Source organism: Rhinatrema bivittatum, chromosome 6 (assembly GCF_901001135.1).
Source record: "Rhinatrema bivittatum chromosome 6, aRhiBiv1.1, whole genome shotgun sequence".
Lineage (NCBI taxonomy): Eukaryota > Metazoa > Chordata > Amphibia > Gymnophiona > Rhinatrematidae > Rhinatrema > Rhinatrema bivittatum.
Genome location: NC_042620.1, coordinates 211,725,315 through 211,797,403, shown reverse-complemented (window position 1 = coordinate 211,797,403; position 72,089 = coordinate 211,725,315). Strand labels below are relative to the sequence as shown.

At 43.8% G+C, this 72,089-nt stretch overlaps 1 long non-coding RNA gene across 1 annotated transcript; it reads left to right on the top strand.

The window, feature by feature from the left end:
• Positions 1 to 14,266: 14,266 nt before the first annotated feature.
• Positions 14,267 to 40,028, top strand: LOC115093263. Its single transcript, XR_003857257.1, has 3 exons — positions 14,267 to 14,369; positions 39,075 to 39,563; positions 40,013 to 40,028. It is a non-coding gene; the product is annotated as an uncharacterized LOC115093263 (long non-coding RNA).
• The last annotated feature ends 32,061 nt before the right edge of the window (positions 40,029 to 72,089 follow it).

Genomic DNA, 72,089 nt, shown 5'->3' with positions numbered 1-72,089 from the left:
TTCGATATGTGGGAAATCCGATCGTTTATGTCGAATCAATTTTTTAAGTAAAAAAAAAATATGAGTTGCGTTTTACTAATGCGGTCAATCCGAATGCACACCCCTAATGGCTGCTGCTATTGGGGAAGAGCCTGATAGGCAATGAACAAAACAATACCAAACGTGTGCCTTACAGAAGGCATCCTTCCAGCCATTAGACAGGTAAAGGTCCGAGAGTCGCCCAGGCATACTTTTAGGAAGGAGGGAATTGAAAATGGAATGCATATGGGGCTAAATTCACAAGATATAAATTAAAAGGGAAGCAATTTGTATGAGGAGAGGAAAACTCATTAGGTAACCATTTGCCTTAATCTCTGGGCAAGATTCAAAGATATCTACTGTTTTTCTTGAATCAATCTTCATGAAAAAAAAAATACAGCTCTAGCCTATTGTTTTGTTACATGCAGTAAATAAGAGTACCGTTGAACTACTGAGACATTTTGATAGACTCTAAGTTATTGTATACAACAAATTGTACTTATATTTTATTGTTATAAAATTGTATTCGATTATTAGACTTTTCAACAGCAGTGTAATAATTTGCTTTAACTTGGTCATTGCAGGCAAACTAGCTTCATAGAAAAAGCTCTCAACCTATTTATTCTAAGGAGATTACAAGAACAGTTGTCAGTATTTATGCTTGAAGTATTTTGATCAACAGCTTTCAAATGTCAGTCATCTGCACTTGACAGTAATTGTTTCAGTTTTTGCTGACTTGTTGTCCAGGTTCATTAATGCTGCCTGTCTAATCTACAGGCAAAATGGAAAATTCCACAGACTATTTGTTCTGATCAACCCTTTAGAAAGGACAATGTAATAATTTTAGTGAAGTAAAATTATATCAGCCTTAATATCCAGGTTGTTATTGCTTGTAACCTTGACTTATATAATGAATGATATGCCCCACAAAAATTATATTTTATAACTTATAGTCTTTTGTATGAAAATGTTGCTTAACAGCACCATCAATACTAACTTGTTAAGTCAATGTAATTGGAATTTCTTTTTGTAGAGAATAGTGATACTTGCATTGCCTTATCTGTCAGCTCAAAATAGGTGGCATTAAACCAGCATTAACAAAGAAGTATGAAATATTTGCCAACAGAAGAAATTTAGTTACTGTTTTACATGAAACATATTACACTAGGTAATGACCTGATCTAACAGGTCTTGCTGTCTTTGCAAGATCCTTCAGATAATTTATGGTTCATTTCCAGAATGAGAATTATAGGCTATCACAAAATAGTAGGTTTACCTTGAATTTTAGAATGGGTAAGCATGTTCCACATAATAATACAGTGTGACAAAGAATAATACTTGCTGCTCAGATCCTGATTTTCTTTTCTGAAGTGCAGATGGTGTGCAATTTTGTTTTCATACATACTTTTCTTTGGAATTCCAATTTGAAAAGTGTTTTCTAAAACTATCATAAACCTTACACTGAAAATAGAGGTGGCACAATCTTCAGCTCCAATCTAACTACTTCTTCTCTTGAGGTTTTGGAGAGTCAGCAGAGCTATAATCCATCATTTTCCTGGTATCTGTTGAGAAGATTCTTTTTCTCATTAGGTTACCATGATACAAAATCAAAGAGTTATCTCCTTTTTAATCTACCTATAGTAGTTTGGTTTAGAATAGACAATACTGTTTTCCTTGCAATGACAGACATCGCCTACTAAAGGCACAAGCAAATCTGGATGTTAGCACAATGTTATCATCTAATGTCATTATAAAGTATGTTCTATAGTATTTTTCAAAGCATGTTTCATATTAATCAGTGACATTAATATAGCAACCTGTACTGAGCGCACCAAGAGTTCAACCTATATTGTCTTTTTGGCAATCTAGATGTCAGAAAGCTATAGTAATTTGTTGCCATTTTAAAGGTATGTATAAGGTAATTTTTATACTGTCCATGGTCCTGCAAGCTACTGTACATTGTACCCATGGGCCTGCAAGCTAATGAGAAACTAGCCCCCCCCCCCCCCAACACACACACACCGATAGGCTTTTGCTTTCAAAGATCGGGCTGATGGCACATTCCACATTCTTAATACCCAGGTACAAGTGCACTTGCTTTGAAGCAGGTGAAAGTGTGCATATGGAAATTATATGCTGGGCTTTCAGTGACAGCAACAATTTTTGGTGACACTTTTCAGAAGAGTAAATAGCTGGAAATTACTCTGCAAATGCTATACTATTCAAGTGTTTTGTTTTGTAGAATTACTAGTGAAAGGTGCCTGGTGTTGCTTGTGTAGTCTGGTCTATAGCAGCCTATGTGTGTGTGCCTGTGTTTGTGCTTGAGTGTGTGTGTAAATGCCTCTGCCTGTTTGTATGGGTGTCTGTGCCTGTGTGTTTGGTGGAGCCTGTGTGTGTGTGCCTGTTCCTTTGTATGTGGGGACCTCAACCTCTGTGTGTATAGGGGAGCTGTGTCTGTGTGTATGTTTCTGCCTGTTTGTGTGTATGTGCCAGTGTTTGTGCGAAGGTGGCTGTGCGTGTGTATGTGTGTATGTCTGCCTATGCCTGCCTGTGTGTGCACCTGTATATATGTGTACATATGTGTGTGGGAGCCTGTGCATGTGTGGGAGCTTGTGCACACTTCTGCAAGCTTGTGTGCACACTTCTGCATGCTTGCATGTGCTTCTGCACATTAGCACAAGCTTGAGTGAAAGTGTGTGCATGCTTGTAAGAGTTCATTATGCACTTGTGCAAGCTTGCATGTGTATAATTTGTACAAACTTGCTTGTGTGCACCTAAGTGTGTGTGCCTGTGCCTCTCCGCCTCTGTATGTGGGAGCATGAGAGACAAGGCTTCATGAGCAGACCATTTAGTGAACATTAATACCCATCATTGCTCAGGTTATCTTCTTGTCAATAACAGCCTATGTGCGTGTGCGCCTGTGTGCATGCATCTCTGTGTGTGTGTGTCTGTGCCTGTGTGTGGGTGTGCATGCCTGTGCGTTGTTGCGACAATGATTTCTAGACAGAGCATATTGTTTTGCACATTGCACCTTCTACTGTTCCAGCCGCCACTTGGTGGCCACAGATAGACATGTCAGAGTAACCAATATGACTGACCAACTGACCAATGTGACCAACACAAACTTTTTTATGTATATATGTAGATAATTTTCTGAAGGACTACCAAATGTGTTTTAGTCTTCTTAGTGATTACTATTAACTCATTTTTGGCCAGATGTATTAAAGGGTTGTTCAAATTTTATGTGTATGGGAAAATGATTAGTCCATTTGGCTACTTCTGTTAACAAATGCAGCAAAGGGGACATGCATATCCAGAAGCAAACAAAATTGAATTTGAGGACTGCTAAAGGTGAAAAATATCCATGAATATGTTTAGGTGATTGGATGTTTGGGGACATGCCTGTGGGCAGAGTGGAAGGGAAAATGGGAATATCACTGATGGCTCCATATTCTGTGTGTTTTGAATATATTTTTTTAAGCCATGAATAATGTTATTTTGTGTGTGAAGGTGAGAGGGGGTTGACTATCTCTTGAATATCTGATCTCAGAACAGTTGAGCGTCTATTTTTAATTCCACTACTTTCTCTCAAATGACCAAAATGGTCACTTGACATAAAGTCACTATGGATCAAGTCCATAGTGACTTTATGTTGTGATCTCTGTACCAGCAGCCATATGAAATGAGATTTTAGGGACTAAAAAATATATACCATAGAGGAGAGGAGAAACAGGGCATATGATAGAGGTATTAAAATATCTGAAAGGGATTAATAATGCACAAGAAGTAAATCTTTTTCAATGGAAAGAAACCTATAAAACTGAGGGTCATGATATGAAACTCCAAGGGAGTAGACTTAGGAACAATGAAAGGAAATATGTTTTCATGGAAAGGGTGGTGATGTCTGAAATGGTCTCCCAGCATAGGCTATGTTGTGTCGGAGGTGGAACCTTGGGCTGAGGTGGGGTTGACACAACCCGTAGGCAAGGACCTACAGGTCCCCACCATCGGCAGGCGGAGTGGGCTGATAGAGGTCGCTGGAGCTTCACCTATACCAGCCCTCATTCCCCGCAGGTTGAGCCTTTGGGTGCCGGGGCCGGCAGAACTTAGGTGGGCCTTTGTATGTAGTTGCAGTAGAAGTTGGTTCAGCCCAGAGACAGCAGGTGGGAGATGATACAGTCTTTCTTCGGCTGGGTAGTGTCCTGGAAACTCGGGCACCAATGGAATGAAGGCAGCTAGTAAGCAGAAATGAGTGTTTGTATTAAAAAAAAAAAAAAGTAGCCAGAATCTAGAAATAAGCTAGGAGCAGTGTATACCTAAGTAAAAAGGTTGAAAAGTTCAGTTAATCACCTTGGAAAGGTTTTGAGCAGTGAGTCACTCTGGCTGACTAACTGAAGTTAGACTGTATTTCCCAACCCTCCCACCCCTTGCCCACTCACCCCTAGTTCATCCTTTAATTTATAGGCAGGTGCCACTTTCACAAAAAAAAAAACCAAACCAACAACAACAAAAACTTTATTGAGAGTTTGATCAGTCCCTTGTAGGCCACTACCAGACATATAGTGAATTCACTAATACATTTAAAGGAACTTAGACACATTCCTACTCCCATAGCAACCTAAAACTTAACTAGGAACTGAACAAAATTGAGATGAAGGCAGCAGTCCAGCAGCAAGAGGGGGGCTTCCCAGTATTTTGCATCGAGTGTCACATGTATGATTTTGTACCCGCTGGTGAGAAGTTGTACATGTGCATGCGATGCAAAGAGCTCCTGGCTCTCAGAGAATGAGTCCGATCTCTGGAGGCTAGAGTGGCAGACCTGGAGGAGCTGAGGTAAACAGAGAGGTATATAGATGAGACCTTCAGGGACATAGTAACCAAGTCCCAGCTTCAGACTGGCAGCCCTGGTGCTGCCTTGGAGGAAGAAGGTTTCATGATTGGAGAACATCAACCTGGTTCAGTAGGAAAGGATCCTGTAGCAATGACCTGCTCTCCAGGTGATGCATTGTCCTTTCGCACCAAGGATATCTCCCCAAGGCCTACTGCCCAGGAGGGAAGGGTTAGGTTGGCCGTCATAGTTGGTGATTCGATTATTAGGAATGTAGATAGCTGGGTGTCTGGTGGGCGTGAGGATCGCCTGGTAACTTGCCTACCTGGTGCAAAGGTGGCGGACCTCACGCGTCACCTAGATAGGATTTTAGACAGTGCTGGGGAGGAGCCGGCTGTCATGGTACATGTGGGCACCAACGGCATAGGAAAATGTGGAAGGAAGGTTCTGGAAGCCAAATTTAGGCTCTTAGGTAGAAAGCTTAAATCCAGAACCTTCAGGGTAGCATTCTCTGTGCAGGTCACCAGAGGCAGGCACAGCTTCGGAGTCTCAATGCGTGGATGAGACGATGGTGCAAGGAAGAGGGATTCAGTTTTGTTAGGAACTGGGGAACCTTTTGGGGAAGAGGGAGTCTCTTCCGAAGGGATGGGCTCCACCTTAACAAGGGTGGAACCAGACTGCTGGCTCTAACCTTTAAAAAGGAGATAGAGCAGCTTTTAAACTAGAACAAAGGGGAAAGCCGACAGTCGCTCAGCAGCGCATGGTTCAGAGAGAGGTATCTTCAAAGGATACTAATGATGCTTTAGAATTAGGGCATCCCGACAGTGAGGTTCCAATAATAAGAAAAGTAGTCCAAGTGCCTGTAACTAAAAACTCACCTGAGCTAAAAAATTCTAACTTATCCCTATCAATTAAAAAGCAGAATAAAAATACAAACAAGAAACAAACTTTGAAATGTTTGTATGCTAATGCCAGAAGTCTAAGAAGTAAGATGCAAGAATTAGAATGTATAGCAGTGAATGATGACATAGACTTAATTGGCATCTCAGAGACATGGTGGAAGGAGGATAACCAATGGGACAGTGCTATACCGGGGTACAAATTATATCGCGATGACAGAGAGGAGCACCCGGGAGGCGGTGTGGCGCTTTATGTCCGGGATGGTATAGTGTCCAACAGGATAAACATCCTGCATGAGACTAAATGCACAATTCAATCTTTATGGGTAGAAATCCCTTGTGTGTCAGGGAAGACTATAGTGATAGTCAAGATGGTGAGACTGACAGTGAAATGCTAAGAGAAATTAGGAAAGCTAACCAAATTGGTAGTGCAGTAATAATGGGAGACTTCAATTACCCCAATACTGACTGGGTAAATGTATCATCGGGACACGCTAGAGAGATAAAGTTCCTGGATGGAATAAATGATAGCTTTATGGAGCAATTGTTTTAGGAACTGACGAGAGAGGGAGTAATTTTAGATCTAATTCTCAGTGGAGCACAGGATTTGGTGAGAGAGGTAAAGGTGGTGGGGCTGCTTGGCAATAGTGATCATAATATGATCACATTTGAATTAATGACTGGAAGGGGACAGTGAGCAAATCCATGGCTCTCGTGCTAAACTTTCAAAAGGGAAACTTTGATAAAATGAGAAAAATTGTTAGAAAAAAACTGAAAGGAGCAGCTACAAATGTAAAAAGTGTGCAAGAGGCATGGTCATTGTTAAAAAATACCATCCTAGAAGCACAGTCCAGATAAATTCCACACATTAAGAAAGGTGGAAAGAAGGCAAAACAATTACCGGCATGGTTAAAAGGGGAGGTGAAAGAAGCTATTTTAGCCAAAAGATCTTCATTCAAAAATTGGAAGAAGGATCCAACAGAAGAAAATAGGATAATGCATAAACGTTTGCAAGTTAAATGTAAGTGTTGCATTCGTGCCTGCTCTTGTCCTTGCTCCACCCTCTCTACCTCTGAGGCGACTCCCTTCGGGTCTGATGGACAGTTGCTGCCGCGGCTTCTCCTCGCTATTTCTTCCTGGAGTCCCCAGGCTGGCCAGACGCTGTGGATCCGCCATGTTCCTAATGACATAGGGTGCACGCATGCTCCAAAGTTTTTACGAGCAAGGGCGAGAACCTCGGGGGCGTCCCCTCGTAGTGACATCATCCGCTTCCAACATAAAAGGTCTTTGCTTACGATTACGAATCGAGTTAGCAAGGGGGTTTGATTGCGGGGATCATCCTGACCCATTTCATCCTCCACTGCTCTACCTCTTCGAACTTACCAGGGGTACCCGCTCCTCGGGAGCCCCGCTCTCTCTTCTTGTTTTCAGATTGCTAAGACGGGATCCGGTACTCGCTCCTCGAGGCCTACGTCCCTGAATGCTCAGAAGACTCCCTATTACCTGTAAGTGATCGCAGATGTGAACATTGTGAGTCTCTATTTCAGTTTGCAGATAGGAACCAGTACTCGCTCCTAGAGGGCCCATGTTCCTAGACTCTGAAGATTCTCTTCTGTCTAAGACGCTATTGCAAGTACAGAGATCGTGAGTTATTATTACAGATTGCACATAGTGTTATGGGAGTCTCTGTTTAGTGGACCCTTGGGCCGACCTGCTGGAGACTGGGAAAGGTGGACAATGTCTCTAGTAAATAGCCGGCCAGGAGGCAGATGTTCAGGCAGGAAGTAGTAGATGCTCTTCACCCTGGAAGCTGGTGCTCCCCCAGGAGGAGACCGTAGGAGCCCAACTGCTGGGACTTAGGTGGCTTCACCCTTGGAAGCTGAAGCCCCCCCCCCCCCCCCCCCCCCCCCCGGGAGGAGCCCGTAGGGGCCCAGCCGCTGGGACTTAGGCGGGTTCTGGATCAGGACAGGTAACTGGAACCAGACTAAGACAGCAGCAATACTGTAACTGGGTTCGGATTCTGGAACCAGGCAGGAACTGTAGCAGGCAGACCGGGACTGTAGCAGGCAGGCTGGCACTGTAGCAAGCAAGCAGGAACCAGGCATGTACTGTAGCAAGCAGGCAGGAACCAGGCAGGTATTGTAGCAAGCAGGCAGGAACCAGGCTGGTACTGTAGCAGGAATGGAGCAACAAAGCGAAGCGAGTCACTCCGGGGCACAGCGCAACAGGAAACCGGGAAGCTAACCCATTGCAAGGCAAAGACTGGATGGCCATGGCCGGCTTATCAAGGCTGCGACGTCTGACGTCAGAAGTTGGGCGGAGTCACCACTGGTGGGAAACGGCCTAGAAAAGCGCCCAAGTGGCGTGTGCGTGCCTAGGGGCCGGGCGTCCATGGGAGGGCTGGCAGGGGCACAGCCCCAGCGGGGACGCTGCCAACCAGGCCACAAACCAGGCCTTTGGAAGTGGGAGTGGGTCCGAGAACCTGGAGGTAAGGGCCTGGCCGCGGTGCTCGCGGCCAGAACCGCAACAGATAGGAACCGGTACTCGCTCCTCGAGGGCCCATGTTCCTAAAACCCTCTGCAGATTCTCTTCTATTTCAGAAGTTATTCCATATACAGATATTGTGAGTTCTTATTTCAGTTTGCATATAGGAACCAGTACTCACCTAGAGGCTCCTGTCCTGAATATACTAACTATTCTCTATTACCTAGAAACCATTACAGAGATAGATAACTGTGAGATACCATCGCTCTCTCAGAGCTGTCCCTGGAACCAGGAACTCGCTCCTCGAGGGCCTAACTCTCTCCAGCTACTTAGTCATCTTATTAAATCTATGTGAGTGTATCATCTTCTTCTGGTTATGTATCCAGCATATCCTGTCTACTCACTATCTATGAGTCTCTCTCTACAGCTCAGCAAGTACGAAGATAGCAGTTCCAGGATCTGAGGGACTTCAGCCCTGTCGGGCACATCAGCTCACTACTGCCACCTCTAGTGTTTCAACTACCTGTCTAATAAAGAACTATCTGTATCTGATTCCATACTCCAGTCTAGTTGGTGGTCCCTCTCATGATATCCTCCTGAGAGCGCTGTCATCTGCCATCGGCCCAAGGATTCACCATTCTACATTAAGTGCTCATCTCTCACTCTTCAAGAGCTGAGTACAACAACTGCTACCTTGCAGTCTAACTCTCATATGTTGTTAACATCTCCTTCCTCAGGAACTGTATCATAACCAATTGCTACATCTTAGCAGGAACCATATAGATGGCTAACACCTCCCTTCAGGGGAACACTCGTATATCAAGTTGCCACTCTGTGCGGAGATCCATAACAGATACTAACTCCTTCTCTCTGGAAGAACAGATCTTATATGGTTGCTGACCTCTCTCCTCTGGGGAGCGACTCCATAACAGTTTGCCAACAGATTGCTAACCATAGCAGAGACTCTAACAGATTGCTACTTCGCAGTACAACTCATAACAGATTGCCAGTTCCTCCCCTCTGGGGGAGCAGAGCTCAACAGTATCGTTGGCTCCTCTCCCTGGAAGGAGCAAACCTTAACAGACTGCTGATTCCTAGCAGCTCCTATAATGGATTGTTAACTTTCAGCGGAAAAGCTAATAGTAAGACATTGATAAGACAGGCTAAGAGAGAATTTGAAAAGAAGTTGGCCGTAGAGGCAAAAACTCACTGTAAAAACTTTTTTAAATATATCCGAAACAGAAAGCCTGTGAGGGAGTCAGTTGGACCGTTAGATGATCGAGGAGTTAAAAGGGCACTTAGAGAAGATAAGGCTATCGCAGAAAGATTAAATTATTTCTTTGCTTCGGTGTTTACTGAAGAGGATGTTGGGGAGGTACCAGTACTGGAGAAGGTTTTCATGGGTAATGATTCAGATGGACTGAACCAAATCATGGTGAACCTTAGAAGATGTGGTAGACCTGATTGACAAACTGAAAAGTAGTAAATCACCTGGACTGGATGGTATACACCCCAGAGTTCTGAAGGAACTAAAAAATGAAATTTCAGACCTATTAGTAAAAATTTGTAACCTATCATTAAAATCATCCATTGTACCTGAAGACTGGAGGATAGCAAATGTAACCCCAATATTTAAAAAGGGCTCCAGGGGCAATCCAGGAAACTACAGACTGGTTAGCCTGACTTCAGTGCCAGGAAAAATAGTGGAAATTGTTCTAAACATCAAAATCACAGAACATATAGAAAGACATGGTTTAATGGAACAAAGTCAGCATGGCTTTACCCAAGACAAGTCTTGCCTCACAAATCTGCTTCACTTTTTTGAAGGAGTTAATAAACATGTGGATAAAGGTGAACCGGTAGATGTAGTATACTTGGATTTTCAGAAGGCATTTGAAAAAGTTCCTCATGAGAGGCTTCTAGGAAAAGTAAAAAGTCATGGGATAGGTGGCAATGTCCTTTTCGTGGATTACAAACTGGCTAAAAGACAGGAAACAGAGAGTATGATTAAATGGACAATTTTCTCATTGGAAGGGAGTGGGACCCTCTACTTTTCAATATATTTATAAATGATCTGGAAAGAAATACGAGTGAGATAATCAAATTTGCAGATGATACAAAATTGTTCAGAGTAGTTAAATCACAAGCAGATTGTGATAAATTGCAGGAAGAACTTGTGAGACTGGAAAATTGGACATCAAAATAGCAGATGAAATTTAATGTGGATAAGTGCATATTCGGAAAAATAACCCATGCTATAGTTATACAATGTTAGGTTCCATATTAGGTGCTACAACCCAAGAAAGAGATCTAGGCGTCATAGTGGATAACACATTGAAATCGTCGGCTCAGTGTGCTGCGGCAGTCAAAAAAGCAAACAGAATGTTGGGAATTATTAGAAAGGGAATGGTGAATAAAACGGAAAATGTCATAATGCCTCTGTATCGCTCCAGGGTGAGACCACACCTTGAATACTGTGTACAATTCTGGTCGCCAAATCTCAAAAAAGATATAATTGTGATGGAGAAGGTACAGAGAAGGGCTACCAAAATGATAAGGGGAATGGAATAGCTCCCCTATGAGGAAAGACTAAAGAGGTTAGGACTTTATAGCTTCGAGAAGAGACGGCTGAGGAGGGAATATGATAGAGGTGTTTAAAATCATGTAAGGTCTAGAACGGGTAGATGTAAATCGGTTATTTACTCTTTCAGATAATTGAAAGACTAGGGGGCACTCCATGAAGTTAGCGTGGCACATTTAAAACTAATCGGAGAAAGTTCTTTTTTACTCAACGCACAATTAAACTGTGGAATTTGTTGCCAGAGGATGTGGTTAGTGCAGTTAGTATAGCTGTGTTTAAAAAAGGATTGATAAGTTCTTGGAGGAGAAGTCCTTTACCTGCTATTAATTGAGTTGATTTAGAAAATAACCACTGCTATTACTAGCAATGGTAACATGGAATAGACTTAGTTTTTAGGTCCTTGCCAGGTTCTTATGGCCTGGATTGGCCACTGTTGGAAACAGTATGCTGGGCTTGATGGACCCTTGATCTGACCCAGTGTGGCATGTTCCTATGTTCTTATGTTCTTAAGGCAGACAGGGGGCACTCGAGCAAAAGCAGGCCGAAGCCTGAAGAAAACACATCCAGGGAGTAGGTTGGAGAGGTGTCAAGGGCAGGCTTGAGTCAGGGCTGGCGGCAATCTGAAGGCAGTGGCAAACAAGGCTGAGGTCTGATTACAGAGATAGTCAAGAGCGTAGTCAAGCAAGGCAGAGATCTGATCACGGAGATGGTCAAAGGCGTAGTCAGACAAAGTGAAGTTCTGGGTCTGGAGATAAGCAATGCATAGTCAGATGAAGCAGAGATCTGGGTCTGGAGATTGGCAGTAGCGTAGTCAGGCGAAGCAGAGGACCGGGTCTGGAGATAGGCAGTAGCATAGTCAGGTGAAGCAGAGGTCTGGGTCTGGAGATGATCAATGGCAAAGTCAGGCAAAGCAAAGTCAAAGTCCCTGTAGTCAATCCGAAGCATAAGTAGGGTAGGAACAAAGAGACAGGAACCAGGAACAACAAGGAAGAGAAACGCAGGGATGAGACGAATCTCTAGAAAGCAACGAGTACTCGACCAGCGAGGAGACCTGTTGCAAAGGCGATGCTAGGGAGCGGAGCCTGAGCTTAAATACTATAGTCTGGTTGATGTCATCATCCGGGGCTGCAGCTAGGTTTCCGCCATGGTCCCTACTTAAGAATCAATGATGCGCGCGTGTGCCTAGGGAGGAGCGCAGCATGGTGCAGGTAGCAGCATCTCTCCATGGGTCAATCGTAGAGGCCCGATGAGAAGTGAAAGCAGGACCTGGAATGCCAGGGACTGTGGCAGAGCCAGAGACACTTAGGGAGGTCCGAGGATGAAGCTGATGGCCCACTGCCACCAGCGAGGCGGAACCAGAGGCTGGAGTCACTGTAGAAAGGTGAGGGGGCCATGCCGCGAGCCTGCCGCAGATGGCACACGTAACAGGCTAAAATAGTAACAGACTTAAAGAATTCATGGAAGAAGAACATAAGAACATAAGAAAATGCCACACTGGGTCAGACCAAGGGTCCATCAAGCCCAGCATCCTGTTCCCAACAGTGGCCAATCCAGGTCATAAGAACCTGGCAAGTACCCAAAAACTAAGTCTATTCCATGTAACCATTGCCAATGGCAGTGGCTATTCTCTAAGTGAACTTAATACCCGGTAATGGACTTCTCCTCCAAGAACCTATCCAATCCTTTTTTAAACACAGCTATACTAACTGCACTGACCACATCCCCTGGTAACAAATTCCAGAGTTTAATTGTGCGTTGAGTAAAAAAGAACTTTCTCCGATTAGTTTTAAATGTGCCCCATGCTAACTTCATGAAGTGCCCCTAGTCTTTCTACTATCCGAAAGAGTAAATAACCGATTCACATCTACCCGTTCTAGACCTCTCATGATTTTAAACACCTCTATCATATCCCCCCTCAGTCGTCTCTTCTCCAAGCTGAAAAGTCCTAACCTCTTTAGTCTTTCCTCGTAGGGAAGCTGTTCCATTCCCCTTATCATTTTGGTAGCCCTTCTCTGTACCTTCTCCATTGCAATTATATCTTTTTTGAGATGCGGCGACCAGAACTGTACACAGTATTCAAGGTGCGGTCTCACCATGGAGCGATACAGAGGCATTATGACATTTTCTGTTTTATTCACCATTCCCTTTCTAATAATTCCCAACATTCTGTTTGCTTTTTTGACTGCCACAGCACACTGAACGGACGATTTCAATGTGTTATCCACTATGACACCTAGATCTCTTTCTTGGGTTGTAGCACCTGTACATGTACTTCCAAGCAACAGTTCACAGAGACCTCCACTACTTTTCACAGATGTTCACCAGTTCACCCACTTTCTCCACAACTTGCTCCAGATCCCCTATCCATAAACTTCAGACAAAAGGGACCTTAGATTTAATATTGCAGCTTGAACAGCAGGTGTAAAAGTATGTGCACATGCATGATGATGTAAATGTATGCTTTGTTTATAAAATTTGCAAATGTGTGCACAGTTCCAAACTCTGCCCCTGAATGCCCTCTTTGCATGCACACGTTTTTCTGCACAGCAATAATGTTATTCTCCTAATGTAAACCGTTATGATGGCAAAATCGAATATACGGTATACAAAACATGTTAAAATAAATAAATACATATGTGCATATTCCCTCTCTTCTGAAAATTGTTTTAATAGTGCACAAGCACTATTTCCACCCATATATGCAGATTTTACATGCACAGACCCTGGGCAAGTCTTTAAAAGTTACCTCAAAATGTTGAATTTTAAGTAGCGGGTTTACTCTGTAGCTCAGTATTTTTCTCACTCTTTTGCTTTGAATTTGAATTTAAATCAGTGACTCAGATATTGTATTCAATAGTTAAATTATATATTCTTTCAAAGCAGCGAGCACTAAGTAATGCTTACTCTTCATTCAAATACTTCATAGGAACAAAACAGGAGCCTAAAGCAAATAATACAGCATTCCAGAATATATGGTGTTCACAATGTGCTTATTATAGATTAGATATTAAATACAAAACAAGGCAGAGAAGTAAACAACAGTTTAGATAGACAAGAACTATAATTGAATTTAGCATTGCAGCAGAATGCCTGATGAAGCCAAGGTATAATTTTAGGTGAAGCATTAGTAAAGATAAAGGTTTTGAAGTTTTGTAAGGAATTTACAATAACGGATTGTTGACTTTAGATTATATATACAACTGAAGAATTTCCATTCATAAAAGATAAAAATCACCAGTAAAACTCATGCATTTTTTCTTTTTCAACAGTTTTCAAGTCCTGTTGTTTTTTCTGTTTTTTTTACACAGATACTTGACTAGTGTGTGAAAAGACAGCTTAATTGTCTCTGCGTTTAGAAGACAATTGTCAATGCCATTTAATTAGGTAAAGAGCTATTTATTGGGGTGAAATTGCTTAACTGAAAATTAACCTTCTCTGCTAGGCTACAGGAATCATTTGCACAGGTTTCCATAGCTGCATATGTTTAGTTTGACTGCAAGGAGGCGTTCCCAAAGGCATGTTCCAGGGGAGGAAAACCGCATGTGTGCAAGAACTTTTCGTAAGTACTCATGCTATTTTACCACTCTCTCCTGCTGGCAGCAAAGACCCCCACATTACATGGGATCTTTTAGTGCAATTAATTTTCTCTAATTTTCAGAGACACAACACAGGGAATTACGGTAGTATACTTGCAAAGGGGCCACCTCATTTCCTTCTAAATGGGGGGAGGGGAGGCCAAAACTGGGGAGTGCTTTCCCTCTGGATCAAGGAGAAGATATTTGGGGGGGGGGGGGAAGAGGGGAGGCTGGAGGCGGACTTGCGAGCACAATTTAAACATAGACCAATCTGCCTACCAGCTTCTTCTTTCAACACTTTTATTCCGGAAACCTACCTCCCTGCCTTTTCTTCCTCTGCTTGCTACCAGTGCATTCTTCCGTGTTTCTATATAGGTAGCTGAGAACTGAAGATAAGCCTCAGGGAAGTGTTCAGGTCAGGCATGCTGTGTGATCTCTGCTCGCAGTCGGTCTCTGCATGGGATGAATCAAAGGCACGCATCTCAGGTGCCTATTTTGGTAAAAGAAAGAAAGAAAGAAAGAGCCTGTCAATGGCTAGGATGAGTTCAGGCCTGGCAAGTGAGGGTTGTTCCCCACATCTGGTAATGTGTTGGTCCTCACAGTCATGACTGGGACCATCTGGGGGATGTGTATCCTGGGGTTGGAGCTATTTTCTTAATGGGGCAATCATCAGAGCCCCAGTGCAATCTTCTCGGGTGACAGTTTGGAGGCAGTGTGTCCAGAAATATGGGGAGATGTACTGAGGTATTTTGGTATGCTCTTAAAGCGGGGATGGTTAGTGTATGGAGCTGCAATAAGGCTGGGCAGGTTAAATTATTTATTTATTTAAAAAGTCTTCTATACCGATGTTAGTCGAAACATCACCTCGGTTTACATGGAACAAAAGCAACGGAAATTACAAGTAACAGGGGAAGGGTAAGGGGTACAAAAAACCAATAGGAGAGCAGAGAAGCATAGGAACAAACAACAAGTGAACTATAATGTCATAAGAACAAGGTCATAGTCAAATTCAGGTCATGATCCATCACAATTCAATATTAATCCTCCTCTTGTGATTTTTTTTTCTGTTTAGGCTCCATGTGCCTTTCAATAATCCTTTGCTTCATGGCTCATGGAACTCTACCACACCTCAAGGCAGTTGAGAGGATATGCAACACAAGGGGTCAGTAGATGGTTTGGACTGGGGCTGAAGGCTGAAGGCCCCTAATAGGTAGTCTGTATAATGTAGCATAGAGCAGTGCACACACAACTTGAAAGTCTTTTTCTTCAGATGTGGTCATTTACAATACACTGTGAGGATGGTGGGATAAGAGTTAGGGTATCTTGTGTCTCTGCCATGTTGTTCTTTTGGTGTGCATAGCTTATCCAGGCACAGTGTGCTGGGTTGTTGCAGGATTGCTCCTTTTCACGTTACAGTGAGCCATAGGGAAGGAGGGGGTGCTGTTTTTTTTTTATATGTTACTAGGGCAGCAATTAGTCACCAGGGCCTCCTCTACACTACCAACATGAGGAATCTTGAGATCCTTTTTAGACTAAGCCAAGTTTGGAACAACAGTCTTCTCCAGCAGCCATCTTTGAAATGGTGTGAAGATCTGCCATGTCTGGCACTCCATGTCCACCAGAACACAGATGGGTCTTCTGCCTCTTGTTCCACTCTGCAGAACTCCAGGGCCCACTTTGGCAAAATTTGAGAAGATACATATATAAACTTTGTGAGCCCCCCCCCCCCCTCCCCAGGTCAGGTGTTTCTGGCCTTTTGCTGGCCTCGTCGACCTGTCCCTTCCTTTGCATAGGACCTTCCAAGGTGTCCCTCCTGCCTGAGGAGGACCTATCCAGTTAGCTGGTCCCTCCTGCCCCCCCCCCCCCCCCAGGGATACTCTCTCTGCCTTCACCCCGGGGCTCCCGTGAGTTTTTTCTTAAGCTAGTGCTGCCTGGTATTGCCCAGGGTTGACAGACCCTCCCCTTTTCCTCTGAAGGTCTTCGGGGCTGGTGGTGAACCCTTTCTCCTTCACATATCTCCCCTTTTTCTGTCAACCCTATTCAGTCCTTCTTTTTCTAGCCCTGGCTTCCTAGATAAGAAATCTGCATTGACATGATCTTTATCCGGTCTATACAAGATTTGAAAATCGTACCTTTGGAAGGCAAGGTACCAACGTGTTACCCGGGCATTTGTGTCTTTCATCAAGCTTAGCCATTTTAAGGGGGTGTGATCAGTAACCAAAGTAAACCTTTGCCTATTTAATGGCTAGACACTCTTTTTCTATTGCAGCATATCCTAAGTTGTATTTTAACAGTCTACGACTGAGATACATCATGGGGTGTTCCTCACCTTTGTGTACTTGGGACAGCACCGCTCCCAACCCTAACCCGGAGGCATCAGTCTGGAGAATAAACTCTTTTTGGAAGTCTACCCCCTTCAAGATAGGCTCTTGACAGTGCGACTTCTGCATTTTTTGCAAACATGGTCCTCATATTTGTATCTCACCTTAACTGATTAGGATTCCTTTTCTTTAATAACACTGTTAGAGGGGCTACCTAGTCAGCAAAATGTGGAATAAAAAAACCTCCTACAAGCCAAGAACCCCCCCAACAAGCCAAGAAAAACCCACAATCCCTTCTTCATACTCGGGTAGGCATAATTAAGTAAAGCCTCTACTTTTTCAGTAACGGGTTTAATAACCCCTTTTCTTACTACATGTCCTAGATATTGCACCTCATATTGCATGATGACACACTTGTTGGGATTGGCTGTTAAACCTGCCGCCCTCAAGGAGGTTAACACTGCTTCAACCTTCTCCAAGTGAGAATCCCAATCTTCCAAAAAAATAACAATGTAATCAATATACGCTGCAGCGTATTTCTGATGAGGGTGTAACACCTCATCAGCCAAGTGTTGGAAGCATGCAGCAGCCCCATGTAACTCAAATGGCATAATGGTAAACCGATACAGCCCCATTGTTTTCTCTTTCAACATGGAGCTAAGAGGTATTTGCCAGTACCCTTTGGTCATATTTAGGGTAGTGATATATTGGGCCTTCCCCAACTTCTCTAAGAGTTCGTCTACACGCAGCATTGGGTAGGCATCGAAGCGGGACACTGCATTGACCCCACAAAAGTCTATGCAGAACCCCAGACTGCCATTGGGTTTTGGCATCAAAATCACTGGGCTGGCCCATGGAATATGGGATTCTTCAATGACCCCCATCCTTAACATCTCCACTACCTGTCTCTTTACCTCTATTCACTTAGCTTCGAGTAACTTATTGGATCGTTGTCGAACCACCTCCCCTGGGGTTGTCACAATCTCATGAGATATCAGTGAGGTCTTACCTAGAAAAGGAGAAAACACATCTGATTTCTAGCTAGCATTCATCCCACCATGGCTTGTTGATCTAAGGTTAACTCAGGGTTTATTTGACCAGCCTCTGTCCTACTCATTTCTGTAACCTGGGGTCCCAAAATCTCCCCTGAATCATCTCCCTCTGCTATGAGAGCATCTCTTTCAACCCAAGACTTTAACATGTTAATGTGGTAGGTTTGCTTCCTTTCCTGTCCCATGTCAACCTGATAGGTATAGGTGTCTAACTGTTCCTCTACTTTCATGGGCCCCTTCCAAGTAGCTGGGCCACAGCTGTCTTTCTTGAGCTCACTTATTATAGTATGTCCGCTGCCTCTCTTGGGCTCTCTCCAGGTTTTCCATGGTCATTGCGCAGCTCAACCCCCTCCATCAGTACAACCTATCCAGATATGAAAATACATCTATAATCTCCAGATTTTTGGGTTCCCATTGTTCGTTTATCACATCTAACAAACCCAGGGTTCTCTCCCAAGGAGCAATTCATATGGGGAAAACCCCGTGGATGCCTGAGGGTCTTCTCTCATGGTTAACAACAAAAAAGGCAGCATTTGATCCCAGTCCCTTAGGTCTGGACCCACACACTTCTGGAGCATAGCCTCAAGGGTCTGATTAAATCATTCTACTAACCCATCCATCTGTGGATGGTAAGCTGAAGTCCAAATATGGTGGACTCCAAACAGCTCCCACACCTGTCTCAATAGGTGGGACATGAAATTGCTATCCCAATCCATAAGGACCTCATGGGGAAATCCTACCTGGCAAAATATTTTCGCTAGTTCCTCTATAATAACTAGCCGATGTGGAACACAGGGCCATGGCCCATGGGTAGCACGTAGCATAGTCCAACACTATCAGAATGTATTGGAACCTCCTCTGGCTCCTCTCTGGGCCTAAGATGTCCATAGCTACTCGTCTAAGTGTTTCCTCAATAATGGGGATTGGAACTAAAGGGGTCCGTGATGGCATTTTATGAGACACCTTCTGTCACTGTGGGCAAGACAAACACCTTCTAACCTCATGATGCATCCCTGGCCAATAGAACCTTGATTTTAACCTGGCAGGGATCTTATGAACTTCTAAATGGATGATTATGAGCTAAGATCACCAAGTCCAGGCGGATCTTCTGGGGCACCACCAATTGTTTCCAAACCCCTGCAGGTCCACCCCCACTCTCTACCTTATACAATAATTCATCTGACAACTCGAAATAGGGGTAAGCTGCTTCCACCTTTTTTTTTTTACCTCTTGGTCATCACCATTAGCCACTTACTCAAAAAGGTGCTTTAAACTCATATCTTTCTCTTGTTCTACCTGGAAGGTTGGGAATCACTGAATTATCTCTTGGAAGCCACTCTTACCCCCTTCTGGAAAGATCTCATAAACATCCTTCCACAAATGCCTCCTTTTTTCTCTCTTCCTTTCTGCCCTGTTATTGCGAGGTTTCCCGGGGGGAGCCATCACATTCTCCCCTTCAAAAGGGAGCAGTTCCCTTAATATTTGGGGTTTTGTCTTCTTTTCTTTCTTCAGTCTTGTCCGAGTATTTACTAATACTTCCATGTTTCCTACCAGCTTTGTCAAACCTGGACAGTCACTCCCAATTATGGCTACAAACGGGAGTTGTCTGGCAACTGCCATAGTCAATGGCCCCTTCCAACCTCCCACGACCACCTTCATCTCCTCAGTAGGGTATAATTTGAAGTCAACATGAATGCACTGGACTGGCACTCATCCCATCCCTAGACCCCTTCTCCCCATTGGAGACTTACTCCCAATCGGTCGACTAAGCTCTGGGTTATCAAACTCTGGTCTGGATTTATCAAAATGCACTAAATATCATATGCAATAGGAAAAGGGATGTGTTTTATGATAATAGGCAGTTTATTGCAACCCAGTGCTGGGAGAGAGAGAAAGAGAGGGAGAGAGAGACTAGCCATAATATCCTCATCCTAGGTAGGTATTTATATCTCTATAGGAGGCCTACCTAGTAACTTGAGGTGAGGTTTAGGTATTAGTGTTGGGCTTAGGGGCCACTTTGACATTCAAAGTGAGACGTACGAACAGAACAGTGCTCTCTTGTGAAGATTTGATGACCTTCGGAGTGAGGAAACTCAGCCAAAGATGAGATTTGTGCAATGTTCTCTCAACCTAGCTTGATGTTACCCAGGTAGAGAGTCCATCAAGCTAGATTGAGAGAATATTGCACAAATCTCATCTTTGGGTGAGTTTCCTCATAAAAGAATAAACTACAAATGTAATTCCTTAATATAATAAATAAAAGCAAAAATTAAGTGTTAAAAATAAAAGTAAAAATAAACTTAAAAACAACTCAAATAAGTCCTATAAACATACGCATGCCAAGGCTGTTGTTTCAACTATCGTATTACTTTTTAAAAAGCCAAGTTTTAAAACTCTTTTAAAAAGCTTTTAGATCTTTCTGCATCCTTAGTTCACATGGTAATTGGTTCCACAGTTTTGGGCTTGGGGTTGAAAAAGCTCTCTCTCTGACCTCTGATAGATGAGCAGATCTAATAGAAGGGACTGATAGTAGTCCTTTATTGGAAGATCTTAAGTTTCTTTCAGGGGTATGTAAATGAAGTGAATCATTAAGCCATTCAGTATTTTCATGATATTTTGATTTGTGAATCAGACATAAGACTTTGTAGTCAATTCAATATTTGATTGGTAGCCAGTGTAGATCAATAAGAGAAGATATATATATATATATATATATATATATATATATAAACTTTGTGAGTCTCCTGGTTAGCCTAAAAGCATCCCTGAGGAGACAAAGGAAAAGCAAGGTTGCTTCTTTCTCTAGCACCTCTGCTTGGGGCTATGTTAACGGCACCCTTCAAGCGTAGTTAACAAAAGAAAAAAAAAGAAGAAAAACCCCCCAGTTTTCCCACAAGCACCACCAATAAGACACAAAGTTCCCAATCTTCTTCTTCTGACCAGTTGGCTGGGTTCCTCCCTTCCTGTAAACAGAGGGTAAAACTGTCTTTCAAGGTTTACCTCTTGGTAAGAAGTCATCCTGGCCTGCTGGTGCACTGTCCTGATGCATCCCCTTGGTCAGCAGGTTAAAGGCTTGTAAAGCCCTGCCCCACCTGGGCTTCTTTACAGGTTATGAGTGGGGGTCCCCTCCTGAATAGCAGCCCTCCTAAGCCCCAGGGCTTAGGAAAGCTATGTTTAACCACAGTCCTCCCCTACAGGGTAAGAGTCTGTTTTTCTTTTTTTTCCTTTAAGTCATAGCAATCCTCAGCACAAGGGTTTGCCAAAAAACAAACAAAAAAACAAACAAACCCAAAAACTATTGTTAATCACAGTCCTCCTCTTCAGAGTAAGAAAACAGTTTGTTGCTGTTGTTTTTTTTTAGTTTGTTTTGCTTTTTTGTTGCACCTCACTCTGAACCTGAGCAAGTTTAATCAACTCCCACCTGTGGTAGAACTTGACCGGGCAGGCACTAAATCCTTGATTAGGCTTAGCTTCCACACAGCCTCCCACTGTTAACTTTCCCTGTTCAAAGGTGTGCTGTACCTGAATGCAGCTTCTTTTCTCTTCCTCTTTAGACTCCTTTGGCTCACCCTGTTTCCATGGCCTCGTCCATAACCTCCCTTTCCCGGGGATGGATTGTACCCTCCTCCTCCAGGCTCTTTCCTGCCAGTATGAATGCCATCTCCTCCTCTTCAACTTCTGATTCCACTTGTAGCTTCTCCCCCAGCAGGTCAGGTATTTCTGGCCTTTTTCTGGCCTGGTCATGGTGGAACCATGCTCCTTCCTTGCCATTAGGAATGTGCAGAAGGAAAACATTTGTTTCGATTTGTTTTTTATTTCGCCGGGACCCCAATACGTTTCATTAGTTTCATAGGGGGAAAAACCAATTAATTTATTAGTTTCATTCGTTTTTCATTTCCCATTAAAGTCAATGGGGGAAGTATTTGCAGCATATTTTTGGTGCAGAATTGGGGTTTTCTTATCAATTCTGATGAAACTTCTGAAATGTGCAGGTCCCCAGAGGCAGGCAGAGCTCCAGAGTTTCAATGCGTGGATGAGACGATGGTGCAGGGAAGAGGGATTCAGCTTTGTAAGGAACTGGGGAAATTTTGGGGGAAAGGGGAGACTTTTCTGAAAGGATGGGCTCCACCTTAACCAGAGTGGAACCAAGTTGCTGGCACTAACTTTCAAAAAGGAGATAGAGCAGCTTTTAAACTAGAACAAGGGGAAAGCTGACAGCAGGGATGTGCAGAAGGTACGGATTCGTCCGATTCAGTATTCGTATTCGTCGGGGGGTAAATATGTTGCATTCATTCAATGGTGGCCCAGATCCATTGATACATTTCATTTGTTTCTCGGTTCCCATTAAAGTCAATGGGGGAAGTATTTGCAGCCTATTTTTGGCTGCAGAATTAGGGTTTTTTTAAATCAATTTTGATGAAACTTCTGGGGAGCAATCATCAGAACAAGAAAAGAGCTCCAAGGTACTTAGACTGTGGCAAAGTGTCACCAAAGTGGCATGAATAGCCTAAGGTACTTTAAAGGGGCAAAGGGGTACCAGGAGTGGCAAGAGTGCTTTAATAGAGGTGCAAAGCATCAGCGAGACTGTCAAAAACACACCACAGCTTCAAAAGAGAGCACCGTTAACAGATGCATGAACTCTCAAAGGCAGCACAACAGGCAAAGTGGCAAGATAAGTGACATCAACATCCTACAGCACAAAGAAGGGAGAACATAGCAAGCAGATAGACTAGCACCAACACACTGAGGAACCATGATAGTGGCAAGAACACCACAAGGAGTTGAGTGAGTCTTTTTTATTTATTTATTTATTTTAAATCTTTTCTATACCGTCGTTAAGGTGGGTACCGTCACAACGGTTTACAGAAAGGCACATAAAAGTGATGCTATTAAAATCTTTCAGTTTACAAAGGTGCCATAGAGTTCGGTAACATAGTTTTTTTAATCAAAGTTAATTGTAAATGTGAAAAACATCATGTCCAGGTCAATTCTATAGCAGTTTTGAGTACAAAACTCGATTAATGTAACTTATCCATTAAAAACTACACACTTAGTGATTACTGTAGTGTGTGTGGGTGTACCTTGCGCTTCCTGGTTTCTATTCTTTCCTCTCTTTATGAAAGGCTTGTTTAAATAGCCAGGTTTTCAGAGTTTTCCTGAATGTTTTGTTTTCTCTTTGTAACCTTAATTCCAGGGGCATGGAGTTCCATAGTATGGGTCCTGCTAAGATTAGGGCCCTTTCCCTTACCTGTGTTAGTCTTGCTGTTTTGACTGATGGAATAGTTAGGAGTGCTTTGTTGGCTGATCTTAGGTTTCTGTTGGGGATGTGTACAGGAAGGGCTGTGTTAAGCCAGTCTGCGTTTTCGTTGTGTATTAATTTGTGTATGGTGCACAGTGTTTTGTACTGTATTCTTTGTTCAATGGGAAGCCAGTGTAACTCAGCCAGTGTTTCAGTGATGTGGTCTCTTTTACTTTTGCCAGTTAAGATTCTTGCAGCCGTGTTTTGCAGGATTTGTAGTGGTCTTAGTAAACCTAGTAGAAGGGCATTACAATAATCAGTGCTTGCGAATATCAATGCCTGTAGTACTGATCGAAAGTTGGCTGTTGTTAGAAGTGGTTTAAGTGTCTTGAGGACCATGAGTTTGGTGTATCCTTCCTTTACTTTTAGGGATATATGCTGTTTGAAGCTTAGTTCTGTGTCAATTATTACTCCTAGATTCCGTACTTTTTCTGTCAGTATTATATTTTTGTTGTTGAGTGTGATTGGGCTCTGTGAGATCTCCATATTTTTTTTTTGTTCTAAGTGTAAGAATTCTGTCTTCTCTATGTTAATCACTAACTCCATTTGGTTTAATAGCTGCTTGATAATATCTAGATACATGTTCGCTATGTTTAATGTCTTCTCAATTGTATCTTCAATGGGTAATATTAATTGAATATCATCCGCATAAATATAGTGTGTGATTCCCAACCCAGCTAACAGGTGGCATAATGGTAGCAGGTATATGTTGAAAAGTGTAGCAGATAGGGCGGATCCCTATGGTACTCCTGTTTGAAGGTCTATTTTTTCTGACATAGAATCTTTGATTTGTACTTGAAAATATCTGTTGTTAAGATATGATCTAAACCAGTTGATTGTTTTGTTGCTTAGTCCTATTTCTTCTAGTCTATTTAAGAGTATGCTGTGATTTACCGTATCGAATGCTGCTGAGAGATCTAGCATCACTGGTGTATGGCAGCAAGGCAGAGTGGCAGAGGGTAGATACAGGCTGCCTTCACCCGGGGAGAGTTCCCTTTTCTTTGCACAGGAATGGGCTCCCTAGAATGGGTTCACCCCTAGAGTGGGGTGTTTCCATTGGCGTCTAGTGAGCTCTCGCTGGTCTTTTAAAATCTGGTGGAATTGGCAGGTGTACAAATGAGAATTTTCAAGGCTGAGGCGGAGGAGGTTTCCATGTAAACAGCGGTTCAATATGGGTCAGAGGGTAGATACAGGCTGGCTACACCCGGGGAGAGTTCCCTTTCCTTTGCGCAGGAAAGGGCTCCCTAGAATGGGTTCACTCCTAGAGTGGGGTGTTTCCATTGGCATCTAGTGAGCTCTCGCTGGTCTTTTAAAATCTAGTGGAATTAGCAGATATACAAATGAGAATTTTCAAGGCCGAGGCGGAGGAGGTTTCCATGTAAACAGTGGTTTAACATGGGTCAACAGGTGCTAAGAGATAGGCTGCTACACCCGGGGAGAGTTCCCTTTCCTTTGAGCAGGAAAGGGCTTCCCTGGAATGGGTCGGCCCCTAAAGTGGAGCATGAGTCTTCAAAGCGTGGCGATATGGAGCAGGGTGCAATGTGAAAAGCGGTTCAACATGGGTCAACAGGTACTAAGAGATAGGCTGATACACCCAGGGTATATATTTGAGCAGGAAAGAGCTCTGCAGAATGGGTTGGCCCCTAGAGTGGAGCACGAGCCTTCAAAGCATGACAACGTGGAGCAGGGTCTCACTGTGAGCATGGTCTCACTTTGTTTGCCACAGTCTAAGTACCTTGGAGCTCTACATAGGCTGCTACATCCGGGGAGAGTTCCCTTTCCTTTGAGCAGGAAAGGGCTCCCTGGAATGGGTTGGCCCCTAGAGTGTATAATGGTACAAATTGTTAGGATTTAAGCATTTGCAAACAGATCATGACTTCATAAGCAAGACAGAGGAAGTTCTCTTCCCTGCCCTGAAACTATAGAAAATTGTTTGTTTTATTTAAGTATCCATGCTGTGAAGGATTACTAGTTTAAATTGCCAGAGACTGAGGTTTCCCTTTGCAACGAGGGTTCAGCCATTAGGACCAAAAGAAGCGTTGACGTCATCTCCCTCCCAAATCTACAATATCAATCTATGTTGATTTTGTATCCTACAGTGCCTGTGTAAACTATGGGAACATAGAGGATGAAGTCGAGTGCCACTACCACCAGTTTTCGATAGTACTAGAAGAAACATTAATGTTGACACCTAGGAAAGATTATGGGAATATGGCCCATATTATGAAGGTCATGAAAACTATTGAGCATATGAAATACTCAAGCTCCAAACATCCTAAGTCAGCTTTTTATGTTCGTACATTCCAAATGTGGACGGACAGGCACAGTGTTTGAAGTCAAGCCCTCGTAGGGACATAAGGCCTGGACAGACAGGCAGGCACAGCATTCGAGGACAGAAGTCAAGCCCACATAGGGACATAAGGCCTGGATGGACAGGCAGGCACAACATTCGAGGACAGAGGTCAAGCCCATGTAGGGACATAAGGCCTGGATGAACAGGCACAGCAGTCGAGGATAGAGGTCAAACCCACGTAGGGACATAAGGCCTGGATGGACAGGCAGTCACAGCATTCGAGGACAGAGGTTAAACCCTTGTAAGGACATAAGGCCTGGACGGACAGGCACAGCATTCGAGGACAGAGGTCAAGCCCACGTAGGGACATAAGGCCTGGACGGACGAGGATTTCCTTTGTGCAGGTATGTTGTGGTTTGACCTGTCACTTCTTCCTGAACTGGTTCACTGCCAGAAGAAAATGGCATATTATTCATTTCTGAAAGATAATTCAACAGAGGATGCTTTTAGAGCAATAGAGACTGCCATTTGTGAAACAAGAACTGAGCTGGAGATTATTTTTGATTACTCAGTAGACAGTGGACGGACAGGCACAGCGTTTCAGGTCAGGTACATGTGCTGCAGAACTTATATTATCTGGAGCATAGGAGGCAGTTGGAGCTGCTGCAAGGCTTTCAATTGCTTTTATTCATCTTGCCATTCACAGGGAGAATTTGGAAACCCAAGAAAAGGCAGGTTTACTTTCAAAAACACTAGCATTTCCATCAACTCTGAGCGGTGCGGGCTCATGATATCCCCTGTCATTGAAAAGACATGTTCACTGGGCACACCGGTTGGTGGACATGACAGATATCGCTGAGCCACTTTGGCTAGGTGTGGCCAGACAGTGGACTTGTGTGCCCAATATGCCAGCGGATCTGTCTGCATGTTCTCTGTGGGCTCTGAGAGATACCGTGTCACTGACAGCTGTGCTGGTGTCTCCTTTGCTTGGGTGGGCTGAGAGTCACTCATCCCAGCTGCTTTCTCTCTAGCCCGTAGCACAACAGGTGAATCTTTATGGGCATCATGTCTTTGGCATTCTGAAGTGGAGGAGGAGGAGGTACTAGCTGTCGCTGACAGAGTGCTGCTTCTGCTTGGGCTAGCACAACTCTCTGAAGCGCCCCCGCTGTTTCCTCCTCTGCTTCACGCCTAATCTGTCTCTGCCTATGGTGCTCCTGTTCACAGATTTTTGCTAACAGCAGGTCCTTCACCAATAGGAGACAATCGTACTGTATGGCGAGTTAACTTTCACACGGGGATCACAGACTGTGGTGAGCATGTATGTGTTCTCTTCTGTTAAAGGCCTTAATCTCTCTTCTATCTGCTGCTGCAAAACGTCCAGACAATGCAGCACCTCAACTGTCATTCCTTCTTCCTGTTTAAAGGCCTCCAAATTTTCATCCAGGAAATTAACTATAGGGATGATGTCAGCCAAGTTGGCACTTCTAGAACTCAGCTCCTCAGTGAAATCCTGACTCATGACTAACCAATCATGATGCTTTAGGGGATTCTGCACACCTATGTCCATTGAACCAGAAAGTTCATGAAGGGGTGTCTGCAGCTCCACTAACCTCTGCAGCATCATAAAGGTGGAATTCCATCGGGTAGCAATGTCTTGACTAAGACGCTTGTGAGGCATCTCCAAATTAGTCTGCTTTTGTCGGAGATCCTGCCCCATCTTCACACTTCTATGGAAGTGCGCTGCTATGTTCCTGCACTTGTGTATTAAGTCCTGCAGGTATCCATTCTCTTGGTGCTTGGACTCCAACCCCAGAGCTGACTTCACTACCAGATGCAGAGTGTGTGCAAAACATTGGATGTTCTTAAAGCGCCTTAACCATGTTTGCACCATTGTCTGTGACAAAGAACCCTGCCTGAGGATTCCTGTCTTGCTGGTGTAGTTGCCAGCCCTCCAGCATCTGTCTGATGCATGCTAGAATATTAGCTGCAGTATGGGCCTGGTCCATCAGGTGGGTGTGCAGTAAAGCCCACCTCCACCCTGATATTTGTTCAGTAATAGAGCTGCTGCCTGCCCTTGCCTCAGCCAGGTCCCACCAGTGTGCTGTCAGGGGGAGGTAAGAGTGTGCAGCATTCACGGTGTTCCAGATATCGCAGGTGAAATAGACATAGTGAGGGCAAAGGTAGCGCTGGCGCCATTTTGAAGATTGGCAATACGGCCCGCATGCAGGAGGTCGCTCCCGGACCCCCGCTGGACTTTTGGCAAGTCTTGTGGGGGTCAGGAGGCCCCCCCAAGCTGGCCAAAAGTCCCTGGGGGTCCAGTGGGGGTCCGGGGGCGATCTCCTGCATGCGTGACGTCGAAGCCAGGAACCAAAATGGCGCCGGCGCTACCTTTGCCCTGTCACATGATAAGGGCAAAGGGCCACCGGTGCCATTTCTCAATGCAGTCGTGGCCAGAGAGAGAGGGAGATCGCGTCAGGACCCCCCCACTGGACACCAGGTAATTTAAAACATTTTGGGGGGGTTCGGGAGGGTGGGGGATTTGTGTTTAAGGTTCGGGGTGGGTTTTAGGGTTTTTTTGGTGTGCCGGTTTTCTCGCGCCCTATTTAACGATACAATACAAATGCCCCTGACGATAAATCGGGGGCATTTGTATTGTATCGTGCACTCTAATGATTTTGGACGATTTTAAAATTATCTGACGATAATTTTAATCGTTCAAAAACGATTCACATTCCTAATCATTTCCCCAATGCTCCTGGTTACAACATTTGAGGCTGCCTGCCTCCTACCCCGGGATAGCATTACCACACTCCACCCCATTTCCTCCATGGTGGGTTGTTGCTTCTGCCACATGTCGGGGTTGCTGGCCTGCCACCTGACTGCTAGAAGGGGCTGAGGGCGTGGGGTGACTCTGCTACTTTTCAACCACTTTACGCTGCTTGGAAGGGGTCCCCTGACTGGTACTGCCACCATCCCCAGATGGCAGTACTGTTGTTGGGTATTGCCTCTTCATATGATGTGTCATGCCAAAATTAGATAGATGTCCCATTTGCTTGCCTTTGCTAATAGCCCTGCCACAGTAATTACACTGAGCAAAACACGGGTCCCCCGTCACTTTAAAGTGGCTCCAGATTGCAGATGTCTTTCGTGATCCTCCCTTCTGTATAGCCTTGGAGGTGGATGCAGGCACTGGAGCTGAAGTAATGGGTGCACCCTGAGAAGCAATGCCAGGGGCCTCAGTCACACTCTGTGCCTGTGCTGACTGCTCTTCCTTCTCCTCATCATCATCAGTTTCATCTCTCCCCTGCTGCACTGAAGTGGATGCTAAGACAGGACTAACTAATCCTACTAAAACTTCATCAGCTATTATTTCTTCTGTTTCTAATGAGAATCCCACACAAGATGATTCTCCATTGGAATCAGAAGGAAACATTTCCTGCGCTAAATTGTCAGTGCTAAATAGAGACTGCTGTCCCACTGCTGCTTTTGGGTGTCGCCATTTTGTCTTGCATGACTCAGCCTCCCCTTCCCTCACCTCCAAAACTACAGGGTCAGAAACAGGTGGTGGTGATGCGTCATGTTTAGATTTTTTTTTTTTTTATGGAACTGCCTGCCCCTCCAAAGAGTTTAGATTGCAACAGGTCCCTTTTTAACTTTAATGGGGGACTGGCACTAGTGCCTTTTGAAGTGCCTCCTCTGTCAGTCCCAATCACTCGACCATATCTACCTTTCCCTGACATTATGGATTTAATGTCACTGCCTAGTGCCTACTGGCTGCCCATGGGCACAGTGCTTTGAAATACACTAATGTAATGTGTGTGCACACACCGAGCTTGTAACCTCAAAAGAGGCCCACTGGGGATTTGGCTTCAGAAAGCAGCACTCTCCCAATATACTTGAGTAAATGTGGTTCTGGTGTGTAAGATAAGCAGCAAAATGCCACTGCTGGCAGCTTGTCTCAGTGGGAGAGACAGAGAGACTGTCTGAGTTCAATAAAAAAAAAAAGCATGGTCAAAAAAGCATGGCTGGCACTGCAGCAAAAATGAACAAATATCTTTTTCAATGAAAAATTCTATCAAAGTAGATAGCAATTGAATACAGATTTGAGACACTCAAACTAGCTCTGAGTAATCCACGTCCCTGGACAACACCCGCAAAGAAAGAGCGTGGCACGCCACATGCTTAAGGTATAAATAGTACAGCCAGCATCATCAGGAAATATGTCACAGAGCACTGAGTGAGAGCGGTGATTGGCTGCATTAGAAAAATGCTTAGCTCTGATAGGTTGCATTCTCATCTCCTTGCCATCCTGTCTGACCCACTGTACTACAGGGCTGTGAGGTCACTTATGACTCACAGGAAAGGGCTGGCTTTTGCTATGGATACTCCCACATGGCCTTCTCCTATTTCAAATGGCCGCTAAGAAATCACTGTGAATCAAAAGAATGAAATTAATATGATATGTTTTATTCGTGGGAATTGTCATGCGTTTCGCGAACCCACGAATCATGCATTGTGGATTGCACATTCATTGAAAATGAATGTACATCCCTACTTGCCATAGGACCTTCCAAGGGTCCCTCCAGCCTGAGGAGGACCTATCCAGTTAGCTGGTCCCTCCCTTCCCCAGAGATATTCTGTATTTACCCCAGGGTTCCTGTGAGTTCTTTCTTAAGCTATTGCTGCCTGGTACTGCTCAGGGTTGACAGATCCTCCCCTTTTCCTCTGATGGTCTTCGGGGCTAGGGGTGAACCTTTCCTTCTTCACGAATGAGCATGTATGTCCTAATAGGTGGCCATTTTAGAGAGGGGCATATGAGATAGGATGGTGGCAGCTATCTTGGATAGGGGCATGTTTGCTTTTTTTCAGTCTTCCAGGAAAATGCAGTGGAATACCCTTTTGGTTTGGGGGCAAACCAGACTCCACCCTCAATTCTGTCCAAACTGTACCCATGTTTCCACTGCCAAATGTTTGCTTTAATTTTATAGTTAATGTCAATTTATATTACATATTATCTTGTCTCTTTATTTCTCCCAAGTGCTGCCTTCTATTCAAAACATTTGTTTTGAAAGTTCTAGAGCTATTTATTTATTTATTTGTATTTACCGGTGTTCAATTTTACATATATTTGCTTTTCTTATTTATTCCCTTGTCTTTGGAGCTCTCTCTGCTGTTCCTGCCTCCTCCTGTTGTCCTTTCTCTGGGTTACCACTTGAATTTAGGTGAAAATATATTTGGTATTTAATATTTTAAAATCCAAATCTATGATTCACTGGGGTAGCCAGAAAACTGGGTTCAACTAGATAATTGAGGGAGGGTTGAGCTACAGTTAGTTGATTGGGGACAGAATTCCTAAGCACATGTTGCCCTGGATGGAAGACTGACCTGAGGCATTTTACAAGAGTTCTGCACCAGATAAGTTTAAGAATGCATAATTAATCTTTCTTCTAATCTTTTTTTTTTTTTTTGTTCCTTGTTTTTCTCACAATAAGGTTGGGACTGTTCTTGTTAGTGGCAAATTTGGTGTTTTTCAGTAGAGGTTTAGGTTTCTGCTGTGCTGTAAGCTGTATGTGTGGGTGATTAAGCTAAAACAAAAAATAAAAATAAAAAACAGCTTTTATTTAGATACTTTTTTTTAGGGATGTGAATCGTGTGATCGATCATCTTAGTGATCGATTTTGGCTGGGAAGTGAGGGAAATCTGATCGTCATGGGTTTTTTTTGTTAAAAAATCATAAATCGGGGGAGGGCGGGAAAACCAGCACACCAAAACAACCCTAAAACCCACCCCGACCCTTTAAAACAAATCCCCCACCCTCCCGAACCCCCCTAAAATGTTTTAAATTACCTGGGGTCCAATGGGGGGGGGGTCCCGGCGCGATCTCCCACTCTCGGGCCACGGCTGCGTTAATAGAAATGGCACCAGTGGCCCTTTGCCCTTACCATATGACAGGGCAAAGGTAGCGCCGGCGCCATTTTGGTTCCTGTCACCCGACGTCACGAGTGCAGGAGATCGCTCCCGGACTCCCGCTGGACTTTTGGCAAGTCTTGTGGGGGTCTGGAGGCCCCCCCAAGCTGGCAAAAAGTCCCTGGGGGTCCAGCGGGGGTCCGGGAGCAATCTCCTGCACTCGTGACGTCGGGTGACAGGAACCAAAATGGCACCGGTGCTACCTTTGCCCTCTCATATGGTAAGGGCAAAGGGCCACCGGTGCCATTTCTATTAACGCAGCCATGGCCTGAGAGCGGGAGATCATGCCGGGACCCCCACCCCCCCACTGGACCCCAGGTAATTTAAAACATTTTGGGGGGGTTCGGGAGGGTGTGGGATTTGTTTTAAAGGGTCGGGGTGGGTTTTAGGGTTGTTTTGGTGTGCCGGTTTTCCAGCCCTCCCCCCTCCCCCGATTTACGATTTTTTGACGATAAATCGGGGGAATTGCTATTGTATCGCGGCTCTAACGATTTTTGACAATTTAAAAGATATCTGACAATTGTTTTAAATCGTCAAAAAACGATTCACATCCCTACTGTTTTTTCCTGCTGTTCTTTCTCTGGGTTACTGCTTGAATTTACTGTTTGCTGGTTAGGTGAAAATATATTTGCTAGGGATGCGAATCGGGCTTCTGATGATTGAAAATATCGTACAATATTTTCAAAATCGTCAGAAATCGGGGGCTCCCCAAAACCGATAGGAAAACCCCACGAACAATGAAATAGGAAATAAAGATGATATTTCCTTTTTGTTGCATTTCGGGGGGCTGACAAAACAATAGGAAAACCCACAAAGTTTCCTGTGGTTTTCTTATCATTTTTTTGGGGGGGGAGGGGAAGGGCACATTAAAAAAAAAACAACCCAAACCCACCCCAACCCTTCAAATTTAGTTAATTACAACCCCCACCCTCCTGACCCCCCCCCAAAAAAAAAACCTGCTGAAAGTCCCTGGTGGTCCAGCGGGGGTCCTGGGAGCGATCTCCCCCTCTTGGACTGTTGGCTGCCACTAATCAAAATGGCACCGGTGGCTCTTTGCCCTTACCATGTGATAGGGGCTACCGGTGCCATTGGTCGGCCCCTGTCACATGGTAGGAGCAATGGATGGCCCACGCTGAATCACATCTCTATAAACCATGTTAAGGTGGAGTTGAAGATATCATCTGCTTTGCAGGGGTTAAGGCTTCCTGCCTAACCTTCCCCTTACACTTCGTATGCGGCATAGGGATGTGAATCGTGTCCTCGATCGTCTTAACGATCGATTTCGGCTGGGAGGGGGAGGGAATCGTATTGTTGCCGTTTGGGGGGGTAAAATATCGTGAAAAATCGTGAAAAATCGTGAAAAATCTAAAAATCTAAAAATCGCAAAACCGGCACATTAAAACCCCCTAAAACCCACCCCCGACCCTTTAAATTAAACCCCCCCCCCTCCCGAACCCCCCCCCCCCAAATGAGTTAAATAACCTGCGGGTCCAGCGGCGGTCCGGAACGGCAGCGGTCCGGAACGGGCTCCTGCTCCTGAATCTTGTTGTCTTCAGCCGGCGCCATTTTCCAAAATGGCGCCGAAAAATGGCGGCGGCCATAGACGAACACGATTGGACGGCAGGAGGTCCTTCCGGACCCCCGCTGGACTTTTGGCAAGTCTCGTGGGGGTCAGGAGGCCCCCCACAAGCTGGCCAAAAGTTCCTGGAGGTCCAGCGGGGGTCAGGGAGCGATTTCCCGCCGCGAATCGTTTTCGTACGGAAAATGGCGCCGGCAGGAGATCGACTGCAGGAGGTCGTTCAGCGAGGGTTCCGGCGCCTCGCTGAACGACCTCCTGCAGTTGATCTCCTGCCGGCGCTATTTTCCGTACGAAAACGATTCGCGGCGGGAAATCGCTCCCTGACCCCCGCTGGACCTCCAGGAACTTTTGGCCAGCTTGTGGGGGGCCTCCTGACCCCCACGAGACTTGCCAAAAGTCCAGCGGGGGTCCGGAAGGACCTCCTGCCGTCCAATCGTGTTCGTCTATGGCCGCCGCCATTTTTCGGCGCCATTTTGGAAAATGGCGCCGGCTGAAGACAACAAGATTCAGGAGCAGGAGCCCGTTCCGGACCGCTGCCGTTCCGGACCGCCGCTGGACCCGCAGGTTATTTAACTCATTTGGGGGGGGGTTCGGGAGGGTGGGGGATTTAATTTAAAGGGTCGGGGGTGGGTTTTAGGGGGTTTTAGTGTGCCGGCTCACGATTCTAACGATTTATAACGATAAATCGTTAGAATCTCTATTGTATTGTGTTCCATAACGGTTTAAGACGATATTAAAATTATCGGACGATAATTTTAATCGTCCTAAAACGATTCACATCCCTAATGCGGCATAACGTTAAAGACAAAAAAAAAAAAAAGAAATAACAAGTAACAGGTATTACTCACACTTCTGTAGATTAAAAAACCATATGGTAGTGAAGAATCTGTATGATCGAACCACTTTAGCAAGATTCGAAGCCGCCTTCCCGCCTTCGCCGGACCAAGCTGTGCGCCCCATTCAGAGCGCGCGGTTTAGACAGCGTGCCGGCGGCAGCGGTGCGCTGCCCACTGTTGCTTTTAAGCAGCTGGAGCTTCCGCTGATGTCACTGAGGTCACCTCCGTGGCAAGTCCTGGACTCCGGAGCTTGCAGCTGTTCCCAGGGAAAGATGACAACAACCCCTCAAGGTATGACAGGGTCCAGGGCTCCTCTGCTCTCCTCCACGAGCTCCCAAAGATCTTTTCCGCCCGCTGCTGCTTTTAAGCAGCTGGCGCTTCCGCTGACTTCACCGAGGTCACCTCTGTGGCAAGTCCCGGACTCTGGAGCTTGCAGCTGTTCCCGGGGAAAGATGACAATAAACCCCTCAAGGTACGACAGGGTCCAGGGCTCCTCTGCTCTCCTCCATGAGCTCCCGACTCTGTGATATTTCTGGCTGCAGTTAAGCAATACGATTTAGAAAAGTGAAAATATTACCATCCTTGTATAAAGTGAAGAGCTGAAGGTACGTGATTTACTGCATTTGACAAGCAGAACAGGATAATTTCTTCTTCAAGGTTAAACATGCACTACCAGATGATATTTTCTTATGCACATCTGCATGGTATCTGATTCTCTTAAGATCATTTCTGGACCTCACAAGATCTCTATAATATGGAAATAAGTAGATTAAACTAGTTGTGAAAGACAATGTTAGCTCTATAATCAAGTAACCTTGAGGAAGACTTGTCATTGTTCAAAAGATTTTTAAATGACTCTGAAAAGAATGTTCTTTACTAGGGAAACAATGACATCTAGATAATGAGCTCTGAAGACTTCATGACAGAGTGTAACAAGAGTAGCTATGAACATTTATTATCTAAAAATACACACTGAATGAGAGAATGGTTTGTAATTTGCTAGACATAACTGGAGACCTTAGTACTTCATGCACTTCACAGCTGTGACTCATGTGATCTGCAAAATTTATGTAATATGCTGTGTAATGGCACCTGGTTGCACCCTTGCGGTGTTGGGGAGTTTCAGTCAGGAGGAATAATAGTAAAAGTAAAGAGAGGAAAATCCTTCTGGGCAAAGTATCTCTAATTTTCAGAAGCAGCTTCTATTGTCTTTTGCATAAGGACAAATAATTGCATCCCTAGTCGCTACCACATGGTGCTCCCTTAGACAGAGACAAAACATTATCTAATAGGTTTGAGTCAGCTATTTCATGTTTTAACATTTACGGGATAATTTTCAAAACAATTAGGGCCAGATTTTAAAACCTATGGGGCGGATTTTAAAACCCCTGCGCGCGTAAATCCTTCCGGATTTATGAGCGCAGGGCCCTCGCGCACCTATTTTGCATAGGCCGCCGGCTCGCGCAGAGCCCCAGGACGCGCGTAAGTCCCGGGGCTTCCTGTCGGGGGCGTGTCGGGGGCATGTCGGGGGGCGTGTCGGGATGACGCGGCGTTTCGGGGGCGGGGCGCGGCGTTTCGGGGGTGGCGATGTGGGCGTGGTTTCGGCCCGGGGGTGTTCCGGGGGCGTGGCCGCGGCCTCTGGAATAGCCCTCGGGACCGGACCACGGAGTGGGGGGCTACATGGTCCGGCAGGCGTAACTTTGCCGACAAAGGTAAGGGGGGGGGTTTAGATAGGGCCGGGGGATGGGTTAGGTAGGGGAAGGGAGGGGAAGGTGGGGGGAGGGCGAAGGAAAGTTCCCTCCGAGGCCGCTCCGAAATCGGAGCGGCCTCGGAAGAAACAGGCAGCGCGCGCTGGGCTCGGCGCGTGCAGGTTGCACAAATGTGCACCCCCCTTGCACGTGCCGACCCCAGATTTTATAAGATAGGCGCGGCTACGCGCCTATCTTATAAAATCCAGCGTACTTTTGTTCGCGTCTGCTGCGCAAACAAAAGTATGTGCTCGCGCAAGTATTTAAAATCTGCCCCTATGCGCGGGCATAGATTTCTGCGCGCAACCCGGCACGCACAATCTACACCCAATTTTATAACATGTGTGCACAGCCGTGAGCATGTTATAAAATCCAGGGTCGGCGCGCGCCGAGCCCTAGGGGAGCCCCAATAGCTTTCCCTGTTCCTTCCGAGGCCGCTCTGAAGTCGGAGCGGCCTTGGAGGGAACTTTTTTTTTTCGGTCCCCCCCACCTTCCCCATCTAACCCACCCCCCAGCTCTACCTAAATCTCCCCTACCTTATTTTATTTCTTATGCCTGCCTCAGGCATATCTTGCGTGCACCGGCCAGCTGCCGGCGCGCAAAGCTCCAGCACGACCGCAATGAAGGAGGCCTCGAGACCGCCCCCGGACCACCCTCGGACTGCTGCCACGCCCCCAGACCGCCCCCTGACCCCCGGACCCGCTCCTGGACCACCGTAATGCCCCTGGACCCGTCCCCCTTCCCACCTCTTTTCTAAGCCCAGGGACATACGCGCATCCCGCGGCTTGCGCGCGCCACCGAGCCTCTGCAAAATAGGCTCGGTGCATGCAGGGGCAGATTTTCTCGGGTTATGCGCGTATGTTATGCGCATAGCCTTTAAAAATCTGCCCCTTAATGAATAAGTAGTGTTTTGCAAAAGCCTGAATTATTGTCATGCACAAACATGATCCCAAGAAAGGGACAGTTTAGGAGCATCCTGGGCAGGTTCAGAAAATTGCACACAAGTTAGTATTTTGTAAGTTATATGCATGCACCATTACCAAACTTGTCCATATGCTTTTCAATCTCGCTTTTCAATCTGCTAATTAAGTTGTGGAATTGAAATCACACTTGTCTTTTCTCTGCAGTTTTTAAGAAGGAGGTCTTAGTTAAGCAGTGGGTGATCAGGGTAAAGGGTCTGGATTAACTAGTGGAGGTGTTAACAAACTGGTGATTGCAAGTACACAAAGTATTTTCATAAGATAATTATGCACATTCTTTATAAAATACAAGTCTCTACATTCAACTCAGGGTTTTTACATTCACATATTATAATTATTGTGTGTTTAAAATATATACATACAATTTTATAAAGTGGTTAGAGAATATGTGTTTTCCAGCATTACAAGTATACTGCATGCACATACTTTTGTAGTAGAAATACACAATATTTTACAAACTATGTGGCTCCCATCACACAGTTTATAAAATATTGTTGTAACTTTAGATGCATTGACCTTCATGTGTGCACGCTGACTTATACACACAATCAAAAATTATTCTCGGAATAGACATTTTAGTTCAAACTACTATAACCTGCATACATCTTCCCCCTTTAAAAATATTCCCTCTTTGGGCAACTTTGCGCACACAACATTTTTGGCTAAAGTTACCCAGACAAAAAAGGGAGAGAGGCTGAAATTATGGCAAGAGGGGGCTAACATTAGCCAGATACTTCTCAATATAGCACTGTCTAAATTTGTGTGGACAAATCAATCTACAGAAACAGCAGGCCTATAATGATCTGGGTAACTTTATTGGATGATTTTTCACAGGTATTTGGCAGAATGTGCAATTATTCAGTATATTCTGTAGAATATTCAGATAAAGATACTCGGATAACTTACCTGCATGGTGGGTTTCTGAATATGGAACTTTCACTGTCCAGAAAAATAATCATTTCTACATATAGAATAAAGGTTAAGTGACACATTTATGGCTTTTGAAATTGACAATAGGAACTCGTATTGAGTAGGTAACTGTTAATGGAATTGGAAATAAAGAGTATTTCAATAAATCAAAGAGCAATGATAGCCAACCTTCCTTGTAATGTGTCTGATCACTGAACTGGAAATTCAATAGATTACTATTTAAGATAAATCATTTTAAAATATTTTTGACCTCTGTTGTGAGGTCTGAGTTTATTGTTGAAATAGAATGAATGAGATAAATCTGAAGCACGTCCACTTCACTTACTCATTGCTATTTTGTAAGCTCAGCTCCTTTGACTTCATTTGTGCTGAGCGATGTTTATGCTTCAGTTTTTCCCTCTTTTATGTCAATCCCCCAAACCCCAGCAGGAATGTTAGGGTAACACTTGAGGAGAGACTCCTAAAGGATTACCCACAGCATTGATCTATTGCCAACATCTTTCACTACAACAGGGGCAGTTATTTTCCTTCCTACCCCAGGTTTGAGCATGTCAGCTCTAAAATACTCTCAAGTCCTGCCAGCCCCATGGGACTGGACAGAGACTTGAGTTTCTCCTACCACAGTGCTATAGATAAAGAATTGGAGAGCTTTTCATAAAATAGGGACATTTTCTTTTGATTTACAAGATTGAATACATTTCTTTACTTTGGGTTTTTACAAATATTGGGTAGGTCAGGTCATTGCATGCCAACATAAGGCTGGAAGGCTAATAAGCAGACTTAAAATAATCTGAACGAGCCTGCCTAAAAATGGGTATAGATAGCACACCTGCTGAAGCTTAAAAGAAAAAAAGACATGAATCTCCAAAGCCAAGGAGGAAGACATGAATCTCCAGACAAGGAGAAATCTAGCCTTACACACAAAGATTTAAGCTGCTCCATGGGGCACACCATAATAATCCTGATAATTAACAAAGGAGCGTTAATAGCTGAAGTTGAAACAGGCCTCCTTCACCTACAACCAGAAGCTCAGTTTTTAATTCATTCACAATCAACTTGCTCTGATGGAGTCAGTTAGAAATACAATGTATAGCTTGCTGTAGGTGAGCTAATGCCACTGAGCTATCCCCTAATCAGTGGACAAATCAGCTGGATATCCTCAGCATAAATATATGCATGCAGCCCTGACCAATGAATTAAATCCCTCAGGAGCTGCGTGAATGCATTAAATAGAAACTGGGAAATACAGGATCCCTCAGGAACCCCATGTTCCACTGACAATGGGCTAGAGACCCAACCCTTATCAGGGACTGACACCCTTTGATCTGTTAAGAAGGAAGCCAACCACCTGTCCACTGAGCCCTGAGAACTGACAATATTCTAAAAGAATAACGAGGTTGACACATTCAGTGCAGTTGTGACTAGCATCAGATAAGTTCAGCTTTCATGGTATTTGAGGATATCTCCCCGAGGAAGCCATTTATTGGGGTGAAATATAGGCCAATTATTGTTTGGGGTAACATAAGATTTTACAGGATTGAAGCTGAGCAGTGTCATTTACCATATTTTTTGCACTGTTTCAGCTGAAGCCATTGTCATCTGTGCCTCATTGGAGTGTTAGACTGCTTTTGCTTAAAACTACCAAGCTATAGCCTTTTTTCACCTTTGCTTTTGTCGTGCACAGGTGTTCCTCCTTATGATTCCTCCACAATCTGATGGACTGAAACCCATTCCCCAATGACGTCAGCCACAGCCAACTCATATGATCGTGGGAGACGCTGGAGGCCTGAACCGGCTGAAGTAGTTGTCATCTGTGCCTTGTTGGATTACAGGACAGCCCCTGCTTAAAACCACGAGCTGTAGCCTTTTTCCACTTCTGGCTTTTCTCATGTGTAGGCTTTTCTCCCTGTCATTCTTCCCTGGTCTGATGGACTAAGATCTGCCCTGCAGTGGCATCAGTCCCAGCAAGCTCATAGGACCGCAGGAGACGCCAAAGGTGCTGCTAGTTTGGACATGCCTTCCTGCACACCTTCAGTTCCCATGTTATGTCTCTACCAATTTTATCACTCCTTTTTTCTTTTTATTAATGGAGCATATTACATCTTCTACAAGGCACGTTCCTGTTATTTTTGGGAAAGGGAGATATGGGGGTTTAGATCACTGGAGACCTAAGGTATCGTAACCGATGTCTACTTACCATTTCTTTAATTAAAATCAGCAGTGTTGAGGAGTCATTTGATAGTAAAATTATTTTAGTAAATGCCTAGTCCAGAAAAAAGAAGATTCCTGTATTTTTTGACCTTCTTAGATCAGCCTCCTCATATTTTTTATGTAAAACTGAATCATGGTTTCTGATCAGGGTCTGTTTTAATTAATCAACTCTGTCCACCTGGTTATAAAGTTAGTGTAAATCACTGAGCTAACAAGCTTAGTGGTGGTGTATTGATTGCATTTAAAAAAACTCTAAAAATGACAGTTTGTGAAATAAATATTTCTTCTCCTTTTGGAGCTTTAGTTTTATCTTTATCTCATATCAACATTTGCTTGTTTATGTACCCCAGGCCTATTGGTTTTAAATTTTTCTTCATTTAATTTTTCATTCTCTCTTCAACCCAAATCCAGTAGGAGCACTGAGAAGAGAGGATCACCTTGCTGGTGGCTGAAAGGAATCAGTAAGTTTTTTTGCTTGGGAAATTTTCTTTTTTAAAAGTATTGGGGCGAAGTTAACTATTGGGGAGTATTATTTAGTATGTTTGTGTGTTTGTACCTTTAATAGTCAGTAAGGCAGCGAATAAACAGAAGTTAGACTGTTTGCTTAAATCCAGAACCTCCAGGGTAGCATTCTCTGAAATGCTCCCTATTCCACGCGCAGGTCTCCAGAGGCAAGCAGAGCTCCGGAGTCTCAATGCGTGGATGAGACGATGGTGCAAGGAAGAGGGATTCAGTTTTGTAAGGAACTGGGGAACCTTTTGGGGAAGGGGGAGTCTCTTCTGAAGGGATGTGCTCCACCTTAACCAGGGTGGAACCAGACTGCTGGCGCTAACCTTTAAAAAGGAGATAGAGCAGCTTTTAAACTAGAACAAAAAGGAAAGTTGACAGTCGCTCAGCAGCACATAGTTCGGAGGGAGGTATCTTCAAAGGATACTAATAACGCATTAGAATTAGGACATCCCAACAGTGAGGTTCCAATAATAAGAAAAGTAGTCCAAGTGCCTGTAATTAAAAATTCACCTGAGCTAAAAATTTCTAACTTATCCCTATCAATTAAAAAGCAGAATGAAAACACAAACAAAAAACAAACTTTGAAATGTTTGTATGCTAATGCCAGAAGTCTAAGAAGAAAGATGGGAGAATTAGAATGTATAGCAGTGAATGATGACATATTGGCATCTCAGAGACATGGTGGAAGGAGGATAACCAATGAGACAGTGCTATAACGGGGTGCAAATTATATCGCAGAGAGGAGCACCTGGGAGGCAGTGTAGCGCTTTATGTCCAGGATGGCATAGAGTCCAATAGGATAAACATCTTGCATGAGACTAGATGCACAATCGAATATTTGTGGGTAGAAATCCCTTGTGTGTTGGGGAAGACTTTAGTGATAGGAGTATACTTCCGTCCACCTGGTCAGATGGTGAGATGGACAGTGAAATGCTAAGAGAAATTAGGGAAGCTAACCAAACTGGTAGTGCGGTAATAATGGGAGACTTCAATTACCAAATTCCAAAAAATCTCTTAATGAATAACCCCACGAGGGCAATGAACTAAATAGAAATACGTGGTGTTTTTAAAGTATTAGAGAAAACTTTCACGCTGTACATGTCAAAATATTACTTTAGGAATATAAGGACCATCATACCACCCAGTGCTCACAAGTCAGACTTGCATTTCATGCACTTCATACGGGTCACTTTTAATCAATTGGTCCATATAGCTCGACTCAATTTTTATAAATTTTTTTAAATTATGAATTTTTTAAAAAAGATGAAAAACTTCCCTTATTCATCCGTTGTCAGGGTCATTTTTCCATAGCTGTCGGAGATACTCGTCCGACGCGCGCGTTTCGCCAAAGTAGCTGCTTCAGAGACGTATATTCAGACTCTCCTGATCCAGCGCTCCCCTTGTTTCAACGGGGGATATAAACAGATCTTTAAGCATTAGTAGAATTCTTGCAAAAAGAACTTCAGTGGTGTTAAAGGTCCATCAAGTTTTTCGAACCCAACGCCGTCTCTCCGCTCAAAGTTCTTAGCGGTCCGCTCAAAGTTCTTAGCGGTCCGCTAAGAACCTTGAGCGGAAGAGACGGCGTTGGGTTCGAAAAACTTGATGGACCTTTAACACCACTGAAGTTCTTTTTGCAAGAATTCTACTAATGCTTAAAGATCTGTTTATATCCCCCGTTGAAACAAGGGGAGCGCTGGATCAGGAGAGTCTGAATATACGTCTCTGAAGCAGCTACTTTGGCGAAACGCGCGCGTCGGACGAGTATCTCCGACAGCTATGGAAAAATGACCCTGACAACGGATGAATAAGGGAAGTTTTTCATCTTTTTTAAAAAATTCATAATTTAAAAAAAATTATAAAAATTGAGTCGAGCTATATGGACCAATTGATTAAAAGTGACCCGTATGAAGTGCATGAAATGCAAGTCTGACTTGTGAGCACTGGGTGGTATGATGGTCCTTATATTCCTAAAGTAATATTTTGACATGTACAGCGTGAAAGTTTTCTCTAATACTTTAAAAACACCACGTATTTCTATTTAGACTTCAATTACCCCAATATTGACTGGGTAAATGTATCATCGGGACATGCTAGAGACATAAAGTTCCTGGATGTAATAAATGACAGTTTTATGGAGCAATTTGTTGAGGAACTGACAAGAAATGGAGCAATTTTAGATCTTGTTCTCAGTGGCGCACAGGATTTTGTGAGAGAGCTAATGGCGGTAGGGCCGCTTGGCAATAGTGATATAATATGATCAAATTTGAATTAATTACTGGAAGGGGGACAGTAAGCAAATCCACGGCTCTCGTGCTAAACTTTCAAAAGGGAAACTTTGATAAAATGAGAAAAAATAGAAAAAAACTGGAAGGAGCAGTTACAAAGGTAAAAAGTGTGCAAGAGGTATGGTCATTGTTAAAAATACCATCCTAGAAGCACAGTGCAGATGTATTCCACACATTAAGAAAGGTGGAAGGAAGGCAAAACAATTACCGGCATGGTTAAATGATGAAGTGAAAGAAGCTATTTTAGCCAAAAGATCTTCATTCAAAAATTGGAAGAAGAATCCAACAGAAGAAAATAGGATAATGCATAAGCGTTGGCAAGTTAAATATAAGACATTGATAAGACAGGCTAAGAGAGAATTTGAAAAGAGGTTGGCTGTAGAGGCAAAAGCTCACAGTAAAAGCTTTAAAAAATATATCCAAAGCAGAAAGCCTGTGAGGGAGTCAATTGGACCGTTAGATGATCGAAGGGTTAAAGGGGCACATAGAGAAGATAAGGCCATCGCAGAAAGAGTAAACAATTTCTTTGCTTCAGTGTTTACTGAAGAGGATGTTGGGGAGATACACGTTCCGGAGAAGGTTTTCATGGGTAATGATTCAGATGGACTGAACCAAATCACGGTGAACTGAGAAGATGTGATAGGCCTGATTGACAAAATGAAGAGTAGTAAATCACCTCGACCGGATGGTATATACCCCAGTGTTCTGAAGAAACTAAAAAATGAAATTTCAGACCTATTAGTAAAAATTTGTAACCTGTCATTAAAATCATTCATTGTAACTGAAGACTGGAGGGTGGCTAACATAACCCCAGTATTTAAAAGGGGCTCCAGGGGCAATCCTGGAAACTACATACCTGTTAGCCTGACTTCACTGCCAGGAAAAATAGTAGAAAGTGTTCTAAATAATATCAGAATCACAGAACACATAGAAAGATATGGTTTAATGGAACAAAGTCAGTATGGCTTTACCCAAGGCAAGTCTTACCTCACAAATCTGCTTCACTTTTTTGAAGGAGTTAATAAACATGTAGATAAAGGTGAACCGGTAGATGTAGTGTATTTGGATTTTCAGAAGGCGCTTGACAAAGTTCCTCACGAGAGGGTTCTAGGAAAAGTAAAAAGTCATGGGATAGGTGGCGATGTCCTTCCGTGGATTACAAACTGGCTAAAAGACAGGAAACAGAGAATAGGATTAAATGGACACTTCTTTAAGCATATTTTTGATGTGTTAATTTTTAGTGTTCTGTTTTATTTAGTGCTATACAACAAATTTGAGAACACTATTTTTTCATGCTTTTTTCCTGCCATTTGATGTATATATAATCTTGTAAGTGCATTTCTGGTCAGAAAGAAAAATAAGATTATTTAGACTTCTCATGCATCTATTGCTTGGGATCATTGGATACCAGGTTCTAAAGTCCATCTTCAATATTTTAAGAATAAGAACATACATAAGAACATATGATATGCCATACTGGGTCAGTTACAAAAGGTTAATCAAACCCAGTATCCTGTTTCCAACAGAAGCCAATCCAAGTCGCAAGTACCTGGCAAGTACCCAAACATTAAATAGATCCCATGCTACTAATAGTTTGAAGTTCAGGTCCTTCTCCATTCCTGTTTTGTTAAGCTGATATAAGTGTTTTCTCTCCATGGTTCTGAACCCTCTATATCTCAAAGGGTCATTCGTCAAAATGCATTATTGCAGGCATTAGGGAGCTGATGCCCACGATAACCAAAACACATGTGTTATGTAATCAAATTTTGACATTGTAGTCAAAAGGGAGGAGTTTATGAAAATGAGGGGTGTTTAACATTGCATGCAATAGTGTAATGCATGTGATTGCCAGAAATAACTGCACTTTGTTTCCTGGTGTTAAGCCTGACCTGGGATTTTTAATATTTATTGCAAATCCCATTTTGGGCAGGGGGAGAGAGAGAGATTGTGAGAGAATAAGAGAGAAAGTGAGAGAGAGACAGAGAGAGAGAGACAGAACCTCTGGCATGATACACCTATTTGCATCTATTTATACTACTGTAGGAGGGTAAACTAGTAACTGGAGGTGAGGTTTTGGTGGTGATCTAAGGTTTGGGGGGCAGTTTTACATGTATGGTCAGTTGTACGAACAGCACAGTACACAGTGTAGATTTGATGTGATTTAGAATGAGGAAAGATACACAAAGATAAGATTTCCACAATGTACTCTCGCCCTAGCTTGATAGTACCCAGGTAGAGAGTGCATCAAGCTAGGTTGAGAGTTATAAGATGACCTTCCTATAGTGGTATAAATTGTTTACTAATATGAGAGCCTTATAAAGAGGTTCTCTCTCTCTCTCTCTCTCTCTCACCCCCTCTCCCTCTCTCTCTCTTTCTCTCTCTTTCCAGCTCAAAACATAGAAATGCCTGTCTGGGCACTTCTCAGCTTGTGAAGTAGAAATACTGCATGTGTAATAAATTTAACCCCATTTTCAGTAAAATACCTATGCAAAGCACTAAAATAGCATGCATTGTGGTAACTCAAAAATTTACCTAACCATTGCCTTTTTTTTTTTTTTTTATCATGGGCTCTATCCATGCAAAACTTATAGCAACATGATGAATGGGGGGGTTAGTTTGTATGAAAGAGCTAAGTGAAAGAAACTATTAATTTTAAAAGGTGAAAATAAAAATAGATTTAAAAGTAATTTTGAAACCTAACAAAATGTAAGAAAATAAAGACTTAGAATTAAAGGCAAGATTTGCTAAAATAAAATAATTACTAAGAAGTTACATGGGATTTTAATTGAGAAAACTGTTCTAAGAAAATCTAAGTGACTGAGAGAGTGAAAATAAAAAAATAATATTGAAAAATGTAGAGGTTTTATAGTCAAATTTGTAAGCTTATTCATATAGAACAAGGTTTAACTTTAATGTTTAACAATCTGAATAACTGGAATAATTGGAATAAATTGTAATGTATCTCTATTTACTCATTGGTAAATGCAAGTGTACAATACTTTTCCGAGAGACTGAATAACCTAGAAACTATGGTTACATGTATTTTTTTAATATGGTCACACCTAATATTACAAAAAAGGCATGAATGAGGAAGATAGGTAGTTTTTTAAATTGATTTTTTCAAAGAATAGGAAGGCAGGTGGTGGTGGTCGAATTCGCCCTCAAGAGGGCCAAGTGCTCTCAGACTCATTCCTCGCCCCCCCACCAGGAAAAGACCATAGGGTCATGGACACTCTTGGGAGGAAGGTATTTCAAGGCACCATGCTCATTGTCCACATTGCTGCCTATCAGTTCTATATGAACAGGTACTCAGGAGACATCTGGAAGCAGGTGCAGGAAGTGGCCGAACAGCTGGCTCAACAGCAGTAGGACACCATCATTTATTTATTTATTTATTTATTATTTTTGTTATACCGAGTTTCATGACAGATATCACATCAACCCGGTTTACAATTAACAATGTGTGTAAAGCATGGCGTAACGTAATAAACAATATTCCCAATAAACTGTGAAACTTTAAATACAGTGAATCAATACAGTGTGTGAGGAAGTTACAATAAAACAGGGAAAATTAACTTGGAGCTGGAAGAGGGGGAAAATTGAACAATGCAATATATACATTTCTTCCAATTAATAAAATAGTATAGTAGAGTAAATAAATAAGCCTATGTGGATACATGTGATGGTACATAAATAAGAGACGGTAAAATAAGTGATCAAGGGGATAAATAAGACACAGTAGTGCATGGAAAGATATGATAAAAATGGAACGGTAGTATGTAACCAAGAGAATAAATAAATAAGACACAGTAGTGCAAGGTAATGGAATGATAATACTCAGCAGGTAAAGATGATAATACTCAGCAGGTAAAGATGAGTATAAGTTTATGGTAGGTGGATTCTTGATTAGATCCAGTTATTGCAAACGAGTTTATGAAGATGAGTAAGGGTTTTATTCAAGGCTTGTCACTGGTACCTAAGGGCTGGAGTATGGAAAACACGAGGTCTGAGCAACCTGCGATGTTTCAAGATGGCATCGAGAGTCTCTGCAGTGAGAATAAGTGCCGCAGAATGCCATGGCTGTGGGCCTCGGATCTGCAACTAGAGGTATAGGAATGATTCACTGACATGTCGTGTACTGGGGAGAATCTCTTCAGAGATAGATTGAGGGACAATGTGGCCTATATTCAAGACCACCATGAAACCCTTCAATAATTCTCTGCCAGCACTCCAGACCCAACCTCCTCTTCTAGGAGGCTGGCAAGACAGGGACAAAGGAAGTCTTTCTTTTGCCAAAGGAAGTACTATCCTCTGCTCCCTCCCATCCACACCATCAGGGCTCCCGTGGATGTCCCAGGCAGCAGAGAGCCCCCAAGCCCCAGCTGGCTCATCAGTCCAGGGATGGGGTTTTGACTGGGTCATAAGGAGTATAGGCCAGTCTCCCATAACTAGGACTTTGGACCCTTCAGTTGGGGGCAGGCTGTGGTTCTTTGTGAACCAATGGTCCAGTATAATCTCGGACCAGTGATTCTTTCTATCGTCCATCAAGGGTACCAATTGAATATATTGGATGTCTCGCCAAATTGCCCTCCTTTGCCATTATTGGGGCCAGTAGCACATCAGGAGGTACTGCTAGTGGAGCTCTCCTCCCTCTTAACAGCCAGAGCGGTCAAGTCCGTACCACCAGGGCAAAGAGGGCTGGGATTCTACTCCAGGTACTTCCTGATTCCAAAGAGATCAGGCGGACTCTGTGCCATCCTAGACCTGAGGGCCTTGAACAAGTTTCTAAAAAAAGAACATTTCAAGATGGTTTCTTTGGTGACCCTGATCCCTCTTTTACAAAAAGGGGACTGATTATGCACCCTCAATCTAAAGGATGCAAACACTCACATCAAGATCTTCCCCAATCACAGGAAGTATCTCTGATTTGTGGTGGGAAAACAGCACTTCCAGTACCTGGTGTTGCCATTCAGACTAGTGTCAGCCACATAGATCTTCACAAAATGCCTAGTCATGGTGGTGGCACACATCCACAAGCTGAGTGTGCATGTTTCACCTCATATGAATGATTGGCTGGTCAAGAGCACATCTCAGGCAGGGGCCACCAGTCTATGCACTTGACCATCTGGGTGTTGGAGTCACTAGGGTTCATTCTCAATTACCTAAAATCCCATCTCAGCTCGTCACTTCAATTGGACTTCATGGGAACTCTGCTAGACATGGTTCAGGCCAAGGCCTTCCTGCCTTGATAGATGGCTGTCATTTGGATGACCATCATGGCAGAGATTCAACAGAGCCAGCAGATGTCAGTTTGACACATGTTGAGGCTGTTGGGCCATATGGCCTCAACTATCCACATCACGCCCTTGGCATGCTTACACATGCGTAGAGCCCAATGGACCCTGAGATTCTGGTGGTACCAGGTGATGCAAAGCCTCCAGGATTGCATCTGAGTCACCCCGTCTCTCTGGGACTCATTGTCCTGGTGGCGGGTACTTTCAAATCTGGAACAAGGGATCTCTTTTCAAAGTCTCTCTACCCAAATTGTCCTAACCATGGATGCATCCACTCTGGGGGGGGGATCTCATGCAGGTGGGCTCAGCACTCAGGGTCTCAGGTCCCCTCAGGAATGCTCTTGGCAAATCAATTTCCTGGAGCTTCAGGCAATCAAGTATGTGCTGTGGGTTTTCAGAGATCGGTTGTCCAACAAAGTTGTCCTGATCCAAACCGACAACCAGGTAGTCATGTGGTATGCCAAAAAGCAGGAAGGCATGGGATCAAACCTCCTGTGTCAGGAAGCGGTCCAGATCTGGTCTTGGGCCCTATCCCATGGGATGGTGCTCAGGGCCATGTACCTGACCGGGATGGAGAATGAGATAGCAGACAGACCATGTCAAGCCTTTAAATCCCATGAGTGGTCCCTGGACTAGGGGGTAGCAAATTGGATATTTTGCCTCTCAGGGAGCCCGGACATAGATCTGTTCATGTCCCCTTGCAACAGGAAGGTGCCTCAGTTTTGCTCCCTGTGCAGATCAGACAGCAAACCAACCTTGGACACGCTTGCCTGTCATTGGAGCAAGGGTCTTCTGTATGTGTATCCTATGATTCCCTTAGTGGCGAAGACTCTCTTGAAGCTTTGCAAGGACAGGTGGACTATGATCCTCATAGCCCCTCCTTGGCTGAGACTGGTCTGGTTTCCAATCCTATGGGATTTGTCCAACTGGAGAACGATCAGTCTGGGGATTACCCAGATCTCATCATGCAAGATTATGACACGCTGAAGCATTCCAACCTCCAGACCCTGTCACTCACAGCCTGGATGTTGAGAGATTAATCCTGCAGCCGCTTGATCTTTCAGAGGATGTGTCTTGGTGGCTTCTATAAAGCCTTCCAATAGAAAGTGCTATGGACTGAAGTGGAAGAGGCTTCCCGTGAAGTGTGAGCAGATGGCCCTAGATCCGTTTTTCTGCCCACACAAAAACTGCTTGATTACCTTCCACACCTATTGAAAGTTGGCCTAAAAATCAACTCTGTTAGAGATCATCTCAGTGCAACTGGGGTATATCACTAAGGTGTAGATGGTATGTAAATCTCTGTACCGCCAATAGTTGTACAATTCATGGGGGGCCTGCTTCAATTGAAGCCTCCCCATAGGCCTCCTGCTGTGTCTTGGGACCTCAATGTGGTGTTAGCTCAGCTGATGGGAGCTCCTTTGAGCCTCTGCACACCTGTGACCTGAATTACCTGACTTGGAAGGTCAAAGTTTTGGTGGCGGTCTCCTGAGTGCACAAAGTCAACAAGCTCCAAGCCTTAGTGACTTATCCACCTTACACTAAGTTTTATCCACCTTGCCCTAAGTTCCTGCCTAAGGCGATGATGGACTTCCATCTTAACCAGTCCATTGTCCTGCCAACATTCTTTCCCAGGCCCCATTCGCACCAAGGCAAACAAGCACTGCACAGTTTGAACTATAAGCGAGTCTTAGCCTTCTATCTGGAGGGGACAAAAGCTCATAGAGAGTCCACCCAGCTTTTTATTTCTTTGATAGGAATAGGTTGGGTGTTGCCAATACCAAACAGACACTATCCAGTTGATTGTATCTCCTTCTGTTATGCCCAGGCAGGACTGCATCTTGGAGATCATGTCAAGGCTCATTCTGTTTGAGCCATGGGAGCATCAGTTGCCCACTTACTAGCAGTTCTCCACACATTCACATTAGGGATGTGCATTCATTTAAAAAAAAAAAACTGCAAAATGCGACGGATAAGGCTAATTAATTTTATTCGCGGCTCTCAAATCGAATCATGGGCCCTCCCCCTCCAAATGAAATGAACCTTATTCATTCATTTAATTAAAAAAAAAAAAAAAAAGCATCAGACCTGGAGCTGGAACCTTGCCTAGGGCATAGGCCAAGACCCAAATCAGGGACTGCGGCCTAGACCTGATCACAATGCTGAGGTCTTGGCCAAGGCCCCTAAAAATTAAAAAATAATTAACAACTTACTTGATTTGTCAGGTTCCATCGAAGGCTGGGTCCTGAGTCCCAAGCTCAATGCTTGGGACTCAGCACCAGGACGCAACCTGGAGGCCAGGTCCTAGCGCTGGGGTCTCGGCCTAGGCCCAGGCCCGATGCCACAACCCAACCTAGAGGTTGAGCCCTGATGCCGGGGCTAAGCCCGTACCCAGGCCCAACACTGGTGTCTCAGCCAGGAGGACAGGACCCAATGCCTGGGCTTTGGTGTCCAGGCCTGGGAGCCACCCCCCATCTTCTTTCTTTGGCTCTTTTTTGCTAAATGACGGCATCCACTGGGGTCACACCAGAGTGAATTAACTTTGCATATTCACCCCAGTGGATGGCGCCATTTTGATGTACAGCAATGCCACACACATGCCGTATATCAAGATGGCGCCATCCACTGGGGTGAATACGCTGGAGTTAATTTACTCTGGTGGGATCCCTGTGGATGCCATCATTTGGCTGTAAAGAGCCGAAGAAAGAAGACATCAAGCTTCCAAGCCTGGACACCGAGGCCTAGGCTCGATCCTGGGCTCAGGCCTTAGCATCGGGACCTGGCCTCTGGGCTGAATCACAGCATCAGGCCTGGGTCTGGGCCCTGGCTTAGGCCGAGGCCCCAGTGTCAGGACCCTGCCTCTGGGATGGGTTGCGGCATTGGGCCTGGGTCCGGGCCAAGGTACCAATGTAGGGACCTGTCCTCCGGGCCAGGTTGCAATGTCAGGTCTAGGTCCGGGCCCCAGCCTAGCTGGAGGCCCAGTCATTGTGACCCGGCCTCCAGATCAGGCTGAAGCCTTGGCTTTGAGTAATCCAAGATCGCAGTAAGTTACACCTACAGTACCTGAATGTAATCTACTTTGAAGCGCTGAAAAAAAAAGTGCAAAAAGCAGAATATAAATCTAAATAAATAAATACTATGTCCTCGGCCTATGCAAGGCTGAGGCTTCGGCCTGGGCCTAGGTAAAATCCTGTGGATCCTCACTGGACCGGGTAAGTGGGATCCAGGGGGGATTCTGGCCCTGGCATTTTTGCGACCTCATTTTTATTTTTTAGTTGTTTTGCTTTTTTTTTAATTGTTTGATTCATTTTTTTCTCACAAATGAAAACAAATCAAGCAATCCATGAACCGAAATTCATGGAAAAAACCTCCCAAAAACAAACTGAATAGCGAAAATGAAAATTTTTTCTCTCACGTCCCTAATTCATATTGCACTATTGTCTGGATAGGGATGGCTGAAGCAACAGTAGGTTCAGCCAGTCTGTGTTTCAAAACCTGTTTGAGGTGTAGAACCCAACTCTCCTCGTCTAGGGACTGTTATTGGGGTTCAGGCTGTTTCCCACCTCTGTTACCAAAAGCACGGTTATTGTTGTTGTACCCATTGGTACCTGGTTAGGTGTCTGTTGGTCCCCTTTTGTGTTGGGGAACAGCCTGTAACTAGGGATTCACCCATATGTGAGGAGTACTATCCTATTTGTCCTCAGATAAAGCAGAGTTGCTTACATGTAACAGGTGTTCTTCGAGGATAGCAGGATGTTAGTTCTCACGAAACCCACCTATCACCCAGTGGAGTTGGGTTTCTCCTGTTTTTTGTTTTAAATATAATTGTATGTTACAAGATTGGAGAGGGACCCTGTGTGGACAAGTGGTATAGGGCGTACTGGGCATGCTCAGTATGCCTAGTAAAAGTTCTAGAAATGTTGACATAACTTTTCTCCATCGGGGTTCCATCTGATGATGTCACCCATGTTATAGGTAAGCAACTCTGCTTTAATTTGGATTTTAACTTGGAATTGCTCATTATCATAGGAGATTTCAATCTGCATATTGATGTAGTACCTCAATTACTCCCCTGCCAACAATTCCTGGATACCATGTTAACCTGTGGCTGAGAACAGATTATTTCTACCCCAATGCACAAGGCTGGACATACTCTAAATTTATTGTTTATTAACTCTAATTTTTTAATCTCATCATCCTTTTGTTCAAAAGCCTTTAAAATTGATCATTTAAAGGTCCCTTGGTCAGATCACCATCTTCTTGCTAAAGTATTTCAGGCTAAAATTATCTTACAGAAGACAGCTTCTGCCCAGTTTGTTAAAAAATGAGGCCATTTAGATTCAGAGTTATTCCCGGAAATAATTGGGCTTTGTTTGTGCTGAACTACCTATAGAGAATATCTCCAATGTGGCACAAGGTTGGAATAATGCTCTCTGGACATTAGCTGAAGAGCTGACCACATGGAAAGGAAACATCCCTAAATGTCAAGGAGATTGTATTCACTGTTATAATCTGACTCTTTGTAAAATGAAAGGTCAGTTATGAATATATGAACATAGACGGCAGAAGACTCTGTCTTCTCTTGATCACATTTATTATAAACAGCTGTCAACAATGCAAAGAAGGAGTTCTTTACTAACAAAATTGTTCAAGCAGACAACAGCAGTTGCAAATAATTTTATACTGTTGGCCATCTAATGTGTGTAAATTGTAACAATTTGAACAACCAACATTCTTGTTAACCCCAGTTAAGTGTGAGAAATTTGCTTTGTTTTATGAAATCCAAATCAGGACAATCTCACTCTGCTTTTAGGGACTTCTGCTGGTAACTGAATCGGTAAGCCATGATTCATAATAGAATGGCTTTCAGTATGTTTCCATCACAGAAGTAAAACAGTTTATTGCCAACATGAGTGATTCCTCCTGTATTCTAAATCCCCGTGCAAATGCTGCCTTAAAGGTTATCAGAGACCCTTCTGCTCTGCACTAACTGGGCCTGTTAATACTCTCTTGGAGTGAAGGATTTCTTCCAGATTGTCTCAAGCAGACGTCTGTGTCCCCTTCTGAAAAAACAAAACATTCTTTGGAGTCAGCCTGCTTTGAAAATTACCAGCTGATATAATCTTTGCCATTCTTGACCAAAGTGATTAAAGCTGTTGTTTTAAAAGCAACTTAATAATTTTATGGAAGAACATCCCATTTTATATTCCTTTCATTTTGGCTTTTGCAAGTCCCTGAATATAGAGTTCTTATTAATATCAATCGTAGACATGCTACAACGTAGATTTGATTCCTATAAAAGGTTTGTACTAATGCTGTTAGATTTATCTGCAATATTTCATTCTGTAAATCATTTTGATCAACCATCTAAAGAGTTTTGAAATTGGTAGGAAACTTCTTGCATAGTTTACTTTGTACTTCACAAATCGCCAACAAATCTGCATTTACTCTGAAACCTCATCTTGGTGTATGATTTACCCTGGGGTCCTGCTGGATTCAGCATTTTCTGTAACCCTTTTAAGTATATATTTGAGCCCTTTCTGCCATATTTTATCATGTCTCAGAGTCAATTTTAGATTTTATGCAGATGATATTCCAGTCACATCTTCTTGCTTTCAATTTTTCAGTTTGTATCTTTATGCTTATCCACCATCAAATCTTGGTTATCCCACAATAGACTGTCTTTAAATGTTGCTAAAACTGAAATATAGATTTTTCTAAAAATAGCCTTCAGATGATAAACCATCTCAGGTCAAGAGTCTTGGAATTATATTTGACTTCAGCCATTCTATGTACCCTCGATTGAATGCAGTTGCTAGAAACAGCATTCTCAAAATGTTATGTAGTCTTAAAACCTTTATTAGATCCTTCAGTCTTCTGCTCAGTCTATTGCAATTCTCTTTACTTGGGAGTCCCAGCAACTGCTTTGCATTTTCTATAGGCTGCACAGAGCTCAGCAGCCTTGGTGCTGACTGGAACTAGTATTAAGGAAGATATTACTCCAGTTCTGAGACCTACACTGGTTCCCTATTGAAACAATGGTTAAATGTAAGATTGGGATGATAATTCACAAGCTAATCCATCATCCTGATTTTCCATGGATGTGTTCTTTAGTAAAAATGTACATTCTGACAAATACACTGCACTGCTTCCAATCTAGTTTATCAATTGTTTCATCTATTAAAGAGGCAAGATTAGATGAAACCAGAGAAAAATCTTTCACAATCACGGACCCAGTGTTTTTGGAATAGGATACCTGTAATGATATTGTTATGGTAATGTGTGTTTTGTGGATCCTTGGGTGCTGTGGAGATGACCACACCCATGGGAAGGAGCCCCATGAGGAGCCACAGCACTAGGCTAGACTCGTGCACACAAAATACAGGATAATTCTTTATTGTACAGCTTGAAGATCTCCACCAGAGATTGCAGTAGTGAGACAGTCTGTGGTTGTAGTCTCAGGGACATTGGCAGAGGGAGCCCTTCTCTCCTAGATAACGTCAGGAGGTTCTGCAGCAGGTTTCCCAGTGAGGAGATACTGTGGATGAGATAGACTGAGAGTTAGAGTACTCACTAGGTGTTAGCTGTTGGTATGCAATTCTAGAGATGTGGTTCGTTTTTCGCCCGAGTTAGGAAATTCAACGAAATTTCCTAACTCGTTGTGGTTTCGGAGGTCCCGAAACCCGAAAAGAATTTTCCCCGACTTTCGGGGAAATTTCGTTTTTCGGGTTTGCATGGGGAGAGGGACACTTTTTTTTTTTTAAATTAAAACCCACCCCAAACATTTAAATAAACTATAATACAACACCCCCCCCACTGATCCTGATCCCTCCCCAAGTCTTACTAAGTACATCCCTGGTGGTCCAGCGGGGTCCAGTGTTCCATTTGCCCTCTGTGCCCGTGCTACTGCAAGCCGTGCTCTTTAAAATGGTGCCGAATAGCCTCTCAACTACCATGTCACAGAGGCTACCGGCGCCATTGGTCAGCCCCTGTCACATGGCCATCGGTGCCATCTTGTGCTCCTGTCATGTGACTGGAGCTGACCAATGGTGCCGAAAGCCTCTGTGACATAGTATGGGCAAAGGCTATCGGTGCCATTTTGATTACTGGCAGCCGACAACGAAATAGCTTTCGGACCCCTGTTGGACCTCCAGGGATTATTGGCAAGCCTTGGGGAGGTCAGGAGGGGGCTCTTGACCTCCCCAAGGCTTGCCAATAATGGTGCCGATAGCCTTTGCCTATACTATGTCACAGAGGCTTTCGGCGCCATTGGTCAGCTCCAGTCACATGACAGGAGCACAAGATGGCGCCGATGGCCATGTGACAGGGGCTGACCAATGGCGCCAGTAGCCCCTGTGACATGGTAGTTCAGAGGCTATTCGGCACCATTTTAAAGAGCACGGCTTGCAGTTTCGTTTCGTTTTTCAAAAAAACGAAACGAGAAAACCCGAAATTTACCACGAGGTATCCAAGTCAAAAAACGACCCGGCAGAAAAAAACGAAGCACATCTCTATGCAATTCCACCAGGTTTGTAGCTGATGGTACAGGCACGGAGGCAGGGAGAGCAGGCATTCTAGGAGTCAGTACCTGTTCCCTGAAAGGAACCTGAAATAAAGCAGAGGGCCCCCGAGGAGCGGATACCCAGGTAAGCATATACCCAGAAGGGCAGAGAGAGAGAGAGCTTCCTGCGGCAGCATGGAAGCGGCAGAGTAGCTTGACAGGAATGAATTTGAGTCCTTGCTAACTCAGGGAGCTAGCAAATTGATGAAGGTAATATACCCGGATGGCGTGATGTCAGCATGAGGGAACGCCCTAGAGGTTCGCGCCAAGGATGGTACAAAGACATGGGTTGCGTGCATGCGTACACCCTAGTAGGTACCTGGGAGGAGCAATAGCGGAAGGCTACACCATAGCCGTTCTGGGGACGCCAGAGAGGTCGGCTTGTAGACACGGTGGTAGCCATCTTACCCAGGTAAGCGGGAGGAGCCGTGAATAAGGTGAGGCAAACGGGGAGAAGCCATCGAGGACTGACGGACACAACAGATATGCTTGACATTCTGTAAAATATCACTTAAGAAGTTATTAAAACGCACCTTTTCCAATTAGCATTTGATCTTGCTCCATAATTTATTGTTTTATTGTATCTGATTTTTATTTATATCTTGTGCCTTGCCAATATTTTTTATACTGATTTTATGCTTCATTTGTTGTGTCTTATTGTCTTAGTTTTATTGTTCTACATTTTTTTTATTCTACTTTATTCTATTTAGTGTATTTGTATTTGCTGTGTTATTTTATTATCATGAAATTGCAATTTAACTTTTTATGTATGTTCATGTTGTAAACTACTTTGAACTGGGTCTAAATGGTATATAAATTGAATCATTAAATAACCAAATAAATAAATACGTTAGGTGATTGGTACACTTTAGGTTATTCATATGGTCACATCATAGGATTCATTTTATGCTAGGTATGATTTAAAAATCTTGCTAAATCTTATGGGGATAAAATGGGCAAGTAAATATGTTCACAGCTGCATACAGTAAGTTATGATCTGACTTTTTCATCCCAATGTGATACCATTGTACACTTCTTTAAGCATATTTTTGATGTGTTAATTTTTAGTGTTCTGTTTTATTTAGTGCTATACAACAAATTTGAGAACACTATTTTTTCATGCTTTTTTCCTGCCATTTGATGTATATATAATCTCATAAGTGCATTTCTGGTCAGAAAGAAAAATAAGATTATTTAGACTTCTCATGCATCTATTGCTTGGGATCATTGGAATCCAGGTTCTAAAGTCCATCTTCAATATTTTAAGAATATGAACATACATAAGAACATACGATATGCCATACTGGGTCAGCTTCAAAAGGTTAATCAAACCCAGTATCCTGTTTCCAACAGAAGCCAATCCAAGTCGCAAGTACCTGGCAAGTACCCAAACATTAAATAGATCCCATGCTACTAATAGTTTGAAGTTCAGGTCCTTCTCAGGCAGGTATCCATAACTTTGCTTCTGGATACCTGCCTTCTTATTCTTTGAAAAAATCAATTTAAAAAACTACCTATCTTCCTCATTCATACCTTCTTTGTAATATTAGGTGTGACCATATTAAAAAAATACATGTAACCATAGTTTCTAGGTTATTCAGTCTCTCGGAAAAGTATTGTACACTAAACGGACTCACTCTATTTCATTCACTTGCATTTACCAATGAGTAAATAGAGATACATTACAATTTATTCCAATTATTCCAGTTATTCAGATTGTTAAACATTAAAGTTAAACCTTGTTCTATATGAATAAGCTTACAAATTTGACTATAAAACCTCTACATTTTTCAATATTATTTTTTTATTTTCACTCTCTCAGTCACTTTTATTTTATTAGAACAGTTTTCTCAATTAAAATCCCATGTAACTTCTTAGTAATTATTTTATTTTAGCAAATCTTGCCTTTAATTCTGTCTTTATTTTCTTACATTTTGTTAGGTTTCAAAATTACTTTTAAATCTATTTTTATTTTCACCTTTTAAAATGAATAGTTTCTTTCACTTAGCTCTTTCATACAAACTAACCCCCCCATTCATCATGTTGCTATAAGTTTTGCATGGATAGCACCCGTGATAAAAAAAAAAAAAGGCAATGGTTAGGTAAATTTTTGAGTTACCACAATGCATGCTATTTTAGTGCTTTGCATAGGTATTTTACTGAAAATGGGGTTAAATTTATTACACATGCAATATTTCTACTTCACAAGCTGAGAAGTGCCCAGACAGGCATTTCTATGTTTTGAGCTGGAAAGAGAGAGAAAGAGAGAGAGAGGGAGAGGGAGAGGGGGTGAGAGAGAGAGAGAGAGAACCTCTTTATAAGGCTCTCATATTAGGAAACAATGTATACCACTATAGGAAGGTCATCTTATAACTCTCAACCTAGCTTGATGACTCTCTACCTAGGTATTATCAAGCTAGGGTGAGAGTACATTGTGGAAATCTTATCTTTGTGTATCTTTCCTCATTCTAAATCACATCAAATCTACAGTGTACTGTGCTGTTCGTATGACTGACCATGCATGTAAAACTGCCCCCCAAACCTTAGATCACCACCAAAACCTAACCTCCAGTTACTAGTTTACCCTCCTACAGTAGTATAAATAGATGACAAATAGGTGTATCATGCCAGAGGTTCTATCTCTCTCTCTCTGTCTCTCTCTCACTTTCTCTCTCTTGTTCTCTCACACACTCTCTCTCTCCCCCTGCCCAAAATGGGATTTGCAATAAATATTAAAAATCCCAGGTCAGGCTTAACACCAGGAAACAAAGTGCAGTTATTTCTGGCAATAACATGCATTATGCTATTGCATGCAATGTTAAACACCCCTCATTTTCATAAACTCCTCCCCTTTGACTACAATGTCAAAATTTGATTACATAACACATGTGTTTTGGTTATCGTGGGCATCAGCTCCCTAACGCCTGCAATAATGCATTTTGATGAATGACCCTTTGAGATATAGAGGGTTCAGAACCATGGAGAGAAAACACTTATATCAGATTAACAAAACAGTATTTTTTCTTGTTTTATTTCACACTATGGAGCAGCAGTTTCTTTTTCTGATTCTCTCCCTTCCTTCAGCACTGCTCATGCAGAAAACAGTTTTCCTTGGAATTGTTCCTCTCTGAGGAACCTCAGTGCCAAGTTGCTGTTTCTGGCTTGTAAGCACTGCAGCATCAGTTTTCAATGGCAGCCCAATTCTTTCGAAGTCACTGCCATCCTCCTCCCCAGGTGATTTCATAGCAGCAAGAGCTAACCAATAGAGATGTGAATCGTGTGATCGATCGTCTTAACGATCAATTTTGGCTGGGGGGGAGAGGGAATCGGATTGTCATGGTTTTGTTTTTTTTTTAAATCGTGTAAATCGGGGGAGGGCGGGAAAACCGGCACACTAAAACAACCCTAAAACCCACCCCGACCCTTTAAAATAAATCCCCCACCCTCCCGAACCCCCCCCCCCCCAAATGTCTTAAATTACCTGGGGTCCATGGCGCCGGCCGTATGGCCGTATTGCCGTATTGCAAAATGGCGCCGGCCGTATAGCCATACGGCCGGCGCCATTTTGCAATACGGCAATACGATTCGAGTGCAGGAGGTCGCTCCCAGACCCCCGCTGGACTTTTGGCAAGTCTTGTGGGGGTCAGGAGGCCCCCCAAGCTGGCCAAAAGTCCCTGGGGGTCCAGCGGGGGTCTGGGAGTGATCTCCTGCACTCGTGACGTCGGGGGACAGGAACCAAAATTAACGCACCCATGGCCCGAGAGTGGAAGATCACACCGGGAGAGTGGAAGATCACACCGGGACCCCCCCACTGGACCCCAGGTAATTTAAGACATTTTGGGGGGGTTCGGGAGGGTGGGGGATTTATTTTAAAGGGTCGGGGTGGGTTTTAGGCTTGTTTTAGTGTGCCGGTTTTCCCGCCCTCCCCCTTCCCCCGATTTACGATTTTTGACGATAAATCGGGGGAATTCCTATTGTATATCGCCTCTAACGATTTTTGACGATTTAAAATATATCGGACAATATTTTAAATCATCAAAAAACGATTCACATCCCTACTAACCAAATGCTCCCCGCCTTCTTCTTGCAGCAGCAGCAGCTGAGTAGTAACACAACTTGACTCGCCTCTGAGTTTGTTGGCATACTTCAAACTGCTTTCCTTCACCTCCTCTCACACCACAGCGGAGTCAATTGGCAGGCCCTGCTGCCTTCCTCTGACCAAGGATGTTCTTGTTCCTGCTGTCACTGTGGCTCTTTCAAACCTCACCCTAGGGCATCCTCTCTAGATACTTGCCTCCCTCAACCCAGGGTAAGAATTATTTCTATTTTTTTTTATTTTACACCTGTTCACAGTACTAGTTGATGATTATTTCCTATTAGTCCAGACAATATCACACATATCATGGCATAGTAACATAATGACATAGTAAATAATAGGGATGTGAATCGGTACCAGACTCGTTTCCGGTATCGAGTTCGGGTAAAAACTGTGGGAAATCTTAGCTCCCGCGATTCTTACCCATTTTAATTGGCAATGTCTTGCCGAAAAAGAAAAACGACCCCGACCCTTTAAATTTAACTCTTTTGCATCCCCCACCCTCCCGACCCCCCCAAAATTTTTTTTAAAGTACCTGGTGGTCCAGTGGGGGTCCTGGGAGTGATCTCCCGCTCTCAGGCCATCGGCTGCCACTAATCAAAATGGCGCCGATGGCCCTTTGCCCTTAGCAGGTTACAGGGTATCCGTGCCATTGGCCGGCCCCTGTCACATGGTAGGAGCAGTGAGAGAGCGGGAGATCACTCCAGGGACCCCCACTGGACCACCAGGTACTTAAACATTTTTTGGGGGGTTCAGGAGGGTGGGGGATATGAAAAAATTAAATTTAAAGGGTCAGGTTGGGGTTTTATTTTTAAGTGCCCTTTCTTCCCGCCCCCCCCCCCCCCAAATGATAAGAGAACCCCACAAAAAATTTCATGGGGTTTTCCTATCGGGTTTGGGGGCCCCACAAAATCTGATGAGTTTGAAAATATCTTCCGATATTTTCAGTCATCAGAAAAACGATTCATATCCCTAGTAAATAATGACAGATAAAGGCCAAAATGATCCATCTAGTCTGCCAAGAAAGGTTTTCTTTTAGGATAGTAATTGTCTTGCTCCATGTAGGTTACCCCCAAGTTTTCTGTTAAGGATAGTAACTGCCACTGTGCAGATGACCCCAAAGCCTTCTGTAAAGGTAGTAACTGCTTCTCTGTGCAGGTTATCTTATCCCCATGTCTGCTATTAAGGATAGTAATAGGCATGAGTCGATGATCTGCAAGCCCTTTACTCTTCTGGAGAGAGTAGTACACAGATTCTCTTATTCACAAAACCTCATGACCATGCATTTAATTGAGTTTCATGCTGGAGAGATACTGGGGCAGGAGTACCAAACACACAGCCCGATCCAGTAAAGTCCGTGGGAGAGCGGACTAACGCCAGCTCTCCCGGCGCGCGTACCGGCCCCTCGCCGGTGCGAGCGATCCAGTATTTAAATTAGGCGACGCGGTGCAAACGAGGAAAAGGAGGCGCTAGGGACACTAGCGCGTCCCTAGCGCCTCCTTTTGGCCTGGAGCGGCGGCTGTCAGCGGGTTTGACAGCCGACGCTCAATTTTGCCGGCGTCGGTTCTCGAGCCCGCTGACAGCCACGGGCTCGGAAACCGGACGCCGGCAAAATTGAGCGTCCGGTTTTCGGCCCGACAGCCGCGGGCCGAATTCAAATTTTATTTTTTATTTTTTTTACTTTTTTTTACTTTTGGGGACCTCCGACTTAATATCGCTATGATATTAAGTCGGAGGGTGCACAGAAAAGCAGTTTTTACTGCTTTTCTGTGCACTTCCCTGGCGCCGGAAGAAATTAGCGCCGACCTTTGGGCGGCGCTAATTTCTTAGAGTAAAATGTGCGGCTTGGCTGCACATTTTACTTACTGGATCGCTCGGGAATACCTAATAGGGCCATCAACATGCATTTGCATGTTGAGGGCGCTATTAGGTGCCGCGGGTGGGCCGCGTGTTTTCCTCCCCTTACTGAATAAGGGGTAAGGGAAAACACGCGTCCAGAGCAGGGTGACAGTGCGCTCCGACGGAGCACACTTTACTGGATCGACCTGACAGAGTGTAAGCAAGATGTCTAATAGCACATTGCCTCCTAACACTTACATACAGGCCCATCACTGGGCTAACTGGCATCTTAGGCAGGTCGGGGGAAGGGTCCTCCTCTAAATTTCTGGCTGGCAGGCCATGGAGAGGAGACTGAAATGAGAAGCTGCCAGGTCCACCTCTTATGATGTGGCTCCACCTTAGCAGCTTGCAGAGCCCAGATTGTACTGCTACTATAATGACAGCACAATGGAGAGCTAATGCCCCACTCCCTGCAAAGCATATTGGTGCCCTCCAGGGCATGGTGCTTCGGGTGGTCCTGCCCTGTTGATGCTCTGGCTAGACATTGTTTTCTATGTCCTTCTCTTCTGATTCTGGTTCCACATGTGATGGCCCTTCAGGAACATTTTCCTTTTTTTCCTCATTTTCAGATTGCTCACTCACTATCTGTAATGCAAGATACTAGGGATGTGAATCATGCTTCTGACGAATGAAAATATCGTACGTGGATGGCCCACGCCATTTTTAAAGATGGTGCCAGCCATCCATTACTCCTACCATGTGACAGGGGCCGGCCAATGGCATGGATACCCTGTCACATGGTAAGGGCAAAGGGCCATCGGCGCCATTTTTATTAGTGGCAGCTGATGGCCCGAGAGCGGGAGATCACTCTCGGGACTCCCACTGGACCACCAGGTACTTGTAAAAAGTTTTTTTTTTTTTGGGGGGGGGGTTGGGAGGGTGGGGGAAGCTAAGGGATCAGTTTTAAAGGGTCGGGGTGGGTTTTTTTGTTTATTGGCTCAGGCGCAGCCGATAAACAAAACTAGGATTGGGCTGCACGAAAAAAAATTAACGATGTGATTCGGAACCGGAATCGGAAACGATTCCAGTTCTGATTCACATCTCTACAAGATACCCTGAATTTGTGATGTAATATCTATCAGCATTAAATAAGCAGAATGTAAATACTGGTCTATCCTTTTGGAATTCTTTTATTTACTGTGTATGTGTTATTTAGAACTGTCCTGAAGTTGAATATTGTTTGTGATGGATAGAAAACGTAAACATAGCCCTATAACACTTTTGCTAATAAGTTTTCATAAGACTTGCCAAACTAGGCAGGACCTATTATATCTACTAGAGATGTGATTCGGCCGTACCTTTTGGTTCGGCCTTCGTTATTGGCCTGCCGTGGGAAATTTCGTTTTCCCACGGTTCGGGCCGATTTCATTTCGGATGCCCCATGAACCAAAGCCTGAAACTCGCCCCAACCCTTCCAATTCAATTATTAAAATGCGGGGTTGTAAAAAACAACAACAAAAAAAACCACCCCAACCCTTCAAATTTAATTAATTGCAACCACCCCCAAAAAAAAACTTGCCGAAATTCCCTGGTGGTCCAGCAGGGGTCCCGGAAGTGATCTCCCCCTCTCAGGCCGTTGGCTGCCGGTAATCAAAATGGCACCAATGGCCCTTTGCCCTTACCGTGTGACAAGGGCTATTGGTGCCATTGGCTGGCCCTTGTCACATGGTAGGAACAATGGACGGCCGGCACCATCTTAAAAATTGGAATGGGCCATCCATTGCTCCTACCATGTGACAGGGGCCGACCAATGGCACCGATAGCCCCTGTCACATGGTAAGGGGAAAGGGCCATCGGCGCCATTTTGATTAGTGGCAGCCAACGGCCCAAGAGAGGGAGATTGCTCCTGGGACCCCGCTGGACCACCAGGGACTTTTGGTAAGTCTTAGGGGGTGTTGGGCAAGTCTTGGGGGGTCAGGAGGGTGGGGGGGTTGCAATTAATTAAATTTTAAGTGTTGGAGCACATTTGGGGTTTTTTTTTTAATGTGCCCTTTATACCCCCCCCCTGAAAACAATAAGAAAACACATGAAATTTCGTGGGTTTTCTTATTGTTTCGTCGCCCCCCTGAAATGCGACAAAATAGGAAATATTGTCACTATTTCATATTTCTTAGCAAACGAATGCATATCGCTAATATCTACCTTTTCATCGAGTGCTTTATACTCTAATACTCCCATCTTATTTTTTAGACTTCTAGCATTTGTATATAGGTATTTTAAAGTATGTTTTTTTGCTTGTATTACCAACTGCTCATCAGTTGACACAGATAATTTGGAATCTTTCTGCACTTTATTTAAAGACACCTTGTCCACTTTGGCATTTTTTGCAACCTCTCTACTGAGATACCTAAGTTTCCCTGTTCTCTTAATATTCTTCAAAGATACATCATTCTTAACCATGTGTTTCTGAGCAACTATCAGCTTTCTCCTATCATCTAGTTTTAAAGCTGTGCTATCTCCTTTTTGAAGGTTAGTCCAGCAGCCTAGTTCCACTCTGGTTAAGGTGAAGACCATCCTTTCGGAAACCTCCCTCCCGCCTTCCACAAAATGATGCCCAGGTCCTAACAAACCTAAAACTCTTTCCATGCACCATCATCTCATCCACACATTGAGACTCTAGAGCTCTGGGGACTTGGACGTGGAACAGGGAGCAGTTCTGAGAATGCTACACTGGAGTTTCTGGATTTTAACTTTCCATCTAAAATCCTAAATTTGGCTTCCAGAACTTCCCTCCTATACTTTCCTGTTTCATTGGTACCCACAAATACCAAGACAACCAGCTCCTCAGCAGCACTATATAAAATTCTATCTATGTGGTGCATGAGGTCTTCCACATTTGCTCCAGACAGACAAATTACGAAGTGATCCTCATGTCCACCAGCCACTCAGCAATCAACCTTCCTAATAATTGAATTGCCAACTACAACAGCCATCCTAATTCTTCCCTCTTGGTCATGTGCCCCTGTAGACCTATCCTTGGTATGAGAAGATACTACATCACCTTGAGGGCAGGTCTTAGCTACAGGATTGCTTCCTGCCTCATCAAGGTGATGGTCTCCTTCTAGATGACCTTTCTCCTCCAAGGCAGCACAAGAGTTTCTAGATTGGAGGTGGAATTTCTCTACTATGTCCCTGAAGGCCTCCTCTATATACCTCTCTGTCTCCCTTAGCTCCTCTAGGTCTTCCACTTTAGAGATCAGAGTTCTCCTCTCTCTCACTGCTGGACTACTTTCTGCATCTTAATTTAGTTGATTTGTTATCGAGTTAAAATTTCTAAGGGAATAGGGATGTAAAGCTAATCTAAAGTACATTTAGTCTATTGATTTATTTAATATTTGTTTGACAATGACACTCAAAACTCTACAATTAAGTAAGATATTAATTACCCACCTTATTAGCTCTCATTTGGAATTAAATTCCTGCTGTATAAACTCTTTAGTAAATTTATAATAAGGAATCTTAAGATGCACTCGCCTAACCGCACATGCTTCCAGTCCTCTTATGCTGTAAGGGGTGGGGGCCTCTGGAAGCTGGGTCTGTAAAACCTGAAGCCTGGATTCACTCACAATGACCTCTGGAGTCCTCTCTTAGGGGCTGCTGGATAGAATATGCAGATGAGCCTTCCAGTTCTCTTCTGCTGCAATGAATTCAGGGCCTCTGGAAGCTGGGGCTGTGAAGCCTGAAATCTGTATTTCTTCATATGACCTCTGGAATCCTCTTCCTGGGGCTGCTGGGTTGAATATGCAGATGAGTTTTCCAGTTCTCATCTATTGATATATACTATGGGATAGTAATTTTCAAAGTCCAGGAAGGATGTCTGTCTTCCATCAGAAGTAGCTCTAGTGGCTGTTACTGTACAGTTGTGTCTCTATATAGAGCTGGCCAACTGAAGTTTTATCATAGGGAGGCACCACTAGGCCAGCCATAACTTCAGAGAGGGTCCTTCTCCATTCCACAGCTGCAACTTTGGAGGGAATAGTTGTCTGCCCAAATGTCAAAGGGCAACCGGGATGAGGGAGGGAGGAGAGTAAATCCATAGCTGCCTTGGTACTTCTAGCATTGTTTAGAGTACACTAAACCTAACACATCATTATTAGATAACCCCTAAATGCTTGTTATTTGATAATGATAAATAACACGTCATATGATTAATTGGTCTTCCAAATATCTTATTAGGTATGACTGAGGCTTATGACAATCAGAGGTACAGTCTGCAAGGTCAGCAAGTCATTATCAATTGGCTAGAATTCATTTCAAAACTGATTGGATGGCAAAGCTGTCAATGTCAGACCTTAATTGGTAAGCATGGCTTAGTTTGTTTGACAAAAGGTCTACATTACATTCCTGAGTTTTATATCTGCAATTACTTGTTTGGACATCTTCCCATGCTGTACAGAATTCTGGTACAGATCTCAGATCCTTGTTTGTCTCATGCTGGCAAGTCATATCCTGCTATAATTTATTTTTTGTGATATCTTGAGCAGTTAAACTCAAATCCATCTTACTGACCCATTCTATCCCTCCTCTTCCTGCCTTTACTTCTAACTTCTAAGCTAGGATATGCCTCTGTGTTTTTTCTTATTGTACAGGATACATCTATAAGGGCAGGTAATTGCCTGAGAGACAAAGGAGAAAGCCTCATTGTGGACCAGCTGAGTGATGGTGGTAATTACCATGTTCCCTTCCTGGTCGGCACCTTACTTGCATCAAGAGGTTCCGAGAGGCCCCTATAATTTTGAGGCAGTAGCAGTATGCAGCCACTGGCATGTGCTAAAGCTGCACACCAAAAGGGCACACCCCTTCTTTCAGTTTTTGAATTGGATTTGATAGTAAAAAATAGAAAGGAAGACCTTCAACAACCTCAAGTGCCTTGCATCCAGCACAAGGACCAATGGATGATCATGAATTTCATTGGGCTTCTTCTACCCAATGAGATGTGAGTGGTGAAGGCTCTGGAATTTCCCTGAGCCTTGACCAATAGACCCCTACCTCCCCTTTTATCATTAGCAGATATTTCAGCTTTGCTGCACGTGGTACGGATTGGGGAGTCCATGTGTCTAGTAGATGGGACACCACTCAAAGTAGGTAATGTCCCTGTGCTGGTGGCAGTGCCTATCTCATCTCTCAAGGTGCAGAGAGGCTTTGGTTGATACTTCTAATATTTCCCTTTGAGACATTTGGCAAGTTGTTACATGCACCGAGAATTCACTGAATCGAACAGTCAGCTGTGTAAGTGTTTTCCCTAGGAACTTGAATAAAGCTGACTGAGATAGAACAGCATCTGGAAGTTGTAGAGTCAATTATTTAATCAGTCTGAGATTAAGTTTCAACTTTTCAGGTGGTTCAAGTGTCTGGTGTCAAATAATACATAATACAATTTAATCACTTTAGAATTGTATCCGTTCAAAAAAAATTGTGCTTCTTAAATGTCTCCAAAATTGGGTTTTTGTCACCAGTTGAACTCTTTAAGAAATATATATACAAGGTATTACAAATTGCTAAAGAGAAAGTATTTCAGTTATCTCAATGTTTTTATGTTCCTGATGCTAACGGGGAGGAAGAAGAATTCATTTTTTAGTATCATTTGAAATTATAGATATATCTAATATTAGGTATTCCTCTAATGATAAGATTTCTACCCTTGCAACTCTTATTGTTTCTTTTGTACTGATAGATGATAAAGATTTGGTCTTGAGACAATACTTTAAACATAAACATGAATAATTTTATGGCCAAAAATTGCAGGATTTTCCAGACATCTCTAGGCCAACTCAAGCACGTAGAAAGCTGTTTTTGCAACTGAGCATCATGTTGTTGAGTTGGGGGTTTCATTTTATTTGACGTTTTCTTCTAAGTGAATTGTGGTTTTTCATGGGGATAAATGTATTTTTCTTGACCTTACACATCTTGAATGATTCATTGTGGATAAATCTGGGAATACTAACTAGCTGTTAGATCTGAGGTGTAAATTTAATAAGTAGATTAAGGAATCCTATTGTTTAATAACCTTTGTCTTTTTCCTTTACCATTTGTTTTCTCCTTTGCGCTCCCTTGATGGTAACTTTCAATGAATATAGTTTTGATCATTGCATTTATGCATGGATTAATTTCTTTTATTGCCATTGGGGCAGATTTTAAAAGCCCTACGCGTGTAAATCTAGGAGGATTTACGCACGTAGGGGGGTTACGCGCGCCGGGCCTATTTTCAAAAGGCCCGGTGGTGCGCATAAAGCCCTGGGATGCGCGTATGTCCCGGGGCTTTTCTGAATGGGCGGGCAGGGGGTGGGATGGGGAGGGACAGGGGCGGGGCAGATGGTCTGAGGGTGTGGCGGGGCTGTTCGGGGGCATGACTGGGCGGTCCGGGGGGCATGGCCAAGAACTCCAGCACAGCAGCTGGGGGATCACGCGCCAGCACAGCACTCAGCCGGCGCACGCAAGTTACACCTGCCTCTGGCAGGCGTAACTTCTGAAATAAATGTACGGGTTTGTTTTTTTCGGGCTGGGGGTGGGACAGGGAGGGGAAGGAAGGGGGGGAAGGAAAGTTCCCTCCGAGGCCAGCCTTGGAGAGAACGGGGAAAGCCAGCTGGTCTCCCCGATGGCTCAGCGCACACAAGTTGCACTAGTGTGCACCCCCTTGCATTCGCCGACCCCTGATTTTATAACATGCGCATGGCTGCGTGCGCATGTTATAAAATCGGGTGTACATTTATGCGTGCCGGGTAGCGCACACAATTGTAAGCCACACGCATATGTTTTAAAATCTGCCCCATTGTTTCTTTTTTTTTTTATTTTTAATTTTGTTTTTCCAATATAAACAAAACATTCATTGAATAAAAATGTCCAAAGTAAATTCATATAGTTCCAACCAACTACCATCATAAAAATACATCATATATTAAAAAAAAAGAAATATAATATTACGTAATAACTCATGAAAGCAGATGAAAAAAAAGAGCAATTAAAAGGTAAATCTGAGGTTAACAACTTCCCCCTTGATATAACAATTGAAATTATTGAGAACAACTGGTTATCTCATTTATTTACACTGATTCTACAGCTACATTCCCTAGGGTTATTGCGTCAAGGAGCACACGGAGCTGTGATATTTCAAAAAATATATATTTCTGTTGTTGAAAGACAACCTCGCATTTTAAAGGAAATCTCAACAGCATCTTTCCTCCCTTTGCTTCTGTCTCTGATCTCAAACCCAGAAATTTTCTCCTTCTATCTTGCGTCATTTTAGAGAAATCTGGATAAATCCAAATTCTTTCTCCATGGAAAATTCTTTCTCCATGGAAAATAGCCAATCGATTACGCATATATGCTCTTAAAAGTGCATCTCTATCTACAGCAAAAGAGAAGGAAATATGCAAAACTGATCTATTTGTTATTATAGTATCTATATCAGATTCAATTATTCCTGTTAGATTTAGATTTAAAGATCTTTCTTGCGACAATTTTTTTCTTGAAGAGTTACCTCTTGGAGGTACATAATAGATCTTTGAAACAGTAGGAATAGCTTGTTGGGGAAATTTCAAAACCTCCACTATGAACTCTTTAAACATATCATAAGGGGCAACCAAATCCTGCTTTGGAAAATTTAAAACCCTAAGATTTAAATATTTCTGGGTATTTTCTAATGTTTCTAATTTTTTTTCATAAACTATCTCAGCTTTCGCATATTTCTACTGACATTTCTCCATGCCCATTTGTTTCTTATGTTTTATTTCATGTAATATGATTTAATACTAATGAAAATATATTAAAAAAAGAAGTTAAGTGTCTATCTCTATGAAATATATTCAGTCTTTAAGCTTAGGAAGGCAAAATATATATAATATATAGAAAGAAAGAAAGTATATATCTTACAAAGAGTCCCTTACAGTTATGCCTTTACAGGACCAGGTATGGGAGGAATGAGACCTGCTTGACAGAGGAGCCAAATTTTCCCAGATCTCCTCATATAAAACCTTATGGCATTTGGATTCAACCAGTATTTGCAGATTACTTTTCCCTCTGGAAGTCTAAGGAGTGTTGTCCTGTGCCTAAATGTCCTGGGTGTTTGCAACCCAAAGTATATCCCCCTCATCTCTAAATCCTCCTATTCAAACCTCTTTTCCCATCTTCCATGGCAGCATTTCTCCTCTCTCTCTCCCCCTCCCCCTTTTTTCCTTCTCTCTGTTTTCTCTTTTGCAGCCACAGTAACAGCAAAGCCTCTATTTTCTCCACAGAGATGTGACTGTCAGCTTTGGCCTTTAATTTCTCAGTGAATTTATCCATTTATACACGTCTCCAGCTGGTGAAATCATTTTCAACTTAAGTTTAGTGCCATTTTTATTGTGCGTTTATTCTGCTTTACTACCTACCCAGGAAATACTAATTTTGTGAAAATGGTTGATTTACATAACCATTTAATGCTTCCAATGTGTGCAAATCTATTTCATGCATATTCATTGTGGATATCCTGAAAACCTGACTGGTTAGGTGAGCCCCAAGGACTGGGTTGAGAGGCACTGATCTAGGGGTGTGAGCGTGGAGGGCTTATCTGAAGTAGTTTTCTTCTCTAGGGATGTGAATCGTTTTTCAACGATTAAAATTATCGTCCGATAATGTTTATATCGTCTTAAATCGTTATAGAACACGATACAATAGAAATTCTAACGATTTATCGTTAAAAATCGTTAAATCGTGTTAGTGCGCACTAACTCGAGTTAGTGCGTACTAACTCCCCGTTAGTGCGCACTAACTCGATTTAGTGCGCACTAACTGAAAATGATACAAATAAACACTTTCCAGGTCACTGAAGGTCAGTTAGGAATGAATATGTGTTCCTATTGGCTGGCTGCCCTCTTATCTATTGATGTTACCAAGGTTACCACTGAGGTGATGGTTGGGGGGATGGGAAATGGAACTGGAAACTAACGAACACCAACAGAAAATGAAACAAAGTGTTCACACTTCCCAGGTCAGTAAAGGTCACTTAGGAATGAATATGCATGTATGTATTCCTATTGGCTGGCTGTGCTCTTATCTATTGATGTTACCAATATGGTTGGGGGGATGTGAAATGGAAACAGTTGGAAGCTTGACAAAAAAAGTAATGTAATGATCAGCACTCACCTGACTAGAACTTGTTTGTTTATTATTTTTGTTAGCAGGCACCTGAAATGCTAGTGCATGTTGAATTTGCCAATCACTGTGCATTTTAGAAAGGTGGTCCTGGCTGGAACTGTACACAGTTCAAATATATGTAATTGATTGTTGGTAAGTGTATTTTTTAAGTAGCCACACTGGCACCAGTATGTTTACTTTTCCTCCTACTTAACTCACTAGCTCAGCTTTGTAAGAAGGGCTTCTCTGCTTGTGTGTTGTTTTTGTTTGGTGTGAGGAGAGCAGAAACATCAGATCTTTATTCAATCTACTACAGTCATCTCTTACAGTGCCCTATCCCTATTAATACCAGGAGTGTTGTGATCTTCCTGCACACAGTGCCCTAACCCTGATACCAGTCTGAGACAGCTCCCTCCCTGCATTACTAGTGAGAGGCTGGCTTCACAGACAGGGGGGAGCTGCCTGACCCTCACTCCTGACTTCCCCCATGTCCCAGCTAGTGAATGGTGTGTGGGTGAGGGGGGGGGGGAGGATGGTGAAGTCTGAGACAGCTCCCTCCCTGCATTACTAGTGAGAGGCTGGCTTCACAGACAGGGGGGGAGCTGCCTGACCCTCACTCCTGACTTCCCCCATGTCCCAGCTAGTGAATGGTGTGTGGGTGAGGGGGGGGGGGGGAGGATGGTGAAGTCTGAGACAGCTCCCTCCCTGCATTACTAGTGAGAGGCTGGCTTCACAGACAGGGGGGAGCTGCCTGACCCTCACTCCTGACTTCCCCCATGTCCCAGCTAGTGAATGGTGTGTGGGTGAGGGGGGGGGGGAGGATGGTGAAGTCTGAGACAGCTCCCTCCCTGCATTACTAGTGAGAGGCTGGCTTCACAGACAGGGGGGAGCTGCCTGACCCTCACTCCTGACTTCCCCCATGTCCCAGCTAGTGAATGGTGTGTGGGTGAGGGGGGGTGGGGGTGGATGGTGAAGTCTGAGACAGCTCCCTCCCTGCATTACTAGTGAGAGGCTGGCTTCACAGACAGGGGGGAGCTGCCTGACCCTCACTCCTGACTTCCCCCATGTCCCAGCTAGTGAATGGTGTGTGGGTGAGGGGGGGGGGGTGGATGGTGAAGTCTGAGACAGCTCCCTCCCTGCATTACTAGTGAGAGGCTGGCTTCACAGACAGGGGGGAGCTGCCTGACCCTCACTCCTGACTTCCCCCATGTCCCAGCTAGTGAATGGTGTGTGGGTGAGGGGGGGGGGGGAGGATGGTGAAGTCTGAGACAGCTCCCTCCCTGCATTACTAGTGAGAGGCTGGCTTCACAGACAGGGGGGAGCTGCCTGACCCTCACTCCTGACTTCCCCCATGTCCCAGCTAGTGAATGGTGTGTGGGTGAGGGGGGGGGGAGGATGGTGAAGTCTGAGACAGCTCCCTCCCTGCATTACTAGTGAGAGGCTGGCTTCACAGACAGGGGGGAGCTGCCTGACCCTCACTCCTGACTTCCCCCATGTCCCAGCTAGTGAATGGTGTGTGGGTGAGGGGGGGGGGGGGGAGGATGGTGAAGTCTGAGACAGCTCCCTCCCTGCATTACTAGTGAGAGGCTGGCTTCACAGACAGGGGGGAGCTGCCTGACCCTCACTCCTCCGGGGTATTGTGATCTTCCTGCACACAGTGCCCTATCCCTGATACCAGGGGTGTTGTGATCTTCCTGCATGCAGTGCCCTATCCCTATTAATACCAGGAGTGTTG